At 42.9% G+C, this 69,194-nt stretch overlaps 2 protein-coding genes across 2 annotated transcripts; one reads left to right on the forward strand and one right to left on the reverse strand.

Annotated features, from left to right (window-relative positions):
* The first annotated feature begins 7,881 nt into the window (after nucleotides 1-7,881).
* Nucleotides 7,882-39,812, forward strand: LOC137095252 (zona pellucida sperm-binding protein 2-like). The gene is made up of 18 exons (XM_067461710.1): nucleotides 7,882-8,006; nucleotides 8,115-8,179; nucleotides 12,655-12,741; nucleotides 13,001-13,095; nucleotides 15,448-15,612; nucleotides 16,562-16,606; nucleotides 17,972-18,136; nucleotides 20,363-20,459; nucleotides 21,884-22,065; nucleotides 22,841-22,973; nucleotides 28,107-28,288; nucleotides 29,609-29,700; nucleotides 31,957-32,081; nucleotides 33,778-33,967; nucleotides 34,236-34,371; nucleotides 35,420-35,516; nucleotides 37,665-37,748; nucleotides 39,549-39,812. Exons 1-18 carry the CDS (start codon nucleotides 7,882-7,884, stop codon nucleotides 39,683-39,685), a joined length of 2,202 nt encoding a protein of 733 aa, XP_067317811.1. The 3' UTR covers nucleotides 39,686-39,812.
* A 16,084-nt stretch (nucleotides 39,813-55,896) lies between these two features.
* Nucleotides 55,897-62,166, reverse strand: LOC132780693 (melanin-concentrating hormone receptor 1-like). Its single transcript, XM_060784426.2, has 2 exons — nucleotides 61,846-62,166; nucleotides 55,897-57,394 (listed from the first exon to the last, which is right to left on the reverse strand). The coding sequence occupies exons 1-2, from the start codon at nucleotides 61,928-61,930 to the stop codon at nucleotides 56,394-56,396; spliced, it is 1,086 nt and encodes a 361-aa protein (XP_060640409.2). The 5' UTR covers nucleotides 61,931-62,166; the 3' UTR covers nucleotides 55,897-56,393.
* Nucleotides 62,167-69,194: the final 7,028 nt, after the last annotated feature.

Consider the following 69,194-nt stretch of genomic DNA (forward strand, 5'->3'; position numbering starts at 1 on the left):
CAAAGGTCACTCCCAGCTATGGCTTACGCTCTGCAGGAAAGCAATATATTGTCTCAGCTTTAATGTATGCTACTATGTCATCGACTCATATCAGCCAGCACGTCAATGACTTAAATCTAGAAATTGTTTTCTAAGATCTACAGAGACACTCGCTGGAACACCTCAGCAAGCAAGAGTCCAAAAGTGGCAGGCTCAAACCCAGAACCTCAACCAATGGCTGATACCAAATGAGAGACTCCCCCCTGGGCACACAGAAGACTGGGCGACTTGCAAGGCGCTGAACAGACTGCGCTCTGGCACCACGAGATGCAGAGCCAACCTTCAGAAATGGGGCCACAAAGTGGAATCCATGACATGCGAGTGTGGAGAAGAGCAAACCACTGACCACCTACTGCAATGAACCCTGAGCCCTGCCACATGCACAATGGAGGACCTTCTTGCGGCAACACCAGAGGCACTCCAAGTGGCCAGATACTGGTCAAAGGACATTTAATCAACTACCAAGCTTGCAAACTTTGTGTTTTGTTTTGTTTGTTTGTTTGCGCTTTGCTACTCTGCTGCAGAATACGCATACCAAGTGTGTAATACATATCACCATGTTAAAAGAAGTGGATGTGGCTCTTAATGAGACATGCCACATTATCACAGGATGTCTAAGCCCTACACCACTGGAAAAATTATACTGTTTAGCCAGTATTGCACCACCTGATATCTGTCAGGAAGTATCAGTCTGTAATGAAAAGACCAAGGCATTGACATCTCTGGCCCATTCTTTGTTTGGATATCAGCCAGCAAGCCAACACCTTAAATCAAGAAATTATTTTCTAAGATCTCCAGAGATGCTCGCAAGCACACCTCAGCAAGCAAGAGTCCAAAAGTGGCAGGCTAAAAACCCAGAACCGCAATCTGTGGCTGATACTAAATGCGAGACTCCCTCCTGAGCACACAGAAGACTGGGCAACATGGAAGGTGCTGAACAGACTGTGCTCGCGGGCCATGAGATGTAGAGCCAACCTTCAGAAATGGGGTTACAAAGTGGAGTCCATGACATGCGAGTGTGGAGAAGAGCAAACCACAGATCACATACTACAATGCAACCTGTGTCCTGCCACATGCACAATAAGGACTTTCTTACAGCACAGCACAGCCACTTGACATGGCCAGCTTCTGGTTTTTTATTCATTATAACTGTATTCTCAATTCGCTTCTGACATGATGAATAAATCATCATGATGATCTATGGCACTGATTCTCAACCTTTGGGTCTCCAGGTATTTTGGCTTACAACTCCCAGAAATCCCATCTGGGGACCCACAGGTTGTGAACCACTGGTCTATGTCATATTTGACAAAGTATGCATCATCAGTTCAACGCCTCTCGTTCCCTTTTTGGCAAATCTGGAAAACCCATTTTCCCAGTCTGCATGAATCATAGAATCATAGAGTTGGAAGAGACCTCATTGGCCATCCAATCCAACCCCATTCGGCCAAGAAGCAGGAAAACTGCATTCAAAGCACCCCCGACAGATGGCCACACAGCCTCTGTTCAAAAGCTTCCAAAGAAGGAGTCTCCACCACATTCCGGGGCAGAGAGTTCCACTGCTGAACATTGGTCTTGCTAGCTGGGGGTTTCTGGGAGCTGTAATTAAGAAGCAAGCATCCTGGCTCTGCTCTTCAAACCAAGTCATTTAATCTGTTTACTTGTTTCACAGCTAAATATAAAATTATTCAGAGACTAATTGGATTGTTTAATTAGACACGAAAACCTCAAATGCCCTGACTTAAATGACTGTCTGAGACATTTTACATAATGTTTGAGAAGGCACAAGATCTTCCGAAATTAAAGCCTGAGGCTCAAATCACACTAAACTAAGGATATCATTTTGAGCCATGAAAATAAAAAAAGGATTTTTTTTGGTCTGTATCCTGTGTCACCATTCAATTGACAGAGTCACTAACAGAAGGAACAAATTCAAAAAAGCAAATACAAGGAGGAAGGGAAAAGCTTAATTAGTTTAATGGTTGTTTCTGTCAATTGGTTGAGAAAAGCTCACCCCAGATCCCCTTTCAGTATTTTATTAGCCCTTCTGATCAAGCAGAGGGAGAGGAATGCGGCTTGAATGGGAGCCTTTTTGTCCCTTCTTTCGAAAGCGTTGAACCAGAAGCAGGGCGGCTTGCCTAGAATGCATCCTTCCTTTCTCTCTTGTCTTCCCTGAAAAGATGTTCCAAGGTGCGAATCACTCCAGTCTCAAAAGGGAAGGCGAAAAAGGCGATTCATTAGGATAAATGGGCGGAGGTTTGAAATGGCACTTGATCTTTCCGAATTTTGTTGGCTCCAGGCCTGACAACTCAATACATAAATTGGTTTCTGCAGAAGCAAGTCACACTGTGTTTCCGTGATTTGCCCCTCTAGATTCGTAGCCAAACCTTTTTTTTAATGGAGAGATTTGAGGATGTTTGGCTAATGAGTGCTTTGGATCATCCAAATGATGACTCACTGGCTGGCAGGTCCGGATTGCGGTTGCCTAGACAATTACGTTTTCTGATAATATCGCTGTCCAAACTGAGTTGTTGTAGGTTTTTTCGGGCTATATGGCCATGGTCTAGAGGTATTCTCTCCTGACGTTTCGCCCGCATCTAGGTGGTCAGTTGAAACATTCACACCTAGCTCCAGGAGACAGGAGTCCTTTGTCTCACCCTGGTCATTCCACAGATATATAAACCCTTTTTCCTAGTTCCAACAGACCTCTCTACCTCTGAGGATGCTTGCCATAGATGCAGGTGAAATGTCAGGAGAGAATGCCTCTAGACCATGGCCATATAGCCCAAAAAACCCTACAACAACCCAGTGATTCCGGCCATGAAAGCCTTCAAAGAAGAGAGTTCTCTGCACCCAAATGTGCCTGTTTATTGCCTAGCCCCAGGCATGTAGCCGCGGGGGGGGGGGGGGGGGGGGGGGGGGGGGCTTGGGGAGCTTCAGCCCCCCCCCCGAAATTCTGATTGTGGTCCGCGAGAAGGCCTTACTGGTACATTATTTAAACTGTTATGTTTATTCATATTTATTTATTTATTTATTTATTATTTAAACTTATATGCCGCCACTCCCCTGGGGCTCGGAGCGGCTTACAAGAATAGCTAAAATCTAACAAAGTTTATCACAATTTGATCACCATGCTCAATATATCCCATATGCATGGGGGTATTTGGGGTAACGATACAAAAGGTTTGCTAGGGTAGACCCTCTTTCACTCAGACTCAGCCCCCCCCCCGAACCAAACTCAGCCCCCCCCCCCAAAAAAACAAAATCCTGGCTACAGGCCTGCCTAGCCCATATGTAGACTTTTGTCCTGCTGTCTTAACTTTTGCTTTACGGGAACAGTGAATTTTACTGTATGTATGCCTTTGAAGTCCCATCTACACTGCCATATAATCTAGTTTCTGATTCCAGATTATGTGTTTTGAACTGGATAATATGGCAGTGTAAATTCCCCTGACATTAAGTCCAGTCGTGTCCAACTCTGCGGGTTAGTGCTCATCTCCATTTCTAAGCCGAAGAGCTGGCGTTGTCCATAGACAGCTCCATATGGCTGGCATGACTTCATGGAGCGCCTTTACCTATCTGCCAGAGCGGTACCTGTTGATCTACTCATATCTGCATGTTTTTGAATTGCTAGGTGCCAGAAGCTGATGCTAACAGTGGGAGCTCACCCCACTCCCCAGATTCGACCCTGTGACATTTTGGTCAGCAAGTTCAGCAGCCCAGCAGTTTAACACACTGCACTACCGGGAGCTCCTTGCCTTTACTTTCCTCCTATAATCTTTAAGGAAATGTCAATTGGGAAGTGTGTCCTCACAAGATGCGAACGGTGGTGGGTTCTGCTGAATATTCATTTAATATCTTTCAAATATTTGCTGCCAAAATGTTCAATATTAATATTTTTCCCAAGTATTCAGAAGTCTCTGGCCTTTCGGTCAGCAAGTTCAGCAGCTCAGCAGTTTAACCTACTGCGACACCGGGGGCTCTATATGGCAATTTATACTCATATAATCCATTTCAAAGTAGATAATCTGGAATCAGATACTGGATTGTGTGGCAGTGCAGATCCAACCAGAATCACATGGCAACAAGTGGCAACCTCAGTCATTTTGTTACCAAAATCAGCTATGTGCCACCAGGGGGTAGTGTAGGTTTGTTGCCCAGCACACCATGCTACTTCGAAAGCTGGGGAAAACATGACCAGGTTTGAAGGCAATAACGGAGGTTTAGTCACCTGGAGGTTTAGTCACCTAGCCAGATGGATAACAGGATAGCGTAATCGCCAAGATACAGAATGGGGGATGATGGCTGGCTCAACAGCAGTACATGTGAAAAACATCTTGGAGTCCTCGTGGGGAATAAGTTAAACATGAGCCAACAATGTGATGCGGTAGCTAAAAAAGCCAATGGGATGTTGCCCTGCATCAATAGGAGTCTTGTGTCTAGATCCAGGGAAGTCATTCTCCTCCTCTATTCTGCCTTGCTCAGAACACACCTGGAATCACACTGTGTCCAGTTCTGGGCACCACAAATTAAGGGAGATGTTGATAAGCTGGAATGTGTCCAGAGGAGGGTGACTAAAATGATCAAGGGTCTGGAGAACAAGCCCTATGAGGAGCAGCTTAAAGCGCTAGGCATGTTTAGCTTGCAGAAGAGGAGGCTGAGAAGAGACATGATGAGGGCTATGGATAAAGATGTGAAGGGAAGTCATAAGGAGCAGGGAACAAGCTTAAGCAGCTGAGGAGGAAAAGGAAGGCGCCTCAGAGGCTATTAGGAATTGTGGGACTTGAAGTCCAAAACAACAGGAAGGGCCAAGGTTGCCCATGCCTGCTTTATAGTATAAAAGGCACAATAGAGAAGGAACTGGTGGGCTGGGCTTTCAAGTTGCCTGTTGACCTTATAGCAATGCCGTGCATTTCACAGCATTTTCTTAATTCTACACTGCAGAATTAATGCGGTTTAGACCCCACTTGAACTGCTATGCAGAGGCGGCCCTAGGTAATTTTCAACGGTAAGCAAACAGTATTTTGGCGCCCCCCCCCTCCCCAACCAAACATTGATATATATTTTCTGTTCATCATGGGAGTTCTGTGTGCCATATTTGGTTCAATTCCATCATTGTTGGAGTTCAGAATGCTCTTTGATTGTAGGTGAACTATACATCCCAGTAACTACAACTCGCATATGTCAAGGTCTATTCCCCCCAAGAGCGACTCAAGAGTGCCCCTGGGCAAAATCAACTATACTGCAAATGCTTACTTTGCGTAATGGGCTGAGCCACCCCTGCTGCGATGGTTCAATGCTATGGAATCCTGGGAGATGTAGTTTCAAAGATCTTTAGTCTTCTCTGCCAAGGAAGGATAGTGCCTCACCAAACTACAAACCCCATAATTCCATATCCCTGAGCCATGCAGTTAAAGTGATGTCAAATGGCATTCATTCTACAGCGCGGCGACTCTGAATATCATTAAATCGGCATCTATCCAGATTGTTTTACATTTTTGTTTGTTGTTATTCAGGCTTCTTCACTTCTGTAAACACTGGTCTTAGGAACCAAAAAGGCATGTTTGAATTCATTGCTATTTCAAAACCGTCTCTCTCCTTTGTTGACGTAAAAAATCAGTTGAATCCTGAGGCTGTGTTTCAGGATGCTGAAAGGGAGGGTTTGTTTTTGTTTACGGTCTCAGAACTGGAGCTGTTTACTGCAACCTTTGGAAATGCAAATTGGAAAAAGAAAAACAAACAAACAAAATGAAACTAAAAAAAAAAAAACCAAAGATGACTTTACCTGGTAAAAAAAGTTGACTTACATAACAGCAGATAGGAAAATATATTCGTTTGAAGTCAACAGGTAGCAACTTGATTGCCTATGCTATGAACAGGTCCTCAATAGGCATTGGACTAACACTAGGGAGAAAGGCCTATGCAAAAGAGGGTGGGCTCTTACACCTTTAACTATGGCGTAAAGGAGGGGATTTGAAATAGTTCAGCCCACCTAACAAGGTTGGCGTCAGAATACAGTACAACTCCTGTATCTGTAGAACACGCACATATATATCGTTTCACTTATTCACGCTCTTCTGTACAAGTTAACCCTTTCCTTGGTACTTCTGTTGTCTATTCTATTGATAATAATAGAGTTATTATTTAGCTGCAATTTCACAGATCCATGTGAAAAGTCTGGGAATGTATATGCCATGGAAATGGGGCTCCGATTCGATCTCTCAATGATGCCATATGTATTCCAAGGAATCTCCTTATGCATATGCCAATATTCCAAGGGATCCCCGTATGCATACGCTAATATTCCAAAGAATCTCCTTATGAAAGGGTTAATAGAACTTAGAAGTGTTTAAGTGCTGAAATGCAAACCTAAAGAGAGGCTTGTCCCTCTCCTCTGGCCTGCAGAAGACCAAAAGCTAAGAGGAGATAATGTATCTAGAAGACACAAGATGCTCTATTGTCAAGTACGCCCAGGTGGGTTAGTACGTCCAGGGAGTACCCAGGGTGGGTTAACACCCAAAATGCTTATCTGTAACAATAATGTGTGTGTTTACGTAGTTTGTAGAAGGTTAGCAGACACTGAAATGGCAAAATATGAGAAAAACATGTTTTTGAATGGTTGATCCGATAAGAGGGGTGTGTGCCCATGACACAGTGAAAAGATATGTATATAAGGAAACTGAAAGATCCAAATGGGAGAGACAGCCTTCTTTGAAGACACTGGTCTGTCTTGGCTGTTTCTCCCTGTTTGGCCACACTTGAAATAAAGAGACTGCTTGCTTTCTGTCACCAGCCTTGGGGTGCCTAACTAAAGGGGTTCCCTTCACTTATGCATATGCCAATATTTCAAGGGATCTCCTTATGAATATGCTAATATTCCAAGGGATCTCTTTATGCATATGATAATATTCTAAAGGCATCTCCGTATGCATATGATAATATTCCAAGGGATCCCCTTATGCATATGTTTATATTCGAAAGGCATCTCCTGATGCATAGGCCAATATTCCAAGGGATCTCCTTATAAATATGCTAATATTCCAGGGGATCCCTTTATGCATATAACATTCCAAAGGCATTTCCTTATGATTATGTTAATATTCCAAGGGATCCCCTTATGCATATGTTAATATTCCAAAGGCATCTCCTTATGCATATGCCAATAATCCAAGAGATCCCTTTATGCATATGCTACTATTCTAAGGTATCTTCTTATGCATATGGCAATATTACAAGGGATTGCCTGATGCATATGGCAATATTCCAAATCTCCTTATACATATATTAATATTACAAAGGGATCTCCTTATGCATATGCTAATATTCCGAGGGATCTCCTTATGTATATGCCAATATTCCAAAAGTATCTCTTTATGCATATGCTAATATTACAAAGGTAATATGCTAATATTTGCAATATTTCTGCTTCTTGGCAGGGGGTTGGACTGGATGGCCCATGAGATCTCTTCCAACTCTTTGATTCTATGATTCTATGAAAGGTATCTCCTTATGCATATGCTAATATTCCAAGGAATCGGCTTATGCATATGCCAATATTCAAAAGATATCTTCTTATGCATATGCCAATATTCCATGAGATCCCTTGGTCCTTCACCAGACTACAAATCCCAGGACTCCACAGCACAGAGCCATGGCAGGGAAAGTGGCGCTGAACTGCGTTAATTCCACAGTGTGGAAGCAGCCTTGCAGCCCAATCCACCCCAAGGGAGGTTTCCGCCCCGCCCCACCTGCTGGGTCTAACGCGCGACAGGTGATCAAAGCGGCATCCTTCTCCATCAGCATCCTAGTCTCCCTCCAGCTGTGCCTGGGTGGCAGCTGCGCATGCGCGGTGGGCCAAGGGGCGCTATAAACACTCCCTGGGTCCCCCTTCCAGCCTCAATTGAAACTTGGCATCAGTTGCTCAGCAGCATGTGGCTGCACAGCTGTTGGGGTTTTTGCAATAGCCGGTAAATGGGACTTTCTAAAACTTTTGGAGGGAGGGCATAAGAGGAGGCAGGGAACTGCAACATTGGTAAAAAAAAAATCGAATTATCTCTCTTTCTTTTCCTTCTTAGGGTGGTCTTCTTGCTTGGCTGCCTGGTTGAGTGCTTGCTCCATTGCGTGGCATTAGATTTTGCAGGTAATGGGAGGCTGTTTCATGCCGGTGAAGGGTTAAATAGTCACAATTATTAATTAATTAATTAATTAAATTATTAATTAATTAAAAGGATAAATAAAAAAAACACATGCCCCCTCCATCTTCATCATATCTTAGAAAAGAAGTAGACCAAGGTTGGGTTTTTTAAAATCCCTGTATTGGCATATACATTCATAATGAGATATCCTAGAGGTGGGACCCAAGTCTAAACATGAAATTAAATAATATTGCGTATATACCTTATAATATGTCTTCTATTAATACCAATGTTTTATTATTATTCCACTTCTCTCCCAAAAGAGATGCAAAGCTGCTACATATTCTCAATATGTAGTCTGTACTTTTTAAATTATTGTTATCTCACTTCTCTCAAAGGAAACTCAAAGTGGCTGCATGTTCTCCCCAGACGTAGTCTGTACTTTCATACAATATTTTAATTATTACTATATGTATTATATTGCTATTAATATTCTGCTTCTTCTCTCTCAAAGAAGACTGAAAGCAGCTACACACTTTCCATCCATAGTCTGTACTTTCATACAATATTTTAATATTTATTATTTTTATTACTATTAGTATATTATTATACTATTATTTATTTAAAATCCTGCTTTTATTTCAAGGGAGACTGAAAATGGCTGCATACTTTCTATCCATAGTCTGTACATTCATACAATATTTTAATATTTGTTAGTATTTTTATTACTATTATGATTATATATTATTATTTAATATCCTGCTTCTCTCTCAAAGACTATGGATGGAAAGCGGCTACATACTTTCCATCCATAGTCTGTACTTTCATACAGTATTTTAATATTTATTATTATTTTTGTTACTATTATAATATTATTATAATACTATTATTATTATTTAATATCCTGCTCCTCTCTCAAAGGAGACTGAAAGTGACTACATACTTTCCATCCATAGTCTGTACGTTCAAACAGCATTTTAATTTTTATATAATAATATTATATTCTTATATTTTATTATATTTATTATTATTATTATTATTAAATATCCTGCTTCTCTCTCAAAGGAGACACAAAGCAACTGCATAATTTCCCTACATAGTCTGTACTTTCATACAGTATTTTAATTATTATTATTATATATTATAATATTAAAATATTACTATAATAATAATAATAATAATAATAATAATAATGGTGCAGTGGGTTAAACCTCTGAGCTGCTAAACTTGCTGACCAAAAGGTCAGCTGTTTGAATCCATGGAGTGGGGTAAGCTCCAGTTGTTAGCCGCAGCTTCTGCCAACCTAGCAGTTCAGGAACATTCAAAGGTGAGTAGATGAATAGGTACTGCTTCGGTGGGAAGTTAATGGCGCTCCATGCAGTCATGCCTGCTACATGACCTTGGAGGAGTCTAGGGACAATGCTGTCTCTTCGGCTTAGAAATTGAGATGAGCACCACCCCCCAGAGTCGGACATGACTACATAGTCTGTACTTTCATACAATATTATTATTATTATTTATTTAATATCCTGCTTCTTCTCTCTCAAAGGAGACTGAAAACTGCTACATACTTTCCATCCATAGTCTGTACTTTCCTACAATATTTTAATATTTGTTAGTATTTTTATTACTATTGCAATACTTTATTATTATTTAATATCCTGCTTCTCTCTCAAAGGAGACTGAAAGTGGCTACATACTTTCCATCCATAGTCTGTACGTTCAAGCAGTATTTTAATTTTTATATAATAATAATAACAACAGTAGTATTATTCTTATATTTTTATTATATTGTTATATTATAATAATATAATATAATAATACTATTATTAAATATCCTGCTTCTCTCTCAAAGGAGACACAAAGCAGCTGCATAATTTACCTACATAGTCTGTACTTTCATTCAATATTTTAATTATCATTATTATTATTATTATTATTTTATATCCTGCTTCTTCTCTTTCAAAGGAGACTCAAAGCTGCTACATACTTTCCACCCATAGTCTGTACTTTCATATAATATTTTAATGATTACTATATAATTTTATAATATATATCATATTTTTTATATCCTTCTTCTTCTGTCTCAGAGATGACTCATAGTGGCTAAATACTCTCCATACATAGTCTGTACTTTCATGCAATATGGGATGCCTGCCTGTGGTGGAGGAAACACCTCAAATCTAGGATGAAGTTGTCCCAGAATGAAAGCATTTCTTGGGTGGTGGGCCATAGTATTTCGGGAGAAATTGACAGTGTTTGAGTTACATGTATATGTTTTTTTTTGTCGTGTCAGGAGCGACTTGAGAAACTGCAAGTTGCTTCTGGTGTGAGAAAATTGGCCTTGCTATAACTTGCAATGTCAGTTGAGGGAATGCCTTTGGAGGCTTCTCAGCACTTAGAACTATAGCCTGTTTGTGGAGACCAGAGGCTGTCTGTGTAAGTGGGCACCTCCGCCACATACACACATACACATTGTTCACTTTTATTATGCATATAGATAGATATATAATAGAATACAGATAGAGGTGTGTTTATCTATTTAATTTATTATATTTTTTATGTTCATTTGTTTTTGAATTTGTTGTACCCCTCCGTGAACCATCAGGAGAGGTAGATAATAAATAAACATTATTAAGTGCAACTTGATCCTAACAACTTCAAATTCAGTCTGGTTTTAATATCATCTGGATTTGTACAGTGTAAAGGTGGAAGGAAGGTTTCTTGAATGTGATGGCTAAACCCGCTTGTTTATAGCTATATTCTGGATATGACTCACCGCTTGAGTTTGCACTGAGTTTTTCCTTGCTTTCAATTAGAACTTAAGTGATGCATCTGTAAGAAAGGGTTGAAGTGTTCGAGTGTTTCTGGGGACACCTGAAACTGCCACTTCAATGCCAGAAGGCTATTCTTGTCTTCTAGAAGAGGAAAAGCTGATCTCTTAGGCAGCTGACCAAGACCTGGCTTCTAAAATTCAGTCCTTTTGGTCTCCTGGGAGAGTTGAAATCGGTTACATTTGGAGGCCATCGGCTTTGGACAGGGAACCTTCGACTTTTTGGATGTTGTGAACTACAACTCCCAGAATTTCCTTCTTAATATGCATGCTTGGGTAGGTCTGATAGGAGCTGTAGGGCAAGACATCTGGAGGTTTAAGCCTCAGTCATGCTGTTTTAATTGTATTTTCCTGCCTGGTAGAAGGGGATTGAACTGGATGCCCTTTGGTGTCCCTTCCAACTCTAGTAGTCTTTGGTTCTGTATCCCTATTTGTCCATGAACCTGCTAATGTTTATGAGGCTGGATGGATGGTCATCTGTCAGGGGTGCTTTGATGGTGCTTTCCTGCCTGGATGAAGGGGGTTAAAAGGGGTGGGCGGGGGGGGGGGAAAGCATTTTCATGTACACAGCCATATAACCCAGAATATGAAAAATCCCATCATATCTGCTTTGAACTGGGTTATCTGAGTCCGCACTGCCATACATTCCAGTTTAAAGCAGAAAATGTGGGATTTTATTCAGCTGTGTGAATTCAGGTGAAACACTTTGGAAAGTTCTTCCAAGATTAACCTGCTATTCTAACGAACTTCAATGTAAATGCGCTTACGTTACCTTCCAATAATAATAAAGGGAGTAAAATAATACATCTAATAATAATAATAATGTAAAATAATGGAAATGTAATTACAGTAACAACAGAGTAAAATAACCAATGTAACAATAACAACAATAATAGAGTAAAATAATAAATGTAATAATAGAGAAAAATCATAAACGTAATAAAAACAATACAGTAAAATAATAAATGTAATATAATAATAATAATAATAATAACAGAGTAAAATAATAAATAACTTTGACTCGAGTATAAGCCAAGTCAAGCTTTTTCAGCCTAAAAAAGGGGCTGAAAAACTAGGCTTATACTTGAGTATATACAGTACATCAAGCCCAGAATAAAGTCCAAAGAAAATAGCACACAAATCTGAAACAATTATAACTTGTAAGCTGCTCTGAGTCCCCTTTGGTGTGAGAAGGGTGGCATATAAATGTAGTAAATAAATAAATAGGTTGGCAGAAGCTGGGGCTAATGACGGGAGCTCTCCCCGCCTGCGAATTCGAACCACCTACCTTATGGTTCGCAAGTTCTGCAGCTTAGTGGCTTAACCCGCTGTGCTATCACAGCCCCTTCTTGTCATTCTTCTAAACTCCTGCTGACTCCTCTTCCCAATTAATAGGGAGAACTATTCCAGTATGATATAGAGTCAGCCTGGACCAGTTTTTAATGCAAAGAGCAACACATGTTACAATTACAAATCTGACACTATTGTGCTAGAACAGGATTCTATTTTGTAAGTGTTTCCTGCAATGAGTTCCTTGTTATAAATGTATACTATGTTATGGATGAAGTTCAAATACTGGGCACAACTTTGAGTACTTTCTATTTCTTGAGTCAAATGCTGTGTTCTTCCTGTTTTTTCTTCTTTCAGGTTCTGTATCTTGCCATGACGATCAATTCCAAATCAGGCTTCCTCAGGAATCTGAAAATGCAACTTCTTGGCAAATAGAAATACTCGGTATGTAGTATAGTACTGTATTGTCAAAGGCTTCCATGGCTGGAATCACTGGGTTGTTGTAGGATCTCACAACCGCTGAGGATGCCTGCCATAGATGCAGGCGAAACGTCAGGAGAGAATGCTTCTAGAACATGGCCATATAGCCTGAAAAACCTAAATGAACCTAGTATAGTACTCTTTGTGGTCAATGCACATCCTGTCTTGCATTAGCTTGTGTTGTTGCGCCAAAGTGTGCCATGTTCTGTCTGTTTGTCCTTAGGTGCCAACGGGGAAGAAATTCAGGATTGTCAGTATGTTGTGGACCATGAAAAGCGAACAGTGACTGCTGAGTATGAGAACTGCACAAACCTGGAGGTAGCTATGCTCTTTAATTATACTTTTGGTAGCCAATGTACTTTCACTAACATATGAATGACTTCACAATACATTCAACAAATAACGATGGGACCCAGTGATTAGGAATAATGAAATCCCAAGACTAAGTCTTTATTTTTTTATTAAGCACTAGCCATCCTCTGCCATGCGTTGCTGTGGCCCACATGGGGGTTCTGTGTGGGAGGTTTGGCCCTATTCTATCGTTGGTGGGGTTCAGAATGCTCTCTGATTGTATGTGAACTATAAATCCCAGCAACTACAACTCTCAAATGTCAAGATTCTATTTTTCCCAAACTCCACCAGTGTTTACATTTGGCATATTGAGTATTCATGTAGAGTTTGGTCCAGATCCATCATTGTTTGAGTCCACAGTGCTCTCTGGATGTAGGTGAACTACAACTCCAAAACCAAAGGACACTGCCCACCAAACCCTTCCAGTATTTTGTGTTGGTCATGGGAGAATTGTGTGCCCAGTTTGGTTCAATTCCATCGTTGGTGGAGTTCAGAATGCTCTTTGATTGTAGGTGAACTATAAATCCCAGCAACTACAACTCCCAAATGATAAAATAAATTTTTTTGAGTGAAGGACTTACATTGGGTTGTTAGGTGTCTTCTGTCCAAATTTGGTGTCCATTCGTCCAGTGGTTTTTGAGTTCTGTTAATCCCACAAACAAACATTACATTTTTATTTATATATACTAGCTGTCCCCTGCCATGCATTGCTGTGGCCCAGTCTGTGTATATGTGTGTATATATATTTGTGTATATGTGTGTGTTTGTGTATATATGTGGTTTTGCGCATGCGTTGTAATGTATTTTTTGTTTTTTGGCTTCTCTTCTGAGTTTTTCAGTGTTTTAATGAGTGATGGTCACTCGTTGGCTTGATAGGTGTCTTGTGTCCAAATTTGGTGTCAATTCGTCCAGTGGTTTTTGAGTTGTGTTAATCCCACAAGCGAACATTACATATTTATTTATATAGATTCTTCCCTGCCCTAAAATGTTACTGCTGTGTTTTAGAAAGTTGAACTTCCACTTTCATTTCTGGCCTCATTCACACAATGAAACAATATCACTTCGCTCTTCCTTTAATGCCTATGGTTGCATTATATGGAAGCCTGGGATTTGTAGTTCTGTTAGCATTCACTCCAGTTTCATAGGATGGACCCATGGCAGTTATAACGTGGTATTGATGAGGAGATATTGGAAAAATAGATATTTATTGATTGATCTATGCATAAAAATCATATGTACTTTAAATGTATAGGAAAATCTAGTTCCCTCTGTGTAGCAAGAATGCTAACGGGCAAGCAAACTGCTTGTCTTCAGAAGGGACTGAAGAGGGAGGGGGTAACATTCCAAGAGAGAGATAAGAAGCCACAGGCTGGTACGAGAAGGCCCACTGTCTTCCCTCTAACTAAGAAGCCTCTTGACATCTCAAGGTGGGCCCCTTTGATTGATGAATGTAAGCACAGCCAAGAGGGAGGGGGAACATTTCCATGCTTGCTCTTCAGCAAGACACAGAGACATGCTTTATGCATGATTGGAAGGGGACACTTGATATTCTTATGATGCTCAGATGACGTAGGGATGATTATATGTTGTAGCATGTTCTTTGTTTGACTCCGATTGGAGACTATAAAAGGGCAGTCCGCACCTTGATCGGGTGCTCTGGTGCTTTTGGACATAGTCCACTCCAGGCCCCAGCTGGAATAAATCGGTGATTTTCAAATCTCCAGACCTCTCTTTGTGTTTCCTTTCATCAAACCTTTCCCTGCCACTTCAGTATTAAAATGACATTCCTGTATTATTCCTTAACCTGTTTTTGGTTGCTGTTCCTTTCTTGTGGTTCCCAACCTTTGGTTCTCTGGATGTTTTGGACCAAAGGTTGGGAGCCACAGCTTTTGGCTTCACTTTCATTAGGCTAAGCATTGTCTTGCATTTTGGAGAAGATGAAAGCAAAACAATTGCACCTTCCATCACATGTTAGCATTTCACTCCCCCCCCCCCCTTTGCAGGGTTTATTTATTTATTTATTTATTTATTTAAACGTTTTATATCCCGATCTTCTCTACCTCCGTAGAGGGACTCGGACTGGGTTCCTGTCATTTCCTTTTTTCTTCCTCTTGCACTGAACTCTCTCTGCTTATTATTTTCAACTTCCCTTGAGATAATGGGGTTGGACCAGTTGCCCATGAGGTCTCTTCCAACTCTATGATTCTACTATTGGCTGCAATGATGAAACCTGGTGGAAGTGTGGGAGGGATCTGGAGGCATGGCTTATTATCCTGACGAAATCTAGTTGCTGTACCTTGATGCGCTCTCTCCTTGCAGCATAGCAAGCGCCACCTGAGATTCAGGCTGCAGTTCAACGACACGGTGACGCAGGAACTGAAGAACGAAACATACCATGTTGACTGTATGGATGACCAAGCGGACGAGGCATCCGTCCTCCAAAGCTTCAACCGTGCTACAAACTGCACCAAAGACTTCATGGCTGTAAGTGCAGGTTTGAGGGGGAGAAGGAATCATGATGGCTGGTGACTGGCCAGAAGTGAAAAGATTATTATTACTGTATTTATATTCCGCCCCTCTCGCCCTGCAGGGGACTCAGGGCGGATTACAATGTACACATATATGGCAAACATTCAATGCCAAAGACACGCAACAGATATAGACAAACAGTTAGAGGCTATTTAACTTTTCTGGCCGCCAGGGGAGCTGTCGCTTTCATCGTCCATCTGCGACACTGATGAAGTACTTCTGCATTCCCTGCATGCTTTTGCTGGAGTCTTTTTTATGGCCTCGTGAATTAGTTAAATTAGCCTCCCCACACATAGGTGGTACCTAATTTTCCTACTTGACAGATGCAACTGTCTTTTGGGTTGCAAAGGTCGACAACAATTGGTCGGAAGCTCACTCTGGCCCGGACTGGCTTTGAACTCATGACCTTATGGTCAGAAGTGATCTTAATGCAGCTGACACTCAGATAGCTGTGCCACAGTCTCCATTTCTAAGCTGAAGAACCGGCATTGTCCATAGACATGACAGCATGACTGCCTTTGCCTTCTCAACAAGGTGGTACCAATTTATCTACTTACACTTGCATGTTTTCTAACTGTTAGCTTAGCAGAAGCTGGGGCTAACAACAGGAGCTCACCCCACTCCCTGGATTCGAACCGCCAACCTTTCGATCAGAATTTCAGAAGCTCAGCGGTTTAATCCACTGCACCATCAGGGTGCCCCTTCAGTCCATCAAACACCTATAATATTTGTGTCTGCTTTTGAATAAATGCATTATATTTTTTAGCTCCTTATAGAAGAAATGATGCAATTTGCATATATTTCTATGTACATATTTACTGTTGTTCTGTGTGCTTCTCCTATAAGGTCTCTCTCCTTGTTACAAAGCCGGCTAATACTAAAACATTCCCTCTGATCTTTTCAGGTTACATTCCCAAGGCTCATTCCCAACTTCCATGATGAATATACGGTATGCAATTTTTATGAATAGAGAGCAATATTTCCTTCCATTTTGTGCAAACCTAGAAACATGAGACAATTCATTTTTAAACATACTGTATCAGGACACTCTGTTTTTGCCAAGCGTGAATTATGTGAGCCAATATATGCTGGCCTTGTCATCACAAAACATAATTTAATTCTCTGAAAGTGAGTTCGTATTTGCCTGTCAGTCAAAACCACCTGGAAATTGGTTAATGCACTGTGGTTAGTTTCTATGTTTCAGAGCAATCTTCCCTGCTTTTAGGAGAAATCACATTTTCTGAATCCGAAAGGGACTTAATAATGCACCAGGTCTTAGACAGGAGTGTATATTAATCATCAAGGGAAGGGGCCAAGTTTGCAATGGGGCACATTCTGGTTCTGGATGTTCTCACTGCTTTAAATCTCAGTCTTATTTTAGGGATAAAAGCCTAAAACACTTACTTACCGTAGGCAATCCCTCGTTGTCCGAGTAGGATAGTCTTCCAAGATCAGTGTACTGGCGGTGGGTATGTAGGTGACTGTGGAGCCCTATTTTTGATCTGCATCTTCTCCCGCAGTGAGAGCATTGGTTTCCAGGTGGAAGGTGGTCCTGGTCGGGGTTGCCTTCCTCTTGGCATGTTTCTCTCCTTTGCCCTCCATTTCTGCCTCTTCAAAATCTACAGCACTGCTGGTCACAGCTGACCTCCAGCTGGAGCGCTCAAGGGTCAGGGCTTCCCAGTTCTCAGTGTCTATGTCAGAGTTTTTAAGGCTGGCTTTGAGCCCATTTTTAAATCTCTTTTCCTGTCCACAAACATTCCATTTTCCATTTTTGAGTTCGGAGTAGAGCAACTGCTTTGGGAGACTGTGGTCAGACATCCAGACAATGTGACCGGTCCAGCAGAGTTGATGGCGGAGGACCATCGCTTCAATGCTGGTGGTCTTTGCTTCTTCCAGCACGCTGACATTTGTCCGCTTGTCTTGCCAAGAGATTTGCAGGATTTTCCGGAGGCAGCGCTGATGGAATCGTTCCAGGAGTTGCATGTGACATCTGTAGACAGTCCACGTCTCGCAGGCATATAGCAGGGTTGGGAGGACAATAGCTTTATAAACAAGCCCCTTGGTCTCCCTATGGATGTCCCGGTCCTCAAACGCTCTCTGCTTCATTCGGAAAAAAGCTGCACTCACAGAGCTCAGGCGGTGTTGTATTTCAGTGTCAATGTTGACTTTTGTGGAGAGGTGGCTGCCAAGGTAGCAGAAATGATCAACATTTTCTAATGTTACACCATTAAGCTGTAAGCCTAAAACAATAGTAGTAGGAAGACCTCTGGACTCAGGATAATGGTTGCCATTATAATTGTGTCCTGTATTGCAGGTTGCAGGGTCTCGGATGGAGTGGATTGTCTCGATTGAAGACGGAACAAAAGAACACAGCCTAAGCCTTCGGCAAGCTATACAACAAGGCTACACTTTTCTTATGGATGGCAACCAGATTATTCTCAGAGTCCCCTTCAATGCCAGAGGAGTTGCTACATACAAGGTATGGGAAATGTTGTCGTCTTGTGACTTCAGGTTGTTGCCAGCAACCCTCTCATGTGGTTCTTCCTAGCAAGATTTGTTCAGACTGAGTTTAAGATTGAGAGGTTGTGAATTGCCCAAGTGGGTTTGCACGGGGCAAATAAGGATTCAAATCCTGGTCCAGACTTCAAATGACTACACCACGCAGGCCATTTGTGGGTCCAGGTATAATGCAGCAACCAAACATTGTAATGAGGAAGCAATAAGAAAAGGGATGCAACAGAGCATGAAATAATATAAGCCAACTGTAAACTTAGACCCTACGATATAGGACTGGATAATAATAATAATAATAATAATAATAATAATAATGAGCCCCCAGTGGCACAGTGGGTTAAACCGCTGAGCTGCTGAGCTTGTTGACCGAAAGGTTGCAGGTACGAATCTAAGGAGCGGCGTGAGCTTCCGCTGTCAGCCTCAGCTTCTGCCAACCTAGCAGTTCAAAAACATGCAAATGTGAGTAGATCAATAGGTACCGCTCTGACGGGAAGGTAACAGCACTCCATGCAGTCATGCCGGCCACATGACCTTGGAGGTGTCTACGGACAACGCTGGCTCTTCGGCTTAGAAATGGAGATGAGCACCAACCCCCAGAGTTGGACTTAATGTCAGGGGACAACATTTACCTTTTACTACTACTACTAATACTTTATTTATATTTTTATCCTCTCCCTGAGGGGACATGGCGGATTACAGTATATACACAGACATAAGCAAACATTCAATGTCTTGTTACAAATGACATACAATGAGACACAAATACACAAACTAAGACAAAGATTTCTCCTTTCATTTCCAGCTTGGAGGCGGTGCTCATTTCTGGCTCTGGGGGAGGAGTTCTTTCTCCATATCCAAGCCGAGGAGCCTGCATTGTCCATAGATACCTCCTGGTCATGTGGCCGGCATGACTGCTTGGCGCATCTTTTTGCCTTTTCCTATTGATCTACTCACATTTGCATGTTTTTGAACTGCTAGGTTGGCAGGAGCTAGGGCTAATAGGAGCTCACCCCGTCCTGTGGATTCAAACTGCCGACCTTCAGGTCAGCAGTTCAGCAGCACAAGGGTTTCACCCATTGCTCCATTTTGGATATAAATATATATTATAAAAAGTGACGTATCTCGTCCAACAGTTAGGTCACACTCCTTCCTGTTATAGTATTATAAGGCTGCAGTTATATACAGGTAGTCCCTGAGTTATTTCCTTTCTTTTATCTGATTGGGAATAAAATGACACTTATAACCAATTAAGTGAACTATCTAAGAGGAGGTGTTCCTGAGAGATTATAACTCTCCACCTGCTTTCAAGAAGGTTAATGACTTCTCTGCATGTTTAATACAAGGGTGGGTCAAAGAGTTTTCCCTCCTGTGTCATAAAAACATTATGAATGAACATAATGTTCAGAACAGCAGAAGTTGCTACATATCATAGACTGAAATATCCTCTACACAAACCTACCATTCAGCATAATCACCATCAATTTGTACACGTTTGCGCCATCGTTTAACCCAGGCATCAAAACCATTTTGGAAATATTCAGAGTTTTGCTTTGTGACCTATGATTCTAAAACTGTGTTATTGATAAGAAATATATGTGTATGCTGAATACATGAAGTTTGTGAGTAAACCAGCTGTGTTACTTTTAAAGAAGTCTACTTATTTTTGTCTCTTGAGAGCATGATTTGAACCAAGATGTTTTAAGGGAGAGTATATGTTCTTTGGGCTTCTAAAACTCTGCTATATATATGTTTTTTGTGCATTGGCATATCTTTGTTCCAAACAGTTCAAAGAAATATCTAGGTATATCAGTTTAACAACTGAGAAACCTAATTGCCTTTCATGAATGCTAGTGGATATTTATTTACCACTAAGGAGAAGGTTGACTCAAGCGAGTTTTTAACGCTTCACGGGGAGATTCCTGATTTTCCCAAAAGGTTATGAATACCATTTCCCAAAAGGTTATGGAGATTTCCATTTCCCAAAAAGCAACACTGGCCAAATAAACATGAGTGCATTGTTTGTACTTGTGACTTTATCTTGACGTGAAATAGTCTTGCTTGGTTTGCCTTTCATGTGGCCTGACCAGATAAACTGGAAGAGAGTGCTAGGAAATCAGGCCGGCTTTTGTCATACGACAGCTCTTGTTATGTGACTTCCATCAATGTCAGAGCTATATTTGATGTGTTACAGCAAGATGGCCATGTCCTGTACACAGTGGCGCTCAAGCTTACTTACGGACCTCCTGAACAACGGCTCACAGTGGAGTCAAGAATGATCTGTGCTCCAGGTAGCTAACAACGCAATAGATTGTAGCTCATCTTTCTCTGTTGCTTCTAAAATTATGTTAGGAGTGAATAAAGTTGGGCTAATCAGTCTTTGGAGGTGGTGACTTTTGCAATGAGTGCATCCCTAAATTTGGTTCTTCACACTTCCACATCAGTCTGTGGGTTTCTTTAAATATATGGAGTACTTACATTTAATTTCTAAACACCTCTGAACCAAAAACTGTTGTAACATGAAAGTGCATGAATCCAGTAGAGCAGTGTTTCTCAACCTTCCTTATGCAACAGACCCCTTAATAGAGTTCTTCATGTTGTGTTGACCCCCAACCATAAAATTATTTTCATTGCTACTTCATCACTGTACTATTGCTACTCTTATGAATTGTAATGTAAATATCTGATAGGCAGGATGTATTTTCATTCACTGGACCAAATTTGGAACAAATACCTGATTCGCCCAAATTTGAATAGTGGTGGGGTTTGGGGGAGGATTGATTTGGTCATTTGGGAGTTGTAGTTGCTGGGATGTATAGTTCACCAACAAAGAGCATTCTGAACTCTACCAATGATGGAATTGAATCTAATTTGGCACACAGAACTCCCATGACCAAGATAAATACTGGAAGGGTTTGGTGGGCATTTACCTTGGGTTTTGGAGTTGTGGTTCACCTACATCCAGAGAGCACTGTGGAGTCAAACAAGGATGGATCTGGACCAAACTTGGTATGGATATTCAATATGCCCAAAAGAACGCTGGTGGAGTTTGGGGAAAATAGACCTTAACGTTTGAGAGTTGTAGTTGCTGGGATTTATAGTTTACCAACAATCAAAGATCATTCTGAAATCCAGCAATGATGGAATTGAATCCAATTTGGCACACAGAACTCCCATGACCAACAGCAAATATTGGAAGGGTTTGGTGGGCATTGACCTTGAGTTTTGGAGTTGTAGTTCACTTACATGCAGAGCACTGTGGACTCAAACAATGATGGATCTGTACCAAACTTGGTATGGATATTCAATATGCCCAAAAGAACGCTGGTGGAGTTTGGGGAAAATAGACCTTGACGTTTGAGAGTTATAGTTGCTGGGATTTATAGTTTACCAAAAATCAAAGATCATTCTGAATCTCACCAATTGGGCTAAACGTCCCACACAGAACCCCACGATTAACAGAAAATACTGTGTTTTCTGATGGTCTTTGGTGATCCCTCTTACTCCCCCTCATGATCCCCCCAGAGGTCCCCCAGATTAAGAAACGCTGCAGTAGAGTAACCTTAACATTTTGGACCACATAATAGTAAAGGAAATATAGTCCGCTCCAAATGAAAACTCATTCCACTCAAGTACCTGCTTTGAAGTACTACCCATAGGACTTTGTTATGAAATGGCTCACTAGAAAGATTCCTCTCTTTGTTCATCCCTTTAGGGCCAGCAACATGCAATTCGACTCATATGATAATTACCATCCCAGCTTTCCCAGGAATACTGACAGCTGTCAGTCTGGATGAGAAGAACATTCCTCTGAACCAGTTTCAAGCCAGCGGAATTGGCATCGACACAAGGAGAGGGCTGCAGTTGTCCATCAGCAAGAGAGACCTGAAATCTCAGGTAAACCTTTCTATTAGAGTGGAGATGGATAGTCACGTGTTCCTGCATGGCAGGGGGTTTGGCTGGTCTCCTCCAACTCTATGAAGAAAATGGATCTACTAGTCTTAGTAGATCATAAGTTAAAAGTGTCAGCAGTATGATATGACTGCCAAATCCCCCCAATGCAAATCTAGGCTGTATCAATGGGACAGTGCTGTGCTTATTAGGGAGATGGTGATACTATTCCATTGGTGAGCCTCTAGTGGCGCAGTGGGTTAAACCCTTGTGCCAGCAGGACTGTCGGTCGACAGGTCGCAAGTTCGAATCCAGGGAGAGCGCGGATGAGCTCCCTCTGTCAGCTCCGGCTCCCCATGTGGGGACATGAGAGAAGCCTCCTACAAAGGATGGTAAAACATCAAAACATCTTGGCGTCCCCTAGGTAAAGTCCTTGCAGATGGACAATTTTCTCAAACCTGAAGCAACTTGCAGTTTCTCAAAAACAAAAAAAACATCCCCTGGAATCTGTGTCCAGCTCTGGGTACCACAATTCAAGAAGGATAAGTTGGAATATATGCAGGTCTATATGTGACTTATCAGAGATCAGGAGTTCAGATGCATCCCTTTGAAGATGTATCCTGAAGCTGGAAGCAATTGATGTAACTGATGAAGTGGCTGGAAGGCGTGTATGGTGAATTGTGCTTTGGCCATCTCAGGACACTCAACTTTCAACATGGCAGCTCCTCTTCCTCTAACCGGATAACGGTAATGCTAAATCTTCTCCTTGTCCTTATTTCAGCTCTACAGAGATGACGACTGCGCAGGCTTCCGGACATACACCTCAGCCTTGAAACTCAAATTTGATTACCATGGAGAGATGGCAACAATGGTTACTTTCCCAGAGTGTCCTTGTGAACAAGATGCACCAATAGGTGAGGGCTTCACACCACAAACTCCGTAGTAGACAGCACCTCAAAGATGGGTCCTGAAGATGTAAAGCAGTGGTTCTCAACCTGTGGGTCCTCAGTTGTTTTGGCCTTCAACCCCTAAAAGTCCTAACAGCTGGTAAACTGGCTGGGATTCCTGGGAGTTGTAAGCCACAACACCTAGGGACATACAGGTTGAGAACCACAGATGTAAATGTAAAGGATGAGCCAAGAATGCCTATGATCTTACCTGTGTTGGGGGCTTCCACCCACAGCTGGCATTGCCTATGTAGACGTTGTACCTGGAAAGTTGTTGCAGTTGGCTTTTAAAACTATTTGTTGATCACAAGGGAATATCTAAACCAATTTCCCTAAAATCAGGTATTCCAGATTCTTTGGAATCCAACTAGAAGGCATGACATTAAGTGTAATACAATATAATACTACTACTAATAATACAATATTATAATTTTATATTTTATATTACATGTAATATTACTAATAATATTACAGTATAATGGTGTAGTACAATATAGTAATATATAATACTGATATTGTACTATGCTAATAATTTAATATATTGTATGTGTATATATCTTGTGAGCTGCTCTGAGTCCCATTGAGGTGAGAAGGGCAGCTTATAAATGTCATAAATAATAAATAAATAAAGGAGCTTAAACTAAAGCAGTGGTTCTCCATTGGCAATATATGTGCCTCTAGTAGAATCAAAGTCTAGGGAAGTGTAAATGACCTGAAGTGGCACAACCTGAAGTACCAAATCCTGACTGATCTTGAAAGCTAAGCAAGGTGAGGGCTAGATGGTTCTTGGATGGGGAAGTCAAGGAAAAACAGGCCCTATAGACTCCATTCCAGAGGAAGGGACTGGCAAAACCACCTCTGAATATTTCTTGCCTTGGTCAGAAGGATTCTTGCCCTGGTGCAATATCTGTTCAATGTTCTTTAATAGAAGTTTGGTACCAGACATAGAAATCATATGGCAAGGATAGGGATTTCTACATTGCAAAAAAAGGAAGAGTAGTTCAATATATTTTGGTAGACTTTTTAAACAGAGAATTAATCACATGTGAAAAGAAATAGCCAGGTCAGGTAGGCATTGCGACAATAGACAACAACATTGTGAATCTTTTGAAGACCGCTGGAAAACGTATTCCAAAATTTATTTACTTATCGTGTCAGAAGAAAATTGAGAATACAGATATACTTTAATGCATAGAAAAGGCACAAACAACGTTAAAAACTTGGCATTGTACTAAATTTCCTTTGACCAGAAGCTGGCCACTTGGAGTGCCTCTGGTGTCCCTGTAATAAGGTCCTCCATTGTGCATGTGGCAGGGCTCAGGATGCATTGTAGTCAGTGGTCTGTGGTTTGCTTTTCTCTGAACTCGCATGTTGTGGACTCCACTTTGTAGCCCCATTTCTTAAGGTTGGCTCTGCATCTCGTGGTGCCAGAGCACAGCCAGTCTGATCAGTGCCTTTCGAATTCCACAATCTTCTGAGTGCCCAGGGTGGAGTTTCTCATCCAATATCAGCCACCGATTGAGGTTCTGGGTTTTAATCTGCCACTTTTGGACTCTCACTCTTTCCTATGAGTATCTCTGTAGATTTTAAAAAGCTATTTCTTGATTTAAGACATTGGCTTGATGGCTGATATCTATACAGTGGACGGCCCGGATATGTCATTGCCTTGGTCCTTTCATCATTGGTTGCTACTTCCTGATGGATGTCAGGTGGTGCAATACAGGCTTAACAGTATAATTTCTCCAGTGGTGTTGGGCATAGGCATCCTGTGAAAATGTGGCACGTCTCATTAAGAGCCACGTCTGCTGCTTTAACATGGTGAGATGTATTCCACACTGGGTATGCATATTCAGCAGCAGAGTAGCAAAGCGCAAGGGCAGATGTCTTCACTGTGTCTAGTTGCAGTCCCCAGGTTGTGCCAGTCAACTTTCGTATGATAGTATTTTTAGCAACCACTTTTTGCTTGATATTCAGGCAGTGCTTCTTGTAGGTCAGAGCACGGTCAAGAGTAACTCCCAGGTATTTGGGTGTGCTGCAATGCTCCAGTGGGATTCATTCCCAGGTAATCCTCAGACCTCGAGATGCTTGTCTGTACTTAAGATGAAAAGCACATGTCTGCATTTTAGATGGATTAGGAATCCCTGGTTTTCTTTACAGTAAGAGCACCTAAAGCTTCAGAGAGCTTCTGTTCAACCATTTCAAAGCTTCCTTCTTGAGCAGTGATGGCATGATCGCCAGATTCTTCCAAAATGCAGTCACGTCTACTTTGTGCATAAGGAAAGAGAAATGGACAGTTTTGCTGGCAGTTGTGGGTGAAAAACTGGGAATCCCTCACTCTTTACTGGCTGTAGTAAATGCAGAGGAAATGTACTGATGCACTCAAGTACATAGTTCTAAAATGCTTAAATGTATGCATTTGGACATGATTTTATCTTGGTGATTTCAATTATTTGTAATTTTAATCGATATGTATTTTAACTCGTTATTATATGATGTTTTTAGATTGTACTATTAGCATTGAATCCTTGCTGTAAGCTAGTCTGAGTCCCTCTACAGAGGTTGAGAAGATCGGTATATAAAAGTTTTAAGTACCAGGGCGGCAGCCATGGTACTAACAGGAGCAGGGCGCAGGGAGCATACAACTCCTCTGCTGTACCAGCTCCACTGGCTGCCGATTAGCTACCGGGCCCAATTCAAAGTGCTGGCATTGGCCTTTAAAGCCCTAAACGGTTCTGGCCCAACATATCTATCCGAACGTATCTCGGCCTATCAGCCCACCAGGACCCTAAGATCTTCGGGAGAGGCCCTTCTCTCCATCCCGCCTGCTTCACAGGTGCGGCTGGCAGGAACGAGAGACAGGGCCTTTTCTGTGGTGGCCCCGCGGCTTTGGAATGCCCTCCCTATAGAGATAAGATCAGCCTCCTCGCTGATAGTATTTCGGAAAAAACTCAAGACATGGATGTTTGAGCAAGCATTCGGCTAATCCGATGCGATGAAATCTCTGGCAATCACAGACAACGAAATTGGATTATGATTTTAATTTAAGAGATGCATTGGTCTGTATTGGTGGCCCAATACTGTGTATTGTATATGTATGTGTTTTATATTTTTAATTGGAATATTGTTGTTTTTAAATGTTGTAAACCGCAATGAGTCGCCGTTTTAGGCTGAGATATTAGCGGTATACAAGTGTACTAAATAAATAAATAAATAAATAAATAATTTGTCTTTTAACTTGAGCGCCAGACATGAAAACAATAAAATAAGGTGCACTTCTCATCTGACTAAGGCACCATTGTAAAGAAGTTCTACCAGACAATAGTGGCAGAAAAACAATGTTCAGCTCTGTCAGCTGCTATAATGTGCAAGTAGTCTACTGTTGGCAGCAGCAAGATGTATGCTAAAGAAAGCTGAAATTCCTGGCAAGAGAATGGAAAGTGTTGCTGCCGCGTTTTCTCTCCCCTGGAGGCCAGCCTTCAGGCTGTGTGTTCAGCTTATCTGGCAAATGAGCCCAAAGTGCTCCGAAGCAGGCTTTGCCAGACAGAGAGGAAGACAACAGAAGATCTTTTAAAGTCCTCTTCCTTAAAAAGGCTTTATACAAGACTTGGCTTTATACAAGACGACTCAAAAAAATGTTCCTCCAAGTCAAGCTAGAACATAGTTTGAAGACTTAAATATTCCTTCTCAAAGGAGAGGCTGCTCTTCTGTCAGAATATGGTTCACAAACCATAGAATCCTAGAGTTGGAAGAGACCTCGTGGGCCATTCAGTCCAACCCCATTCTGACAAGAAGCAGGAAAATCGCATTCAAAGCATCCCTGACAGATGGCCATCCAGCCTCTGTTTAAAAGACTCCAAAGAAAGAGCCTCCGCCACACTCCGGGGCAGAGAGTTCCCCTGCTGAACAGCTCTCACAGTCAGGAAGTTCTTCCTCATGTTCAGGTGGAATCTCCTTTCCTGTAGTTTGAAGCCATTGCTCCATTGCGTCCTAGTCTCCAGGGCAGCAGAAAACAAGGTTGCTTCCTCCTCCCTATGACTTCCCCTCACATCTTGTTACACTGCTCTCATCATGTTGCCTCTCAGCCTTCTCTTCTGCAGGTTAAATGTGCCCAGCTCTAAGCTGCTCCTCATAGGACTTGTTCTCCAGAGCCTTGATCATTTGAGTCTCCCTCCTCTGGACACATTCCAGCTTAGAGTCAACATCTCCCTTCAATTGTAGTGCCCAGAATTGGACACAGCGTGATTCCAGGTGTGGTCTGACCAAGGCAAAATAGATGGACAATATGACAGGGTTGCCCAGGATTGGCCTTTGGGATGTTTAAGGTGCTGGAGAAGGAAGGCTAGGATTCTGGGATCAGTCGAACGGGAATCAGTGGAAGCAGCTGGCTTCTGTTGTCTTCCTTACTGTAGTGGAAATATATGAAAACTGGTGAACTTTTGAAGCCATGGGAGGAAAAACCAGAAAATTTTGGAAACATTGAAAAATGCAGTCTCCTTCAGAACCTGAAAGTTGCTTTGTTGGGTTGCTGTGAGTTTTCTGGGCTGTCTGGCGATGTTCCAGAAGCATTATCTCCTGATATATCACCCACATCTATCGCAGGCATCCTTAGAGGTTGTGAGGTCTGTTGGAAACTAGGCAAGTGGGGTTTATATAACTGGAATGTCCAAGGTTTCCAACAGATCTCACAACCTCTGGAAGTTGGAGGCTCAAACAGCTGGAGAGCTGGAGTTTGAGGATGCCTGTTCAAAGTATGCATGTATAGCAGGCATGGCCAAACTTGGGCCCTTCCTTCAGGTGTTTTGGATTTCAACTCCCACAATTCCTAAAAGCCTCAAATCCCTTCCTTTCTCCACTCAGCCACTTAAACTAGTGGGGAATGGTGTTGAAACCAAAAGTAAGTGCATCTATTTTCTCCCAGACTCAACAAATTATTGAGGTAGGTGGGTGAGTGAGGGGGTGGGGTAGTTGCTGTTTTTCCTCATGGTTTGTGTAATTGCTTGCAGAGAAGGGTGATGGAATTGGGGTGAAGGTTGCTGGCTGGCTGTCCTTTCTAGGAAGAGCCTGGCTCCTGCATTGACTTGTCTTGTCACTCTGCTACAGCTGCTATATGCACCCAGGATGGCCACATGGAGTTTGACGTACACAGCGACAGCACGAGGCCGGCGCTAAACCTGGATACGCTGAAGCTGAAAGACCCTGCCTGTGGTCCAGTCTTCCGATCTCCTTCCAACAATATGGTTCATTTTCGTATACCACTGAATGGATGTGGGACCCTGCAGAAGGTGCGTTCCTTTAAATCTCCTGATCTTGACTCTTTTTGACTCTTTGAGGGGCAAGGAACTGGGAACCAAACTTGGCTGTCCTGGGATTCCAGTTTGGCTCTTCTTCTGTCAGTGTGTTGGGTGGGGCTTCCCAATTTTTGTATGGACTTTCTACACCCCCCAAAATTGAAATGGCTCGTCTAAGGCTTAATGGATAGCAACAAATGCTTGAAGCTAAGATGCTATTGTGTTGCTATGAGTTTTCCAGGCTGTCTGGCCATGTTCCAGAAGCATTCTCTCCTGACATTTCACCCACATATATGACAGGCATCCTCAGAGGTTGTGAAGTATGTTGGAAACTAGGCAAGTGGGGTTTATAGATCTGTGGATTGTCCAGGATGGGAGAGAGAACTCTTGTCTGTTTGAGGCAAGTGTAAATGTTGCAAGTGGCCAGCTTGATTAGCATTGAATGGCCTTGCAGCTTCAAAGCCTGGCTGCTTCCTGCCTGAGGCAATCCTTTGTTGGGAGGTGTTTGCTGCCCCTGATTGATTCTTGTCTGGAATTCCCCTATTTTTTTAGTGTTGCTCTTTACTGTCCTGATTTTACAGTTTTCAAATATTGGTAGCTAGATTTTGTTCATTTTCATTTTCAAAGGATGACAGTTGAGGCTTGAGACAGTTTGAGTACAGAATTCAGAAAACTGTTAAGGGTTGAGTCCTTGGAAGTAGACTGTTATGAAAGAGATTTGCACAGAGCAATGTAGTTTTGAAGATACTGTTAAAGACTATAAGTTAAAGATACAAACTGAAAAGTTTTAAAGTTTAACCTGACAAGAAATGTGCATGTATACATGAAGTTGTGAGTAAAACAAACTTGTTTTTTTAAAGAAGTCTACTTGAATCATTGTCTGCTGAGAGCATCAAATAGAAACAAGGTATTTGCATGCCCAATGATAATCCATTAGCCAATAAACTAAAGGAACACTTCTGAAACTCTGCTACCCAATAGGTTACAGTCCTAACAGGTCATAATCTATATCCCAATACCCAACAGACCTCACAACCCCTGAGGATGCCTGCCATAGATGTGGGTGAAACGTCAGGAGAGAATGCTTCTGGAATATGACCATAAAGCCTGGGAAATGCACAGCAACCCAGTGATTCCGGCCATGAAAGCCTTTGACAACACATTAAGATGCTTTTGTTTTTGGTCCCACACTTTTGACTTTGGCCCTAGATGCCCCTAGACTGGATTCCACTACAGCTTTTCTGAAATTGGACTTTGCCTTTCTGGCTAATAGTGATTTCTCACTGTTTGAATGCTCTTTTCTTGTATTTGCAGTTTGAAGGTGAGAAGGTTATATATGAGAACGAAGTGAGTGCCCTTTGGGTGGATCTCCCACTGCGCTGGATCTCCAGAGACAGTGAGTTCAGGCAAGTGCCCAGTCCTCCCCAATGATTCCCTTCAAGCTGGTTTGTCTTTGAGGATAACTTGATGGCCAGAGCTGTTTGCCACCTGCCTTCAGTGCTCATATTCACTTTTCTTTTTATTCATGGGGGTACTTTGTGTTGGAGAAAGCAAGAGCTTTGAAACAAGTGCAATAGTGCAGTCATACTCCAGAAAAAAACATATATAAGGGCTGAAAGAAGTGCCTGCAGGAGTACTAAGGATCTCAGAGCCATTATGAATCATCTTTGAGACATCTTTAAGGACATGAGAAATCCCAGTTGACTGGAGGAGATAAATGTTCCCACTTTGAACAACTACCAAGTAAAATAATAATAATAATAATAATAATAATAATAATAATAATAATAGCAACAGCAACAATTCAGAAAACTGGCAAAAGAAGGTTCTCCATGGACAGTTTCTGGGAAAAATTGCCAAATTGACAAAGAAAAAACATGGCTGTGGCTCACAAATGGAACTCTGAAAAAGGTGACGGAGGGCCTGATTCTGGCAGCAGAAGAACAAGCCATTAGAACAAATGCCATCAAAGCCAGAATTGAAAAGTTGACAACAGATCCCAAATGTAGACTCTGCAAGGAAGCAGATGAAACAATAGATCACATCCTCAGCTGCTGCAAGAAGACTGCGCAGACAGACTACAATCAGAGGCACACCACCGTTGCTCAGATGATTCATTGGAACTTGTGCCACAAATACCATCTGCCTGCAACAAAGAACTGGTGGGATCACAAGCCGGAAAAAGTTAGAGAGTGAGCACGCCAAACTCCTCTGGGACTTCCGGATTCAAACGGACAGAGTTTTGGAGCATAGCACTCCTGACCTTGATGTCACAATCCCAGGTGACAGCAGGATTGCAGAGAAACAACTGGAAAAGCTGACACAATATGAGGATTTAAAGATCGAACTGCAAAGACTCTGGCACAAACCAGTAAAGGTGGTCCCAGTGGTGATCGGCTCACTGGGTGCAGTGCCTAAAGACCTTGGCCTGCACTTAAACACAATCGGCGCTGACAAAATTACCATCTGCTAGCTGCAGAACGCCACCTTACTGGGATCTGCACGCATTGTTCGCCGATACATCACACATTCCTAGACACTTGGGAAATGTCCGACGTGTGATGCAGTTCAATAGCCAGTGGAGTGTCTGCTGTGGACTCATCTTGTTGTGTTTCAAATAATAACAACAACAACAATTCAGACTGACAGAGTTTTGGAGCACAATACTCCTGACCTCATGATCGTGTTAAAAAACAAAGTATGGATTGCTGATGTTGCCATCCCAGGCGACAGCAGGATTGAAGAGAAACAACTGGAAAAGCTGACATGATATGTGGATTTAAAGATCGAACTGCAAAGACTGTAGCACAAGCCAGTCAAGGTGGTCCCAGTGGTAATCGGCACTCTGGGTGCAGTGCTTAAAGACCTTGGCCTGCACTAAAACACAATTAGCACTGATGAGATTACCATCTGCCAGCTGCAGAAGGCCACCTTACTGGGATCTGCATGCATTATTTGCCGATACATCACACAGTCCTAGACACTTGGAAAGTGTCCGACGTGTGATCCAATATAACAGCCAGCAGAGTGGACTCCTCTGGTTGTGTTTCAAATAATAATAATAAAAATAATACCATTTATTTATATTTCACTTTATCTCCCTGGAGGGACTCAGAGCAGATTACAGTACCCATTTAAGGCAAACATTTAATGCCTTTTACACAATGAACGACATACAATATACAAATAAGGTAAAGGCCTTTCCCTTTTCCACCTCAGGTGTCTGGAGGCCATAGGGAGGTGCTCTTGTTCCATTTTCCATGCCAAGGAGCCTTTGTTTACCAGCTGTTAGGATTTCTGAGAGTTGAAGGACAAAATATTTGGGGACCCACAGGTTGGGAGCCACTGGTTTACAGGATAGGGTTCAGCACCTTGCAGAAAGTCCAGCAAAAACTGGAAGTGATGTCATTATTCTCCTTCCTATGGGAGCCAGCATTTTCCACTTTGAACTTACGGCATCAATAAAGATGCCCATTGTAAGAACATCTTGAAAATGTGCATGAATTTCCACACAGCTTTCACTACCTTGCATCCGAAGGGAGAACCAGGAAGAAAGAGCAGGAAAGAAATCTAACAGAATAGCAGCAGAGAGATCTTCTCATCCCTTGCAGAGCCCTCGCTCCATGTAACTGTCTCTGTTCTTCTGGTCTGGTTTCATGCAGGCTGACAGTGATGTGTGCCTATGGAAGTGATGATGCGTCGCTGAATATCAAGATGAGCAGCCTTCCCCCTCCTGAGTCTGTCATAAACCAGGGTCCCCTCTCTCTGATCCTCCTCATCTACCCAGGTGAGGCTTTTGGAAAGCTTATTTTATTTATTGTATCAGGAGCAAACCAATGTATTTGAGAAAACACAAAGTTTAAAAACTTGGCATTATACTAAATGCCCTTTGACCGGTAGCTGGCCACTTGGAGTGCCTCTAGTGTTACTATAAGAAGGTCCTCCATTGTGCATGTGGCAGGGCTCAGGCTGCATTGTAATAGGTGGGCTGCGGTTTGCTCTTCTGCACACTTGCATGTCATGGACTCCACTTTGTGGCTCGATTGCTTAAGGTTCGCTCTGCATCTTGTGGTGCCAGAGCGCAGTCTGTTCAGCACCTTCCAAGTTGCGTAGTCTTCTGTGTGCCCAGGAGGGAGTCTCTCATTTGTTATCAGCCATGGATTGAGGTCCTGGGATTTAGCCTGCCACTTTTGGACTCTTTCTTGCTGAGGTGTTCCTGCAAGTATTTCTGTAGATCTTAGAAAACTATTTCTTCAATTAAGGCATTGTCGTGCTGGCTGATATCCGAACAGAGGATGGGCCAGAGGTGTCACTGCCTTGGTCCTTTCATTATTGGCTGCTACTTCCTGGCACATGTCAGGTGGTGCAATACTGGCTAAGCAGTATAATTTCTCCAGCAGTGTAGGGTGCAGACAACCTGGTTTTTTTAAAGGTTTTTTTTTGTCGTGTCAGGAGCGACTTGAGAAACTGCAAGTCGCTTCTGGTGTGAGAGAATTGGCTATTGCAAGGACATTGCCCAGGGGACGCCCGGATGTTTTGATGTTTTATCATCCTTGTGGGAGGCTTCTCTCATGTGCCCGCATGAGGAGCTGGAGCTGATAGAGGGAGCTCATGCACGCTCTCCTCAGATTCGAACCTGCAACCTGTCAGTCTTCAGTCCTGCTGGCACAGGGGTTTAACCCAGTGTGCCACCGGGGGCTCCTGTGATAATGTGGCATGTCTCATTAGGAGCCACATCCACTGTTTTAGAGTGAGATGTATTCCACACTGGGCATGCGTACTCAGTGGCAAAGCGTAAGGGCAGATGTCTTCACTGTATGTGATTGTGATCCCCAGGTTGTGCCAGTCAGCTTTCATATGATATTGTTTCTAGTGCCCACTTTTTGCTTGGTATTCAGGATTGGGCTTTAGTACATATCTGTCCACTTTTGAAGGTATAGCTTTTGTGTTGGACTTGGGATCAACCACTTGCAAGTCTGTGGCTGAGGGAGAAAGGGAAAGGGCCTGAGGCTGTTAGGAATTGTGGGAGTTGAAGTCCAAAACATCTGGAGGGCCAAAGTTTGCCCAGGCCTGCACTAAAGCAATTCCTTTAGAAATGCAGTTTGATCACTTAATTGTGCTTCATGGTCTTGCTTAAATTCCACATACGCACTTAAAGACCCTTTACATCAGATGTGGAAAACTATGGCAAATCCCTGAACCAATTCCTATGCCTTGGAATCCCCTGATAATTGCACAGAAAGCCTAAAACGCCACCTTCCATCAAAACTGGAAGTTGTCAGGTGTCTTCTCTTGTAAGAGGCAACCTACCTGAGGTCTTTCACTCATTGTCTGTTGTGCTATGAATTCTCTGTATGTCCCAAGGCTGCATCTAACGAAATCCTGTATTTTTCCAGTTTGGCGAGGCACTGGAGTCATCTGGTTTGGAATTCGATACACTCCTTCCTACACTGTCTCAACAGTCTCCTTGCTTTGTCTTACAGATGGCTCTTACGTATACCCTTACAGTGATGACCAGTATCCCATTGTGAAATATTTGCGGCAGCCCATTTTCCTGGAAGTTCAGGTGCTCAACCGTAACGACCCAAATATCCACCTGATGCTGGATGACTGCTGGGCTTCGCTATCGGCAGATCCGTCTTCCTTGCCACGTTGGAACATTGTGGTCGATGGGTAAGAAAGTCTGACATGATCGATATTTGCACTGTCCATCCCACCTTAATGCCTGGGAAATGCCTATTTTGGCAAAGAGAGATCCATTCTTCGATCCTGTGAGATAGATGAGGTTGAAAGAACAATTAGCCCAAAGCCATCCAGTGAGTCTCAAGGCTTTGTGAGGACTTGGATGGGAATCCCAGCCCAATGCTCAAACGATGTTTGCCAGCTAAGACCTGAAATTCAGAATTCAACTTCTCTGTGTTGTGTCACTTGGCTTCCGTAGGTGTGACTATGAACTCGACAACTACAAAACAGTGATCCATCCTGTGGGTCCTGCCGTCAGCTATTCCAACTTCCGCCAGAGATTTGAAGTGAAGGCGTTTGCATTTATTTCCAATGGCAAAGCACTGCCCAGCCTGGTTAGTCACATACCTGGGAATCTCTTTCGATCTGCAGTTCCAGCAAGGAGTGGACCCTGGATAGAGATAGGCCAGGGATGTTTGGTATCTATATCAAGCAGAGTGTAGTATAGCCAGTGAGATATGAACTTGTAATTAAAAAAGGAGTGAAATATGCAGGACTTAGATTTATTGTTTCAAGAAACCCATCTGGAGTAGAAAAAATGATATAGAAGATGATTGTCTTTACCAGGCATGGGAAAACTTTGGCCCTCCAGGTGCTTTGGACTGCAACTCCCACAATTCCTAATAGTTTCAGGCCCCTTTTCCCTTTCCTTTCTGCTTAAGCAGCTGAGGGGCGAAAGGAAAGGGCCTGAGGCTGTTAGGAATTGTGGGAGTTGTAATCCAGAACACCTGGAGGGCCCAAGTTTGACCATGCCTGGCCTATACAGTCATATCCATATATTATGCAAGAAGATCCTTCGTGTAATACAACCCTGGAACTTACGAGGGTTGAATGAAAAGTAATGCTTCCACCTTCGTAACTCCTCAACAGATGGCAGTACTGGTATGTGGCAAGTACTGGCTTGTTCAGTAGACTCTCCTTTACAGATCCATTTTGGCGGGAAGCCTTAGCATTGAACGGTTGTGTTGTTAAAGTGCCAAGTATGGATCCCTGCACAGATAGTCAATGCGACTTAAGTATGTTTTTAAAAGGGTCACCACAGAGTTGTAAGTTCTCTTTCATTGTGTTTTCCCAAGTTGGTTGGTTCATTTCACATGTGTATATCATTAGCTTTGAACAAAAATGTTTCTGAAACACATTGAAGAGCTCTTCCTTTCTGTGTTGTAGGAACCTATCACTGTTCTTTCTTTTTCATGTTTGGCCTTGGGCACCAAAACCTCTGTTAAAGAAGCCATGCCTATGAAACACCTCTGCTTTGTTAACAGAAGTTGACTCATATTTGAGCCTTATTCTGTTCTAACTCTGTCTAATCCCACTTTCCCTTTTGCTTCCTATTATAATAGTGCATGGTGAAATGACTCAAGCATTTGCTTCTCCCATTAGATATACTTTCACTGCAGTGTTCTCATCTGTGACCGGCTTAAGCCAGACTCCCCGCTGTGTTCAACCAGGTGCCCTCGTCCTTCCCGAGGCAGAAGAGGTAACTCACTTAATGAAGGTCTCTTCAAGCATAAATGCAGGATGCTGATCTTGGAAGATCTGACCTCTGCCTCCTCATGGCTGCTTTAAGTGTTTCCAGAATTTAAGTGCTTTATGCACATAGTTCTCATTGCCAAAGCAGTCTTGTTTGCTGGTTTGAAGTGGCATCCTTCAAAACACTATTTGAGGTGCAAAACAAGACCCTGGAGTCCATTATTAGCCAGAAAAGCATTTTGTTTGGTGAGAAATTTCACCCATATTTGTTTTCCATTGTAATGGAGAGCCTTGGGCCCTTCCAGATACGAGGGTTGAATGAAAAGTAATGCCCCCACCTTTGTTACTTGGCTTTGAAAGGGAATAATTTAATAAATCAAATGCAGAAATAATCATTAGAATGTGCTCTTTAACGACCACTATTCACTTTTCCACATAATCACCAGACAATTGGATACATTTCTGCCAATAATGAACAAGTTTTCTGAAGCCGCCATGGAAGAAATTGGCACTCTGTTTCCGCAACCAATGTCTCATAGTTCTCCCATCCTGGGTACCCATCATGCGCAGATCTTCCAATAGCCAAGCAAAGCAATAATGTGATCCACACGTTTTTGCGAAATGCCGATTATGCTTGAAATTTCTCTCTGAATGATACGACAATCGTTCTGAATCAATCTGTCAACCTTTTGTTTGTGAAACTCGGTAGTTGCTGTCACAGGACGTCCAACTCTTTGTCACGCAAGTCAGATGTTTCCACCCCAACATCTTTAAACTTACTCACCCAACAACGCACAGTACTTACATCAACACAATCACCATAAACAGCTTGCATTCTCTGATGAATCTCCTTTGGGGTGACACCTGCTGTCAAGAATTCAATGACTTCACATTGCTTAAGTCGCATTGACCGACCATCTCTGCAGGGTTCCATACTTCGCACTTGAACAACACAACTGTTCAATGCTAAGGCTTCCCGCTAAAATGGAACTGTATAGGAGAGTCTACTGAACAAGCCAGTACCTGCCGCATACCAGTACTGCCATGGGTTGAGGAGTTACGAAGGTGGAGGCATTACTTTTCATTCAACCCTCGTATTTACCAGGCCACACGTTCTGAAAATATTTGTGAGCCCTTAGTTGGTAATTAAATCATCACTGATCCCTAACTGGAACATACCTGTCATGAAGGGTAATGGCAAAGCAGCTTTGAGCCCTTTACACGAATTCCAGACTGTATTTTGCTGATTTTAATGGTTATGCATCTCCAGTTTGTGATTGTATTTGCATTGTTAAAGGAGTGGTTTTCCTTTTGCACTTGATTTAAATCACGTAGAGATAATTCAAAAATCACTTGACATACAATAGTTTTGGAGCACGTGTGGCTTCCCAGATAATTCTTTTCTGCAAGCCATCAGCCCTAGTGAACATCACCCATGGTGGTGGATAATGGAGTTTGAATCCAGCAACACCTCATGTGGCACATGCTTGTGTTACAGCTTGCTTTTTACTCTGCCCATTGAGTGAGCAATTGAATACTTCATGCAGTCTTCATCTACCCTGGTGTTCTCCTAATGCACTGGGTTGTGACTCTTGAAACTTGGCCTGGAACCCAATTTCAATGAGGGATGGCTCCTAGGGACTACATTCCATGAATGAATAGAATTAAGGGCACGGTACATGCAGAATACATAGGTCTAGATATATGCATGGGTGCAAATCGTACCGTCATAGAATGATAGAGGTGGAAGAGACCTTGTGGGCCATCCTATCCAACCCCATTCTGCCAAGAAGCAGGAAAATCATTCAAAGCACCCCCAACAGATGGTCATTCAGCCTCTGCTTAAGGGTCTCCAAAGAAGAAGCCTCCATCACCATTCTCCAGGTGTTGTTGCACTGCAAAACCTCACATCCATAACTAGCAAACGATATCGTGAAGTACGCTGGTGTAATATTGGAGTAATTCTATGATTAAGCATTAACTAGCCTCTTATTTTAGCCAAATAATGGTGTGCTCTGGATGGGTATATCTCTTGAGCTGCGCCAAAGCCATGGACTGAAGATTCTCCACTTCTGTGTTCAATGGAGGATTGGAGAAGCTGGACCACCCTATTGGCCAAGCAAGCAAAATACAAACCTGTGGTTTTTTGTTGCAGATGTGGTACCGTCAGAGAATGCTGCTATCGTGACCCTTCCTCATGCGATCATTCTGGTCCCAGAGGAGCAACATGATACCAAAGGTATGGTTCCATATAGGTTGGTCCATGAGCACCTCTGGCTACAGGTCTTATTGGGAATTAGGATACATCACTTGGGATACAGAGGTTCTCAAACTATGGGTCCTCAGATGTTTTGGCCTTCAACTCCCAGAAATCCTAATAGCTGGTTGGTTTTTATTAGTGTCAGAAGTGGCTTCAAGTCACTTCTGGTGTGAGAGAATTGTCCATCTCCAAGGACATTGCCCAGGGGACACGTGGATGATTAATGTTTTACCAATCAGGGGAACCCCCAGTGGCACAATGGGTTAAACCCTTATGCTGGCAGGACTGAAAACCGACAGGTTGGAGCTTCCTCTGTCAGCTCCAGCTCCCTATTGCGGGGACATGAGAGAAGCTTCCCACAAGGATGGTAAAACATCAAAAACATTTGGGCGTCTCCTGGACAAAGTCCTTTCAGATGGTCAATTCTCTCTGCCTGAAGTGACTTGCAGTCTCTCAAGTTGCTCCTGACACACACACACAAAATAATAATAATACTGAGAAGCTAGAGCTCGACAGATGGGAGCTTACCTCACTCCCCGGATTCGAACTGCCATCCTTTTGGTCAACCAGTCCTGCTGGCACAAGGGTTTAACCCATTGTTCCACCGCGGGCTGGTAAACTGGCTGGGATTTTTGGGAGTTGTAGGCCAAAACACTTGGGGACCCACAGGTTGAGAACCTCTGTTCTAGTTGTTTTCAAGCAGCTCTCCTTCATCGTGGGCACTAGAAAATATTCCAAGGGCCCAAAGAGTGCAAAGTTTATTTCTTGTTTACATTTATATATGTTCTTTTCCCCTGAGAGCACATGGCAGCATATTTGGCTCTGCTTCTTCCCCCAGATTCTCCTATAGAAACTCTGTAAGATGGCTCTTATAAATGACTTGATATTTGTTTACAAATCTGTTCTGTGTGCTCACAGTCTGGTCCAAGGCTCTGTTCAAACAACAACAATATCAACAACTGTCACCACTGTGGCAATTTTTGGTGCTACAAACATGGCATATAAAAGGCATATGAGAAATTTCAAAGTGCAAGTAGTGGGTGAATGAGAATAGTGATCCTTTGTCTGAAAGGTTCTGAGCCTGTGCGAGCTTTGCAAGTAACATCTTGTCTTGGGGACATTGGTGGTGATGGTGGGGAGGAGATCTAGAAGGGCTCATGGCAGCATATTTGGATTTGTTTCTTCCCCCACTTTCTCCTATAGAAACTCTGTAAGATGGGTCAACCGTCTCTTTAATCTTGATTTTTTTTCATGTCGGAAGCAACTTGAGAAACTGCAAGTTGCTTCTGGTGTGAGAGAATTGGCTGTCTGCAAGGACGTTGCCCAGGGGACACCCGGATGATGTTTTTTCTATCCTGTGACAGGCTTCTCTCATGTACCTGCCTGAGAAGCTAGAGCTCAACAGACGGGAGCTTAACCCGCTCCCTGGATGTGAACCGCCAACCTGTCAGTCGACCAGTCCTACCGGCACAAGGGCTTGATCCATTGCGGCACTGGGGGCTCCTTTTAATCTTGATATAACGTCATCTAATCAATTTCATAGTTGAGTGGGAGCAATGAAACTTGGATTTCCCAAGCCCTAGCCAAGCACTCTAACCATAGTATCCCGCTGGCTCTCAAGATCCACCACAATACGTATTCCAAGACATAACTTAGCCCCATTAATAAAAAATTAAGCATATTACTATTAAAGCAGGTGTAAAATTGGGTCTTTCTCCTCCCTGCCCTGTTACAACCTGGATAACAATTCTCTCCTTCCTTGTATTGGTTCTTCCATAGGCTCACAGAAGTGGAGAAATGGGGCGTGGGTGACGGTGGCCCTGGTAACTGGCGTGGCCCTTAGCCTCCTGGCCGCAGGGCTCGCAGGAGTCGCTTGCCTGAAAACTCAGAAGAAGAGAGCCGTCCCGGTAAACTGAATAAAATGAGATGAAGTGACCTGGTTCCTTGCAAGACATTATTTTCACGGTGGCGTCGTATGGTACTGTAAGAGAGAAGCTCACTCTTGGGACCAAGGCATCATGTGAATAAAGTCATTAATTGCTACTGTGTCAAGACATCTCTTGAAGGCAAACACACATTATAATGAATGGAGACTTTGCCCTAACTGGTTAAAGCCCTTGCGTTTTTTATTTATTGTATCTGGAGCGAACCAAGAGTACATTTGTGATGTGTTTGAGAAAACGCAAAGTTTAAAAATGTGGCATTCTATTAAATGTCCTTTGACCAGAAGCTGATCACTTGGAATGCCTCTGGTGTTGCTATAAGAAGGTTCTCCATTGTGCATGTGCAGGGCTCAGGCTGCATTGTAATAGGTGGGCTATGCTTTGCCCTTCTCTTCACTCGCATGTCGTGGATTCCACTTTGTGGCCCCATTTCTTAAGGTTTTAGCCTGCCACTTTTGGACTCTCGCTTGCTGAGGTGTTCCTGCGAGTACCTCTGTAGATCATAGAAAACTATTTCTTGATTCAAGGCATGTAGCTTTCTGCACTGAAGTGTGGTGGATTGCAAAGACAATCGTATACCTCATCTCATCCCTGCCTTTTCTGTCAACTCAAACATTTTGAAGTAATACAGTGAATGGCACTTAACATATATTGGGAGTTGAAGGCTTTCATGGCTGGAATCACTGGGTTGGTGTGAGTTTACCGGGTTGTATGGCCATGTTCCAGAAGCATTCTCTCCTGACATTTCACCCACATCTAATTCCAGACAAGAATAAATTAGGGCCAGCTAACAACTCCCAACAAAGGATTTCCCAATCAGCAACCAGCCAGGCTTCAAGCTGACAAGAGTTCTTTCTCCCACCCTGGCCTTTCCACAGATATATAAACCCCTCTTGTCTAGTTTCCTACAGACCTCACAACCCCTGAGGATATCTGCCATAGATGTGGGCGAAATGTCAGGAGAGAATGCTTATGGAATAAGGCCAGACAGTTCGGAAAACTCATAGCAACCCATAGATTGGAAGCTTTTCCTGCTATTGCACAAAGTGTTTTGGGTTGGCTTGATCTCGAATGGGCAGAGCCATTAATTCTTAAAAGGCCTTGTTTCTGGTAACAAGTCAGTTTTTGCCCTTTTTATGGCATGAAGCAGTTGTTTGTGATTCTGGGCTGTCCTTGGGGGCATGGCAATAGGGACTGTCACAGTGTGTGCCTTCACATTGACAATGCTGCACTGATTCACTTGCATTAACTAGGTCTTGTGTACAGGCCCATCTGTACATGGATAGTCAAGGAATCCATTCACCCCACAAAATTATAACGCTTTTCTCTATGGTTGTATGCTGCAAGACTGTGTGGTTTGTAGTTTGGTGAGACACAAGAAACCTTTAGCTAAGAATCCTAAATGCTGGGTTGCCATGTTCCAGAAGCATTCTCTCCTGACATTTCACCCACATCTATGGCAGGCATTATCAGAAGTTGTGAGGTCTGCTGGAAACTAACCAAGTGGAGTTTATATACCTGTGGAATAATGTCCAGGGTGGGAGAAAGAACTCTTGTCTTCTTGATGCAAGTGTGAATGTTGGCCACCTTGATTAGCATTGAATGGCCTCGCAGCTTCAAAGCCTGGCTGCTTCCACAGCTCTATAAACCCCACTTGCTTAGTTTCCAACAGACCCCACAACCTCTGAGGATGCCTGCCATAGATGTGCTGGACGGGGTTACACTCCCCCTGAATCCACAGGTCCGCAGTCTGGGAGTCCTCTTGGATTCATCGCTCACACTTGAGGCTCAGGCGTCGGCGGTGTCTGGGAGGGCTTTCGCACAATTGATATTACGACCGTACCTCGCGAAGATACGGGGTGGTCCATGCCTTGGTCACCTCCAGATTGGACTACTGCAATGCGCTCTATGTGGGGCTGCCCTTGAAAACAGCTCGGAAGTTCCAACTGGTCCAACGAGCAGCAGCCAGGATGTTAACTGGGGCCCCTTACAGAGAGAGGTCAACCCTCCTGTTCAAGGAGCTCCACTGGCTGCCGTTTATTTTCCGAGCCCAATTTAAGGTGCAGGTGCTTACCTACAAAGCCCTGAACGGTTTGGGACTATCCTACCTGCGTGACCGCATCTCCGTCTATGAACCCACGTGTTCACTTCGGTCATCTGGAAAGGCCCTGCTCGTGATCCCACCTGCGTCGCAAGTGTGTTTGGTGGGGACACAAGACAGGGCCTTTTCTGTGGTGCCCCCCCGACTCTGGAACACCCTCCCCAAATATCTTAGACTGGCCCCTACATTGGCAGTCTTCAGAAAGAACTTGAAGACCTGGCTGTTCCGATGTGCCTTCCCAGATTAGGAAATCTCCAATACCAAGTCCCAGAAGCACTTTACTAGAACTAAGATTGCTGCACACCGCACACTGCACTTGCCCTGTAAGCCTTATATACCACCTGTCACATCAGCACTTTTAATACTGTACCCATTACTCTGGCCCGGCCCAGTTCTATTGTGTCTTAGTGTATTGTTTATTGCTTGTTTATATTGCTTTAATTGTTTTTAATTTGCCTTAGGTTTTGTATTGCTATATTGTGTGTTGAGGCCTTGGCCTTTGTAAGCTGCATCAAGTCCTTTGGGAGATGCTAGAGGGGTACAAATAAAGTTTAATAATAATAATAAAAATAATAATAATGTGGGCAAAACGTCAGGAGATAATGCTTCTGGAACATGGCCAGGCAGCCTGGAAAACTCACAGCAACCCAGTGGTTCCAGCCATGAAAGCCTTTGACAAATTCTAAATGCCCTTCTCTAAATTAATTACATAGGACAAAACTATGGTAGATAAAGTGGGATTTTAAGGCTGTAACTTTATAGTATTTGTAAGATCTGTTGCCCTAGCCCTTGTGCCCGCTAGATAGGATATTCTAAAATTCCCATCATTGCCAGAAAGGGTTGTATAATTCTCAGAATCTGGCACCCCTTAAAGTTTGGACGACTGGCCTTGGAGAATTGCCTTTAATCCTGTATCAACATGTGAAATGGAATTGCATTTTAAATAGCAATTAGAATAAACTTGTTCGCTTAATTGCATCTGGATTTTAACAACATGACACTTTGCATGAAAATCTCTCCTTCGGAATGATGACAGATGTTTTGGCCCATCTGGGTTTCATTTCCTCCAAGCTCTGCTGCCCTTTTCAGACCCAAATCATATGACAGCTAAAATTGGAAGCCGTTTTCTGGGAGGAACAATTTCCCTTGGCTGCAATTGGCTTCTCGACACTGGTTCCCTACATCAAGATGAAAGCTAAACTACCATGCAATACAATTAAGTCTATCCTCAAGGCTTGGAAGCAAGGCATGGAGCTTGATCTGCTTGCCTGTGGCAGGCAGTTAATAGGCAGAGATAACACAAAGCCATTTTCCCCTTTGGCACTAATGCAAGATAGAATTAAGAAGTGGCCACCATCCCTGACTCAACTGAACTTTCTATTTTCCTAAAATGCTTTAGAAAGGTGCTTTCCTAGCTGATGCAACTATGTTCTTCTGTTGCTCATAACGAAAATTACATAATATTAGTATAATAACATTGTTATTATACCAACCAAAAAGAACAAAAACATCCTTGCAAACTTAAGATCAGTGGTCCTCAACCTGTGGGTCTCCAGTTGTTTTGGCCTACAACTCCCAGAAATCCCAGCTGTTAGTACTTCTGGAAGTTGAAAGCCAAAATATCTGGGGACCCACAGGTTGAGAACCACTGCTCAAGATCTTTCTGGATGTCCAAAAGCAGGTTGGCGGAAATGGGAGTGGAGACTTCGTATGATGTTATCCATATGCTGATCTGAGATGTGATGAGTTGGGGCCTGCAGACCTTGAAATATAAGGGTTGGATGAAAAGTAATGCCTCAACCTTCATAACTCCTCAACAGATGGCAGTACTGGTTTGCGGCAGGTACTGGCTTGTTCAGTAGACTCTCCTCTACAGTTCCATTTTGGAGGGAAGCCTTAGCATTGAATGGTTGTGTTGTTAAAGTGTGAAGTATGGAACCCTGTGCAGATGGTCGGTCAATGCGACTTAACAACGTGTAGTCATTGAATTCTTGAGAGCAGAAGGTGTCACCCCAAAGGAGATTCATCAGAGAATGCAAGCTGTTTATGGTGATTGTGTTGATGTGAGTACTGTGTGTCGTTGGGCGAGAAAGTTTAAAGATCTTGAGGTGGGAACATCTGACTTGCATGGGTTTTGTAATGTGTGCATTGAAATTGCTGCTGTTAACTGCTTTGAGTTGCCTAAGGGCTGAGAAAAGCGGTATATAAAAGAAGTAAATAAATAATAAATAAATTACAAAGAGTTGGACGTCCTGTGACAGCAACCACCAAGTTTCACAAGCAAAAGGTTGACAGATTGATTCAGGACGATAGTCGTATCACTCAGAGAAATTTCAAGCATAATCGGCATTTCACAAGAATGTATGGGTCACATTATTGCTTTGTTTGGCCATGGGAAGATCTGTGCACAATGGGTTGCGGAAACAGAGTCAACTTCTTTCATGTCGCCTTCAGAAAACTTGTTAATCGTTGGCAGAAATGTATCCAATTGTCTGGTGACTATGTGGAAAAGTGAATAGGGGTAGTTAAAGAGCACATTCTAAGGATTATTTCTGCATTTGATTTATTAAAATATTCCCATCCAAACCCAAGTAACAAAGGTGGAGGCATTACTTTTCATTCAACACTTGTAGAACTCATCAGAAGATACAAGATAATAGGTCATGTCCATCCTACCCATTATAATACGACACTAAGGAAGCAACATAAGTAGAAAAGGCAAACTGAAGTGGCCTCTCAACCACAAATGGTCCTGTAGAATAGACAGAGCAATGCAGCTTTGGTAAACTGTCAGAACATAAGTACAGTTAGTTGGGAAGCCATTGCATTCTGACATCTGCACAATTGGAAGATGTAACTCAACCTGCTAGCCTGCTTGAAAGATTGTCCTGAAATTTTGCTCAGGCCAATAGTCTTTCTAGAAATAGTTTCCCCCTTACTTTCTGACACTTCGTAAAGTTACACCTGGTGCATCTGCACAATTGCATGTCTTACAGGACATTTCCAATAATAATACTAATAATAACAATGCACTTTATTTATATTCTGCTCTATCTCCCCGAGGGGACTCAGAGCAGATTACAATATACAAAGATATAGGTAAACATTCAATGCCTTTTATACAGTGAACAATGACATACAATACACAAACAAAGGCAAAGGTTTTCCTTTCCATCTCCAGGGTCTGGAGGTGATGCTCAACCCTGGCCATGGGGAGGTGCTCTTGCTCCATTTTCCATGCTGAGGAGCCTTTTGACTGTAGACTCTCCTGGTTGAGGTGATGCTCAACCCTGGCCATGGGGAGGTGCTCTTGCTCCATTTTCCTGCTTCTTGGCAGAATGGGGTTGGACTGGATGGCCCACAAGGTCTTTTCCAACTCTAGGATTCTATGATCTGGCTGATAAAAGTTACCACTGAAAGTCTGATGCTGTAAAACAGAAGGAGGCCATTTCTGATTTCACTTCCTGAGTTGGACGTATCCCTGCCTTTTCAAGCTTTTGGGTAGGATTAGAAGTAGTCGTGTTGTTAATAGATGGGTGAAAAGAAAAGCCTCTTCACAGCAGCTTCAGCTTCTTTTTCTCTAATGATATGGACGGCTAATTCCTTCGCTCTCTCCAGCACAAAGAAGCCCCCAAGGGAAGGCTAATTGGGAATGTAAAGACAAAGCCCAGTGTGTGTAATCCTGGAAATGGAGAAATTGTAATGGACTGTCTGGATTTATTAAACAGCAACAAACTATTTTGTAGTTGACTTTGTTGCCATTGAAAAAGGCATTAAGTACATGAATGCTGAAACACCTGTTTCAGGCTGATTGCATTTAAATAACCCAAGGATGTGCCACAAAGTTACTTCGTGGGTGTTTCTGCCACAAGATACAGCATTGAATGTCAGGGGGATTAGTGGAAGACATAGCCATCGGGGATGACTAGAATGTCTATCCCTTAGAATAATTGGGTTGAAAGACATCACAAAGGTTGTCCATCATGCAGAACCACACAATTTATTTATCTATTTATTTCAAATATTTGTACCCCACTCTTCTCAACACCCGGGGGGGGGGGGGGGGGGGGACACCGGGGATGGACACTCAGGATGGCTTCCAGCCGGCAATGATTCGATGCCTCCATGTGCACATAATAAAATACATAATAAACCAATAATTACATACAGTTAAAAACATTAAGTCAATTCAATTAAAACATCCTTAAATATAATAGCCTTATGGCCTTATCTAGCTGAATTCTGGGTCGGAGACTCCATCAAGCTTGTCCATAGTCCATTACCATAGCAATTGTCATCATTGTCATTGTCCTTGTCAGCATAATTACACATCCATGTTTTCAACTTCCTTTTAAAATAGAGGAGGAATGAAGATGACCTACTTTCCCTGGGGAGTGAATTCCACAGGTGGGGGGCTAAGAAGGCCCTGTCCCTTGTCCTCACCAAACATGTCTGTGACAGAGACAGGGTCGAGAGCAGGGCCTCCCCAGAAGATCTTAAACTTCAAGGTGGGATGTAGAAGGAGATATGTTCGGACAGATACACTCTCTGAACATATCTCCTTCTCCCCCCCCCCCCCCCCCCCTCACAATGCACTTTAATACTGACTTAGGATGGACTGTGCTCCCTCATTTCTCTCCGAAAAGTCCTATCCTAGTTATATTTTACCTTGTCCACATCAGCATCTTTTCAATTTTACTCTATTACATTTGGCACAGCCATTTTAGAAAACATATCTCCTTCTACACAAATAAAATACTCTTGGCAGATGACCACTGAGGGGCTTTCCCACAGCCCTATGACTCAGAATATCAAGGCGGAAAATCCCACATTATCTGAGTTTGGACTCGGATATCCCAGTTCAAAGCAGATATTCTTAGCACTGCATTTAGCAGTAGTATTATACCATCAGTCCAAAGGACAACAGACGCTTATAACTAGCTTAAGCTTCACAGGAAAGAAGATTAAGACAGTTTATAAGCAACAGCTTGTAATCCATCACTTTGCATCAGAGGCAGAAGATTCCAGAGAGATGACTGCATCCAGCAAATCTCTTTTTGTAATGTATTGTTTTAACTTACCTTATGATAGTCCTGGATGGAGTTAACCCTTTATTCATCTTGTTTCAGTAAACTCATTTGGTTATCTTTTCACCTTGCCTAAAGTGCCTCTGTCTGCTAAGGGTCTTAATCTTAACAGAAGCTATACAGAGTGCCCCTGAGAAAAGCCAAACAATATAGTTTTCCCAAAGGCTCAGGCATGGCATCACAACTTTAACTCTCTTCCAAGGACTGTGAGTTAGATCTGGGAAGAGAAAGGGGTCGAAGCCTTTATCAGTTATTGAATTCTTTTTTACTGTTTGTCGAAGCGTCCTGCATCTGTTCCCTGTGCAACCAGTTCACCTTCCAAGCAATTAGATAGTGTGGGGGCAGAACAATGCGCCTTTGAGTTGATTGAATGGGCATCTCCTTGTGTTTCCCCCCCCATGATGCACATATATATATAATCAAACTCTAGAGCTGGAAGAAATTCCCAGTGGAAGGCAGAGAAAACTATCTATCTATCTATCTATCTATCTATCTATCTATCTATCTATCTATCTATAGTTTTCTCAGCTTTCCACTGGGAATTTCTTCCAGCTCTGGAGCTCGATTATACCATGTTGTGCCTGGCATATTTCCTTGGAGATTAAACTAACATAGTTGTCTAAAGATAATGGAATTTTAAATTGCCATTTTAGCATGGCATGCAAACAAGCATTCCCATGGGCTGCACTGCTGTTATGCAGCCTGCGAATCAGGTGAAATACTTTGGATTTTCTGTGGCTTGATCTGTTCCAGTGTGTAGGACAGCTCATTAGTCTGCTCTTCTTTCAAAGAGTTTAATGCACACCTCCAAACTCGTGTTTTCAGAACCACCCCTTGCAATGGATAATATAATGTACAGAAAAAGAAGTGAGAATGAACATAGTAGTATAGTTAAGGCTGGCTTTTCAGCATGAACTTTTGTGGGTTTGTATACTTATTCCGATGTAATGATGGTGTTGATATTACAAGCTGCATGGTTTGGGGCATAATAAGATACAGGAAGAGACAGAATGTGGCCTGAGCATCAATCAGATGCTACAGATCTATCAAGCATATGTGATAAAAGGCTTTCCTTACCGAGAATCAAATGAGGAGGAAAAACACACGATAGCCTTCAAAGCTCACCTGATTATTCACCAGATGAAGATAGTACAAAAATCATGCAGAGGAAGAGTCACGAGTTCAAGTTCATCTTGTTCAAGGGAGTGTTTAAGTAGAAAGATATCAAACTGCATTAATTCTACAATATCGACTCATCTTTTATCCTAGCAGAAATATAAACAGAAACAATGATTTTTTTGGTACTGTAAATATATTCTGTACTATGTCGGTCTTCACAACACCACATACGACAAAACAATTAGCAGTAATATATTGAGTGTGACAAGCGACTGTTATCTCTGTTCATTCTTCTGCTGACATGCACATTGTATTAGGATTATTATGTTTGGGTTGCTGTGAGTTTTCTGGGCGGTATGGCCATGTTCCAGAAGCATTCTCTCCTGACGTTTCACCCACATCTATGGCAGTCATCTGTGGATGTCTGCCACAGATGTGGGTGAAATATCAGGAGGGAATGCTACTGGAACATGGCCATACAGCTCGGAAAACTCACAGCAACCCAACAATATCCCCATTCCAGAAATAATCCACAGCCCCTTTCCAAACGTTCCCAGGAACATGCTTCCAGTCCCTTAATGACTTATTATGTATCCCAGCAGCATCTGGAAGGCAAACTGATGCCACTACATCCCTGTCACACTAAGTGCTTGGGCTTTCATCAATTTTAAGAGCTAACATTACTGTAAATGGGAGGAAGAACTGCCTTCAGATGTCACAATCAATATATAGCTTTTATCCACTCATGTCTGCCTTTTTTCTTAACTGAGCTTTTGTTGCATTTGGGTGTTTTTCCCCTCACAGACTCCATTTATTGATAGCAGAGAGGAAAAAAAATTCTAGTGTATTTTTAAAAATGTATTTTATGGATTGAAAGCAAGATTAGAGCGAGGGCATTCACGCCATCTGTATGCCATCTGCACACATCCATTTCCCAGAAAATAGTTTGGGGAGATGCTATGTGTGGTTTGAAATGGCAACTCTCTTCTTGGCTCTAAATGATAGGAGTGCTCTTTAGTTATCCAGGGGCTGGAAAAACATAAGTCCATCAGCTATGTGTGTCTTACTCATCTGCCGTCTGGCAATTCAGACCTTTTACAAGTTTCTTTGTCTCCTGAGTCAGTTCACTTACCTGCTTTTCAATGTTTGTTGTTTTGCTTCTGAATATCTGCTCAATCGTCTTCTTTAGACCCACAAAGTTATATTTACACTAGTCGCACATTTGCTTGAGGATTCAACTTGCCATGTTTATAAATGCATGCATTCTAAGCCACACTTGCATTTGGTCATTTCACAGGTTTAGAGATACGTAGTAGACATTGGCCAAAACCATTCCTGAAGTCTGAATACAGTTTAAGGAACTGCCAGATTTCAAGATGGGAAGCAGGGCAGTTCCCTTTTACGTAAGGAGTTTTGTGGTTTCTCAAAATGAAGATTTCTTAGAACAGCCTTTCTCAACCTAGGGGTCGGGACCCCTGGGGCGGGGGTCGCAAGGGGGTTTCTGAGGGGCCACCAAAGACCATCAGAAAACATATATTTCTGATGGTTTTAGGAACCCCTTTGGCAGAGAAGGCTGAAGATCCTCTGCTGTGATTGGCCAGCCTCTCAGCCAAGGGGAGGGCTGTTTCTGAGACTCCAAGCAGGGAGGGGAGAGCAGGCATGCTCAGGGAGTGGCACCATGGTGCGCATGTGTGGACAAGGGAGAGCGTGCAAGGCTGGAGGGAGGCTAGTGCCAATGAGTCCTTTCAAGGCAGGGGGTTCTCTGTGGGAAGTTTGGCCCAATTCTATCATTAGTGGGGTTCAGAATGCTCTTTGATTGTAGGTGAATTATAAATCACAGCAATTCCAATTGCCAAATGTCAAGGTCTATTTTCCCCAAACTCCACCAGTGTTCATGTTTGGGCATATTGAGTATTTGTGCCAAGTTTGGTCCAGATCCATCATTGTTTGAGTCCACGATGCTCTCTGGATGTAGGTGAACTACAACTCCAAACCTCAAGATCAATGCCCACCAAATTCTTCCAGTATTTTCTCTTGGTCATTGTAGTTCTGTGTGCCAAGTTTGGTCCAATTCCATCTTTGGTGGAGTTCAGAATGTTCTTTGATTGTAGGTGAACTACAAATCCCAGCAACTACAACTCCCAAATGACAAAATCAATCCCACCCCTCAACCTCACCAGTATTCAAATTTGAGTGTATCGGGTATGTGTGCCAAATGGCTTGTCCCCATTGGTCCGATACAAAGTTTGTGTGGTGATACAGGTTGAGTATCTTGTTTCCAAAATACTTGCAAGCAGAGCTGTTTGGTGTTTGTTTAGAACACTTGCATCATGAGATATCTTAGAGATGGGACTCAAGTCTAAACATGAAATGCACTTATATTTCATAGACTCATAGAGTTGGAAGAGAACTTCTGGACCATCCAGTCCAACCCCATTCTGCCAAGAAGCAGGAAAATCACATTCAAAGCATCACCGACAGATGGCCATCTAGCCTCTGTTTGAAAGCCTCCAAAGGAGGAGCTTCGCCACACTCTGGGGCAGAGTTCCACTGCTGAACAGTTCTCACAGTCAGGAAGTTCTTCCTCACGTTCAGGTGGAATCTCCTTTCCTGTAGTTTGAAGCCATTGCTCCATTGGATCCAGGGCAGCAGAAAACAAGCCTGCTCCCTCCTCTCTATGACTTCCCCTCACATATTTATACATGGCCCTCATCATGTCTCCTCTCAGCCTTCTCTTTGGCAGGCTAAACATGCCCAGCTCTTTCAGCTGCTCCTCATAGGGCTTGTTCTCCAGACCCTTGATCATTTGAGTCACCCTCCTCTGGACACATTCCAGCTTGTCAAGATCTCCCTTCAATTGTGGTGCTCTGAATTGGACACAGTGTGATTCCGGGTATGGTCTGACAAAGGCAGAATAGAGGGGTAGCATGACTTCCCTGGATGTAGACACTAGACTCCTGTTTATGCAGGCCAAAATCCCATTGGCGTTTTTAGCCACTGCATGACCATGTTGGCTTGTGTTTAACTTGTCCACGAAGACGCCAAGATCTTTTTCACACATACTGCTGTCAAGCCAAGCATTGTCCCCCCATTCTGTATCTTTGCATTACGCCTTATGGTCTGAAGGTAATCTTATACATAATATTTTCCATAGTTTTGTGCATGAAGCAAAGTCTGAGATCTATAAAACCCACTTGCTTAGTTTCCAACAGACCTCACAACCTCTGAGGATGCCTGCCATAGATGTGGGCGAAACGTCAGGAGAGAAGGCTTCTGGAACATGGCCATACAGCCCGGAAAACTCACAGCAACCCAAAGTCATTAAATGGTTTGAAAGCAAAGTGTCACTGTTTTAGGCATAAAAATGGATTTTGGAATTCTGGATTAGGCATAGTCAACCTGTAATTCCTTCTGGTTTGGTAGCAACCTATCTCCTACAAGTTGTAATTCAGTTTCTTATATAAACTGACAAAAAGCCACCATATTCACTATGCATACCACTTGTTGCTGTGTATTTATTTATATATTTTCTTTTCCTCAAAATTGGGAAATGTCTATCTGGGGTTTCTAGGGTTTGGAAGGGATGAGAAATGTATTTCTTACATTTTGGCATTGAGAGCAAAGAGAAGATTCAATTTCACCCTTGAGAGTTTCGCTGCGTCAGTCTTTCATGCTGTATTGATTCTCCATTTTCAATGAACAAAGGAAGAAAGTTCTTTATTTAAGGCATTCCAGAACACAGCCCAACATAACACTGACAATACTAACACTTTACTTGAAGTCTAGAGCGGGGAAAGAACAACAACAACAAAGCCCAAGAAAAACAGTTACTACAATTTTCTTGTTGCCATTGCTCAATTGGTCATAAAGTCAATGCATTTATAGATAGACATACAGTTCTGCAAAGATTAAACAAGATCAAAGAGGGATCTCCAAATAAAATATTGACGTACGACATGTTTCAAAACATTGCTATTCATATTAGCTGTGTAGACAGCTGCATCTGCAATGTCACTTCTTTATTTTAGTGCCAACTAAGAGTATTTAAAGCATGCCACATCCTTGTGGGTGTCTTCCTTGTAGCTGAAGCTAAGGAAGCTTTCTGTATTCATAAATTGGGTTGGATTATTAATGCATTTAATAAAACAGAAACAAGGCTTTCACATTTCTCTTACTACAGATCAAGTAAGTGGCCATGTTGTTGGAGGGATTTTGAGAACTGTAAACCTAAAGTCAATTTTCCAAGCTTTTTCCTAGAATATATTTCTTGCAAACTTTTCCCTTGGAGTGAGTGATCATCTCATAAATTTCCTGGGCTCTAGATCAGTGTTTCTCAACTCGGCGACGCAGAGGGTTAAACCCCTGTACCGGCAGGACTGAAGATCAACAGGTAGCAGGTTCGAATCCGGGGACAGCTCGGATGAGCTCCCTCTGTCAGCTCCAGCTCCTCATGCAGGGACATGAGAAAAGCTTCCCACAAGGATGATAAAACATCAAAACATCTGGGCGTCCTCTGGGCAACGTCCTTGCAGACGGCCAATTCACTCACACCAGAAGCGACTTGCAGTTTCTCAAGTCACTCCTGACACGGCAAAACAGACAAACAAACAAAAACAAACTTCCTAATGCTGTGACCCCTTAATACAGTTCCTCATGTTGTAGTGACCCCCAACCATAAAATTATTTCCATTGCTACTTCATAACTGTAATTTTGCTACTGTTATGAATCGTCATGTAAATATCTGATAGTCAGGATGTATTTTGATTCACTGGACCATATACGCAATACTGGTGGAATTAGGAGGGGGGGATTGATTTTGTCATTTGGGATTTATAGTTCACCTACAATCAAAGAGCATTTTGAACCCCAGTCATGATGGAATTGAACCAAACTTGGTACGCAGAACTCCTATGATTAACAGAAAATACTGGAAGGGTTTGGTGGGCATTGACCTTGAGTTTTGGAGCTGTAGTTCACCTACATCCAGAGAGATTTGTGGACTCAAACAATGATGGATCCAAACCAAACTTGGCATGAATACTCAACATGCTATGCTAAATAATATAATATAATATAACATAACACAATATATATTCACATAATATTTATAATATTATAATGTAATACAATATAATATTAATAATAATACAATATTATTATTATATATTTTATTTTATTATTTTATTTATTATATTTATATACCACTTTTCTCACCCCTGGGGGGACTCAAAGTAGTTTACACATAAATAATGGCAAGATTCATTGCCTTACGTTGGGCTCCACTATGATGCCAATACAAACAATTACAATTAAAACCACAATTAAACATAAATCACAAAACAATACATCAACAAGCATTAAAACAATAAAACAGTGTCGTCAGTCGAATCGCCATTCCAGTCAATGTCCCTCTAAAATGCTACATACATCTACTGTCTGAAGACCTGGTGCCAGAACCATGATTTTAATTTTTTTCTAAAAGCCAGGAGGGAGGGATCTTACCTCATTTGGGAGTATTGCAATATAATGGTATAGTACAATATTGTAATATATAATGCTGATATTGTGCTGTGCTGATAATATAATATATATATTGTGTGTGTTTATGTATATGTATTAGGCTTGGGCGGTTTCGTTCGTTAATTTCGTAATTCGTTATTAATTCGTATTTAAATTAGCTTACGATCCAATATTGAACCATGCAGGAATAGTGTGACGAGTAATTAAGATTCGAAACATTTTTTTCAATTTATTTCGTAATTATTTCGTAATTATTTCGAAATTATTTCGTAATTATTTTCGCATGTCTGGTGCAAGTTTTATAGTTGTTGTTTGTTTTATCACACCAACAGTCAACAACAGAGGGAGAGGGAAGCTTCAGAAGTTCCCTCTGTCCCATTTGGAGGTTTTTTTAGCATATTGCACAATCTCGTCCGCCATTAACGAATCGATTCGTAATTTTACGAAATTTCGTAAATTTCCAAATTTTTTAAAGGAAAATTTCGAAATTATTAAAAAAAACGAAACGCAAGGGCCCCCTAAAAACAAAACGAGTTTAGAACCAAATTTTTCCGTGGTTACCCAAGGCTAATATGTATATGTATATGTGTGTGTGTGTGTATAATTTTGTAAGCCGCTCTGAGTCCCCTTTGGGGTGAGAAGGGCGGCATATAAACGCCGTAAATAAATAAATAAATAAATAAATAAATAAATAACCCACATGTGAACACTAGTGGAATTTGGAGAAATAGACCTTGACAGTTGGGAGTTGTAGTTGCTGGGATTTATAGTTCACCTACAAAAAGCATTTTGAGCCCCACCAACGATAGAATTGGGCCGAACTCCCCATACAGAACTCCCATGACTAACAGAAAATGCTATGTTTTCTGATGGTCTTTGGCAACCTCTTTAACACCCCCTCGTGACCCCCCCCAGGGGTCCTGATCCCCAGGTTGAGAAACACTGCTCTAGATGTTTTATGGAGAACGGCAAAGTGTTTGCAACAGTCATGGACGAACTTGGGCCCTCCAGGTGTTTTGGACTTCAACTCCCACCATTCCTAACAGTCTCAGGCCCTTTCCTTGTCCCCCTTAAGAGGCTGAGGGGGAAAGGAAAGGGCCTGAGGCTGTTAGGAATGGTGGGAGTTGAAGTCCAAAACACCTGGAGGGCCCAAGTTCGCCCATGCCTGGTTTACAACCTTATACAATTTCTAACATAGCTTTCTCCAACTCGATTTTTGGGAGAATTTTCTTTTTCGGATCTTCCTGTTCCTAATTCTTCTGCCAGGTTCTTGCCACATGGCAATAAATGAACAAAATTCCCAAGATCACCCAAATAAGAAGAGCTTATTCTGGATCAGGCTTGTGTCCAATATTGCATTCAGTTCCTTCAACGGCCAACTGGGTTCTTCTGGGAATGGCCCAAGCAAGTCTTGACTGCAAGAGTCTGCTCATGTTTTCGTTCTCCATCTGCTGATGCTGAGAAAAAACGGTATGGTGGCGGTAACACATAGGCATCATGACTAGTTGATGGTGAAATCCACAAACCCGTCTCACCCCCCCCCTTTATTATTTATTTATTGATTTCGAACACTTGTACCCCGCCTTTCTCAACCCCCTAAGGGGGACTCAGGGCGGCTTCTGGTCGGCAACAATTCGATGCCTCATAAAAAAATACAAACAACCAATAATTATAAATAGTTAAAAACATTAAAACAATACACTTAAAATCTACTAACAATTACCAATCTGGTGGCCATTATCTAGCTGAATTCTGTGATTGAGTACTCCATTGAACTTATCCATAATCCATTTCCAAGCCATTGTCAACATTGCCATTGTCATTTTCCGCTACCCTGGTCCCACATCCGCGTTTTTACCTTCTTTCTAAAGGTGAGGAAGGATGAAGATGACCTAATTTCCTTGGGGAGTGAATTCCGCAGGCGGGGGGCCACCACCAAGAAGGCCCTGTGCCTTGCCCCCGCTAAGCATGTTTGAAACAGGCGGTGCCAAGAACAAGGCCTCCCCAGAAGATCTTAAACTCCCAGGTGGGACATAGAAGGAGATACGTTTGGACAGGTATGCTGGACTGGAGCCTGTAAATCCATTCATTTTGGTTGACATTGCTGGATATTTTCTGAACAAATTCCACTATGCAAAGAAATACTTTGATCCTCCATGAATGCAAATACAGGTACCCTGTGTGGAGAAGCAGCAAGGGCAAAGAAAGTGTGGCTTTAGTAGAGCGTGGCAGTCCCAGGGAAGTGAATGGAAATGTAGGACCAAGACTTCAAATGTTTTGAGGTCAATCACTAGAAGCAAGCAGTCAGGATTAACAAAACTGAGGAAGGAAAAAGACAAAACATCCAGCTCCCATGAAGGTCTGGAATCTAAACAGGTCAAGAACATACACAAGTTTGTTGAGGAGTAATGTGTAACAGCGCTCCATGCAGTCATGCCGGCCACATGACCTTGGGGGTGTCTATAGACAACGCCGGCTCTCCAGCTTAGAAATGGAGATGATCACCAACCTCTAGAGTCAGACATGACTGGACATAATGCCAGGGGAAATCTACTCTGTCACTGAATAGTTGCGTAATCCAGACACTTGCTTTGTTTCCTATTTCAGCCTTTGTGAAAGGTTCTTTCTCCACTTCTGTTTGTTTTGCCATTGCTCTGCAAATGATGGCGGCATCTCCATGGTGCCCACTTGCTTGGACTGAGCCAGAGCTCATCTCATAGATCTGCCTCGGCTGCATCTGCTCATAGCTGCCTTCATTCAGAGCTAGGAAGTTCAACACAATGATCGGTGGACTGTTCTTTCCTGTGGCAAACTAACCAAAGCATGCACAGCGTATGCACCCCTCTGTCATCTTCATCTGGCTCCAACAGAGACCAAGTGCAACAGGGGCTGCCCAGATTCACTGGCTTCCCCTCGAGGACTTTTGACCCTGTTTTGTGAGGGATCCTCTCTGACATCCACTGGCCTCACAGAGACAACGATCCTCCTGGGGAACCTCTGTCCTAGCAAGATGTAAATGAATGGATTCAAGCAGCTGTTGGCATAGCCCAAGCTGATGGCCACATTGTAGGCATAATAGAAAGCAAAGGTGGGTTGCTGCATGGCCAGCTGGACTAGCTGTAGAGCATGGAAGGGGGCCCAGCAAACAAAGAAAGTCAGGCAGATGGCGATGGCAACCCGCGTGACTCTTTTGGTCCGGAGGCTGTTACATCTCTGACCGGTCAGCGCTTGTGAAGACTTTGCCATCTTCAGCAATATCCTTCTGTAGGCCACTGTGATGAGGGCAAAAGGGATGGCAAAAGCCAAGAAGAACTGGTAAAGTGTATACCAGTAGATGTCTCGCTGAGGGTCCGGCAGGCGAATCCCGCAGCCGAGAAGCCCTCCTGGCAGGGAGATGAGCTCTGTGTACATCCAGACAGGAGTGATGCTGAGGAAGGAGAGGGCCCAGAGTATAAAGATGACCGAGATGGCAATTGGGGGCTTCCTGAAGCGAGCAGAGGCGAAAGGATAGACGGTGGCCAAATAGCGGTCCAGGGACATGGCCGTGAGGATGTAGGTGCTGGTGAACTGGCTGTTGGCATCCAAGGCGGTGATGATGGTGCACATGGTCTCCCCAAACTGCCAGGCGCCATTGCCCAACAGCTGGTGAATGAGGAAGGGCATGCCAAGGAGGAAGAGGAGGTCCACCATGGAAAGATTGACAATGAAGATGTCCGGCACGCTGCTGCTGGGGCTAGGCTTCTTAAAGACAGTGCAGATCACCAGGCTGTTGCCGACGATGCCCAGGAGGCAAATGATGCCAAAGAGGGTGGGCATGATAAAGGCAGAATAGCTCAAGGGGTGGAGAGCATCACCTACCCAAGAAAAGATGGAGAAAATACAAAGTAATATTGAATTATGATCATGCAGTTCAGAACAATATCAATAAATAGTCCTAGGACACTGGAACCAGCCCAAGTCATTTAATTGGTTGAGCCAAAATATATTAACGCTCCCGGGAAGAAAACAGATTCAGTTTTAACTGCACTTGCTTTAGAGCAGTGGTTCCCAACCATTTTTTGACCAGGAACCACTTGACCAGTGACCATTTTGACCAGGGACCACTCTCCAACATTAGTATCAGAAGGGTTATGAATCAGTTTTTCTCAGTTTTTGGTCAACTTTAGATTTGGTTTGGTTATTTGGGGTGCTGATTCAGAAAATTGCATTGGACAGGCCACATCAGCTCTAATTTCTGATAAAGAACATATGCCATCCAGTAGTCGCTATCTGCTTGTCCACAGGAAACCATATTTAATAATCTAGAGCTGATGTGATCTATCCAATGCAATTTTCTGAATCAGCACTCCAAATAACTCCAGGAAGACACCAAGGTGCCCCTGCTTCCAGCCGCCACATGGAATGACTCTGGTGGGTAGTCAGCCTCTCCTCTTCCGACATCCCTATTGCCTCGGCACTACAAGAGCGTTTCGCGGGACCAGTCGCTCTTGTTGCAACGGTGTAGTAACAGTGAGGCTGTGGAGAATATTTTAGTACTTGGAGACAACTGGTGGTCCACTGCCCACAGGTTAAGAATTAGTTAGTTAGGCGATCCCTCGTAGTCCGTGGATGATGGTCCTCCAAGTGTAGTACCCTGGCGGTGGGTCTGCAGGTGACTGTGGAGCTCTATTCTTGATTTGCATCTTCTCCCACAGTGAGGCATCAGTTTCCAGGTGGAAGGCGGTCCCGGTCAGGGTTGGCTTGACACGCCTTCCTCTTGGCACGTTTCTCTCTTTTGCCCTCCATTCATGCCTCTTCAAATTCTGCAGCACTGCTGGTCACAGCTGACCTCCAACTGGACCACTCAAGGGTCAGGGCTTCCCAGTTCTCAGTGTCTATACTAAGTGTAGTACCCTGGCAGTGGGTCTGCAGGTGACTGTGGAGCTCTATTCTTGATCTGCATCTTCTCCCACAGTGAGGCATCAGTTTCCAGGTGGAAGGCGGTCCTGGTCAGGGTTGGCTTGACACACCTTCCTCTTGGCATGTTTCTCTCTTTTGCCCTCCATTCATGCCTCTTCAAATTCCGCAGCACTGCTGGTCACAGCTGACCTCCAACTGGACCGCTCAAGGGCCAGGGCTTCTCAGTTCTCAGTGTCTATGCCAGAGTTTTAAAGGTTTGTTTGAGCCTGTCTTTAAATCTCTTTTCCTGTCCACCAACATTCCGTTTTCCGTTCTTGAGTTCGGAATAGAGCAACTGCTTTGGGAGACGGTGGTCGGGCATCCAGACAACATGGCCAGTCCAGCGGAGTTGATGGCAGAGGACCATCGCTTCAATGCTGGTGGTCTTTGCTTCTTCCAGCACGCTGACATTTGTCCGCCTGTCTTCCCAAGAGATTTGCAGGATTTTTTGGAGGCAACGCTGATGGAATCGTTCCAGGAGTTGCATGTGACGTCTGTAGAATTACTAGTTTAGGGAAACAGGAAAGGTTGTTCTCTTCCATCTCTACTATCCAAATGCATCTGCTGCCTGCGAAGGTTGCTATACTCTGTAAAAAAATTACAGTACTCTCCTGCTTTCCATCTCTTAGTGTTTTAAACACAGATTGCATATCCCTTATTCTGAAATGCTTGGGACCAGAAGTGTTTTGGATTTCAGATTTTTTTGGAGTGGGGGGGGGGGGGGGGGGTTGGATCATGCATATATGTATGATCTATCTTGGAGCTGGGACCCAAGTCTTAACATGAACTGTATTTATTTTCCATATAGACCAGGCATGGGCAAACTATGGCCCTCCAGGTGTTTTGGACTTCAACTCCCACCATTCCTAACAGCCTCAGGCCCCTTCCTTTTCCCCCTCAGCCACTTAAAACGAAACAGGGTGCCCATGCCTATATAGACCAAGACTGAAAATAATGTTATACAATATTTTTACTTCTGGTAGTTTTGTGCAGAAAACTCCACGCATTCTAAACTATTAGAAAGTCTTGCTGTCTCAGCCACTCATTTGGACAATTTCAGATTTTGGAGTCTTTTGGTTTCTGGATTTCCCGATAAGGGATGCTGGACTATGAAAAGGTTGCTTGTCTTTTGAGCATCTCGTGAAGGGGACCATGGCTTAGGAAATAAATAGCTAGAATGTAGGAACAGCTCTGCTGCTGAATTCCTTGGTGATCAACAAGTGTTTGTAACTATCTGTTGTTTTAATGACAGGAATTTCAAAAAGGCTCCCCTTTCCTGTTTCGCAATAGGACTGCCTAAAAATAGACACTTGGAGGAAAATCTAAGAGTGTAATTTTTGGCATGAAATGACTACCTGCTCAACTTGTGATATTTAAAGAAGTATTTCAGCCCGAGCCCGACATTAAGAGGCATCCATTCCCTTAATGCTACTCAGTGAATGTTAACCGCAAGTCACGAAGCCCCAGGTGGTGCAATGGGTTAAACCCTTGTGCTGGCAGGACTGCTGACCGAAAAGTCAGCTGTTCAAATCCAGGGAGCAGGGTGAGCTCCTATCTGTCAGCTCCAGCTTCCCATGTGGGGACTTGAGAGAAGCCTCCCACAGGATCGTAAAACATCTGGACATCCCCTAGGCAATGTCTTTGCAGGCTGCCAATTCTCTCATATCAGAAGAGATTTGCAGTTTCTTGGGTCACTACTGACATGAAAAAAAAAAACACAAGCGCTACTTGCATTGTCTTTTGCTTTGTGGACCGAGAAGTTCATGTAGGAAGCAAAGTGGGTCTTAAACATCCACAGTCTGTCTCCCTCCTGATTTATGCCATAATTGTATGTTTCAGCATGTCATTGCTGGGCTGTGGTGCAGCTAGTTAGTAGCTAGCTGCATTAAATCTCTACTGACTGAGAGGTCATGAGTTCGAAGCCAGCCTGGGTCGGAGTGAGCTCCCGACCATTAATAGTCTAGCTTGCTGTTGACCTAAGCAGCCCGAAAGACAATTGCATCTGTCAAGTAGGAAATTTAGATACCGATTTATGCGGGGAGGCTAATTTAACTAATTTACGATGCCATAAAACTTTCCAGAAGCATGCAGAGGAATGAGGAAGTACTCCATCAAAGGACCTGGTGTCACAAATGAATGGTGAAGCGGCAGCTCCCCCTGCGGCGGGAATCGAACCCTCGTGAAAGTTGGAAAAGCTGGAATGTTAAATGCCTCTGTGTCTGTCTATATATGTTGTATGTCTAAATGGCATTGAATGTTTGCCATGTATGTGTGCATTGTAATCCGCCCTGACTCCTCTGTGGTGTGAGAAGGGTGGAATATAAATACTGTAAATAAATAAATACCCACTCCATAAATAAAGAACCCACTCCACCTGTTTGTTCTCTTGCTGGAGAGAAGCAACAGCGGGACTCAAATTGTCTTTCAGTTTTGTTCTAAGCGGAGAAACAGCTGTATAAGGCAGAGCGCTATCTGAAAAGACTTGGGGACACAAGAGACCAATTAGAGCGATGCTTCTTCAAGAGGTGGTCCATGGTCCAGTGCCAGCCCCTGTCAAGTTTCCAGCGAAGAAAGCAACCACTGTAGCTACACAAACATATTACTTTGTTCTCCCTGATACATTTGGGGAAATAAATCCCAAGCTTCCCACATCGAGAGGCTTCAAAGGCACTGGGTTAGAGCATCCTCCTTGATTTTTCTAAGAAAACAGCACGGTGCTTATGTCTTCTACAGAAAGAAAAAGCATGTCTCAGAAATAGAGCAACAGTGCAAATTCATATATATGTCTTGTTGATAGAGCAGGGTGATTTTAGACACTGGGATGAATAGTCTTAGGAGGTGGGTGGAATTGTTTAAGCAGAAAGGTTTGTTCATCTGCGTTGTAATGTGTCAAACCAGCCCAATTTCTCATTCTTACTGGGCTGCCCCATAATCCTGCCTTGACAGTCCTACCGCTCTATAGAATTGCAGTAATGGGGCATGCACTGTGTATATTCATAAAATCGCATATCAAAACAATCCTGCACATTCCATGATACTATTACATAGCTGTTCAAATGCAACTACCATTTCCCGACATGTATGTTTGCATGATTGGCTTGTATGTCGCAAAATCTAACTTGGTGCTTCTGATCTCTTAAGCTGAAGGCTTCAGAAAAGAACTGGAAGGAAAGGTGAGCAACCAAGCTAAATGACGAAAGATTTATGTCTCTTTATATCAAGGCAGCGCAGTATTTTGTCATCTATAATTGTCATTCAGTCCCACATATTAGATCCCTAGTGCCTGCAGATCTCAGAAAGTTGCAGCTGAAAGAGTCACTATGCATCTCCAAATCTTACAGCATCTTCCCCCACATTTCATACTCACCGTTGTAGGAAAAGTTTCGTCCTGGGTTAGAAATATTTAGCATGGAGTTGTTTGTGCTAAAGCTGCGATTTGCCAGGAAATCCATCCTTCAGGCAGGGGGGAAAAAATCTAGGTTCTCTCAAAGGTTGGAAGAGGCATGAGGAAGAAAAAGAGACAGAAGGGTGTCTGGGTCCCTCAAAGATGCTCTAAAGCTGCCATTCTCCAAGCTGCTTCCTTTTGCAAAAGCAGGTGCAGCTCTCATACCCTTGCTACAGCCTGCGTGTTAAAGGAGCTGTAAAGAAAGAAAATACATACGCAAACACACACCTCTCGATGTGCTCTCTGCACCACCCTCAGGGCAGAGCTGACACCAGAGCCAAAAGCAGACAAAAAGTGAGACCAGCATCCATGCAACATCTTTTAGTGTCTTTGGAAGGCTGGGAGCAGAGTTGAGTTTTGCCTGGGCTCTCAGTCATCTCTCATTATCTCTGCAGAGCTGGGAAAATAAAGAAAGATTTCTACAGCGAGCACAGCCGACTCAAGTGCTGATTTTCCTGGGGAACTGGTACAGCTGTACCAAACTTGGAATGGACACAGTTGGACTGGAGGTTTCAACACCTGTAAAGAGGAGGAGAGGTGCTGGTGGCAATTTGGCATGCATGAAAAGAGAGAGAGAGAGAGAGCCAGGCATGAATCATTTTGTTTTCTCTCACTTGGGAAAAAAAATCCCAAATCCATTCCAGTCCTATTATCTTGGTGGATTTTGGTCCTTTTTCATGTTTCAAAAACTGATGGAAGAAAACACACTCATCATCTTTCCTTTTGTGTGGAATCACTTTCTGCTGACTGATCCCTAAGGCTGAATCCACACAGGTGAAACAAGGCATTTTTATCACTCCCAGTGGGGCTGCGGTGGTGCAGCAGGTTAAACCACTAAGCTGCAAAACTTGCTGATCAGTAGGTCGGTGGTTCAAATCTGTGGGATGGGGTGGGCTCCCATCGTTAGTCTCAGCTTTTGCCAACCTAGCAGTTTGAAAACATGTAAATGTGAGTAGTTCAATAGGTACCGCTTTAGCAGGAAGGTAATGGCGCTCCATGCAGTCACGCTGGCCACATAATCTTGGAGGTGTCTATGGACAATGCCAGCTCTTTGGCTTAGAAATAGAGATGAGCACCACTGCCCAGAGTCAGACTCAACTAGACTTAATGCCGAGGGAAATCCTTTACCTTTTTAGGAATAGCTCTACTGGGTTGTTGTAGGGGTTTTTTTGGGCTATATGGCCATGTTCTAGAGGCATTCTCTCCTGATGTTTCGCCTGCATCTATAGCAAGCATACTCAGAGGTAGTGAGGTCACCTCACCTCACTACCTCTGAGGATGCTTGCCATAGATGCAGGTAAAACGTCAGGAGAGAATGCCTCTAGAACATGGCCATATAGCCCGAAAAAAACCTACAATAACTCAGTGATTCCAGCCATGAAAGCCTTTGACAATACAATAGCTCTACTGCTGAATCCCTGGATGATCTGAAGTAGATCAACAAGTGTTTATGACTCCCTGTTGTTTTAATAACAGTAATTTCAAAAAGGCTCCCATTTTTCTTGTTTCTCAATAGTGCTGCCTAAAAAAATAGATGCTTGGAGGAAAATCTGAGTGTAATTTTTGGTATGAAATGATTGCCAGCTCAACTTGTGATACCTGAAGAAGAATTTCAGCCTGAGCCCCACATTGAGAGGCACCCATTCCCTTAATGCTGCTCCGTGAATGTTCGCCACAAGCCATGGAGCCCCCTTGTGTTGGCTGGACTGCTGACCAAAAAGTCAGCTGTTCAAATCCAGGGAGTAGGGTGAACTGCTATCTGTCAGCTCCAGCTTCCCATGAGGGGACTTGAGAGAAGCCTCCCACAGGATTGTAAAACATCTAGGCATCCCTTGGGCAGTGTCCTTGCAGACAGCCAATTATCTCACATGCAAATGTGAGTAGATCAATAGGTACCTCTTCGGCGGGAAAGTAATGGCGCTCCATGCTGGCCACATGACCTAGTCTTTTCATCTGCCTGTGACAAAGAAATGATGGGATCACAAGCTACAGAAAATGAAAATGTCAAATTACTCTGGCACTTCAGAATTCAGACTGACAGCTTTGGAGCACAATACTCCTGACCTCATGATCATGGGAGAAAACAAAGTATGGAGCGTCGATGTTGCAATCCCAGGTGACAGCAGAATTGATGAGAAACAACTGGAAAAGCTTACATGATACGAGGATTTAAAGTTCGAACTGCAAAGGCTCTGGCACAAGCCAGTCAGGGTGGTCCCAGTGATGATCAACACACTGGGTGCAGTGCCTAAACACCTTGGCCAGCGCTTGAAAACAATTAGGGCTGACAAAATTACCATCTGTCAGGTGCAAAAGGCCACCCTCTTTGGAGCTGCACCTATTATTTACCTATACATCACATAGTCCTAGATACTTGGAAAGTGTCCGACGTGTGATCCAATATAACAGCCAGCATAATGATCTTGTTTGCTGTGTACTCATCTTGTTGTGTATTTAGTAATAGTAATAGTAATAGTAGTAATAACAACAACAACAACAACAACAACAACAACACTTTATTTGTACCCCGCTACCATCTCCCCAAGGGACTCAGTGTGGCTTACATGAGGCCGAGCCCAAACATAACAATACAAGCAATAATCACAAAAATACAAGCAATTAAAATAAAACATAGACGATAAACATATAACATTTATTTATTTATTTATTTATTTATTTACAGTTTTTATATTCCGCCCTTCCCACCCCGCAGGGGACTCAGGGCGGATTACAGTATACACATATATGGCAAACATTCAATGCCAGTTTGACAGACAACGAATACAGACAATACACAGAGGCTATTTAACTTTTTTCTGACCGCCAGGGGAGCTGCTGCTTTCATTGTCCATCAGCGACACCGATGAAGTTCTTCCGCATTCCACATCCCGGAGTTTTCTTTATGGCCACATAAATTAGTTAATTTAGCCTCCCACACAAGGTGGTACCTTATTTTCCTACTTGACAGAGGCAACTGTCTTTCGGGTTGCAAAGGTCAACAACAGGCTACACAATGGCTGGACACCCACTCCAGCCCAGGCTGGCTTCGAACTCATGACCTTTTGGTCAGAGTGATCTTAATGCAGCTGACACTCAACCAGCTGTGCCACAATCCCGGTGTGATTACATTATCAATAAGACAACATAAAATTAAAAACTATGGGAAGGCCTAATGTAAAAATTAAAACTGGAAATGGTGCTGAGGCCTGGACTAAAAGGTGATAGTAGCGTTTGTGGAAGACATACGAGCAGACTTCATAAAAATATAAAGTGCTTTGGAGGGACAAAGTGCTATGGGAACATTATTCTGGGAAGGCACACTGGAACAACCACATCTTCAAGCTCCTCCTAAAGACTGCCAGGGTTGGGGCCTGCCTGATGTCCTTAGGGAGTGAGTTCCATAGTTAAGGGGCCACCACCAAAAAGGCCCTCTCTCTTGTCCCCACCAATCGCATCTGCGATGCTGATGGGATCGAGAGCAGGGCCTCTCCAGATGAACGAAGGGGTCATGTGGATTCATACACAGAGATGCGCTCACGCAGGTAGGCGGGTCCCAAACCATTCAGGGCTTTGAAGGTAAGAACCTGCACCTTGAATTGGGTCCGGTAGATGAATGGCAGCCAGTGGAGCTCCTTTAACAGGATGGATGACCGCTCCCTGTAAGGAGCCCCAGTTAACCTGGCTGCCGCCCATAATAATAATAATAATAATAATAATAATAATAATAATAATAATAGCAAAAATCCCAGAGGTGATGGGGCACCCGCAGAGCCTTGAGCACCTCTCTCGGAGCCTCAAGGAGCACAGCTTGAGAACCACTGCTTTAGCCTATAAGGTCCTGCAGAGAGTTAGTACTTAGGAGAGCTTTTTTTCCCTCCAAATTAGTAAACCCAGCACAATGCTCCTAACAGCTGGTCAACACTTTATTTTCTCCTTCTCTACTGGATGTATTGTTCACAGTAGAGGCAATTTACTTCCCTCTCTTCTACTGGATCCACTCTATAGAAGTACAAGGCAATCAGAAAGAAAGGAAAATAAAGAGTATTCAATTGGGAAATGTGCAAATGTGCGTATGTGTTGTAATTTAAAAAATAACACTCACAGACGCACAATAACAACTCCTACCTACACTGATTTTGCTATGTATTAGGGTTCCTGTGTAGCCTCCTACACTAATTTTGGTTTTGGTACATCTCACTTGAAACATCACCCTTGGACATCATTCTCTTAGATTTGGACATTGATTTTTCAGGGCCTGGACTCGGTCTGGCCTGGCAAGCCCAGTTACAGCTGGTGTTGGGCATTTCAGATCCTGGATAACCAAAAGATTATTACTGTATACATCAAATTACGTTATGATTTTAACAATTAGGCACCAAAACATCATGTTTTACAAGAAATCGACAGAAAAAGCAGTTCAATACACGGTAACGTTATGTAGTAATTACTGTATTTATGAATTTAGCACCAAAACACCACAATGTTATGTAGTAATTACTGTATTTACAAATTTAGCACCAAAACAGCTGTGGATCTGGGCAAAAGGCAGACTGCATTCAATAATACAGAACGTTGGATGAGTGAAGGTTGGATAAGCGAAACTCTGCTGTATATAAAAAACTCCAGAGAACGACAACAACAAACACCACAACATGCCAACAACATTTGGCTTCAGTGTACGAGCCCTTAAAAAAAATGAACAAAAGCTATCCTACTTTCATGTTTCCAACAGTCCAAGCTTAAATGTCACTTGAGCCTGGGTTAATTTATTTCTTTGACACAGGCAAGAAGCAATTATTGCTTATCAATAATTCTCATTACACTGTTTACCTCTGTCCAGAATTCTTTGACCTGGCGTGCACTGCATTTAATGGTTTTAGCGACTGAAAGCCAGGCTTTTCCTCAAAAGCAAAGAACGGTTTTTCTTTTGTGCCTCATTTTTTGGATATTGCTGTAATCTCTGGATGGACAAGAATGGGCAATAAAAATACTTTAACTTCTGAAAGCCACTTTCTATAAGTTTAGAGTGGAGGGTATTATTTAGCCTGGATAGTAAAAGATTGAATGTTGATATATCTGCCATCTTTCACCATCTGAAAGGCTGCCATATGGAAGATGTGCCAATGTGTTACTATTACTCTAGAGCAGGCATGGGCAAACTTCGGATCTCCAGGTGTTTTGGACTTCAACTCCCACCATTCCTAACAGCCTCAGGTCCTTTTCTTTTCCCCCTCAGCCGCTTAAGCGGCTGAGGGGGAAAAGGAAGGGGCCTGAGGCTGTTAGGAATGGTGGGAGTTGAAGTCCAAAACCCAGACACAGCCAGTAGCCACTCTCAAAGTGTTCTCATATAAGAGTGTTTTCAGCCTCAAAGTCCTATTATGACAGACAACAGAGAGTAAACAATCAGGCACATCTAATCACCTCTCAACAAAAGATTCCCCCAGACACTGCCAGGTCATCAAATGCTAATTGAGGTGGTCAGTTGAAACATTCACACCTAGCTCCAGCAGACAAGAGTCCTTTGCCCCACTCTAGTCATTCCACAGATATATAAACCCATTTTCCTACTTCAACAGACCTCACTACCTCTGAGGATGCTTGCCACAGATGCAGGCGAAACATCAGGAGAAAATGCCTCTAGAACATGGCCATATACCCCGAAAAACCTACAACAACCCTATTATGACCACTCTACAGTGAGAAGAAGTATCTCCTTTGTGACCTTCCCCCTTAAAAGATGGCCATCCCTTTTCAGAAGTTTTCGCTCTGCAAGATGCAAATTAATTGAACGAAGCTATGAAGCTTAAATGGCAGGAGAAGCTGACACCACCGATGCTTCTTTGTCTTAATCATAGTCCCAAAACTGATCAAAAGTCCAGTCTGAGATGAAGCCAAAACAACGGTCAAAGCCAAAACAACAAATCCAAACATAATCCAAATACTGAAGTAAGTCAAAACAGAAGTTACAGGCAGATAAAAAACATGAAAAGCTCCAAATGCTTCTTGATGCAGCAGCACCAGAAAAAGAACTGAGGCTTTATGGGAAGTGAACCCAAACATTTATGTAATAGCTCTAGAACAGTGGTTCCCAACCTGTGGTCTGTGGACAACCACTGGTCTGCAAGAACTAAAATATGGTTTGCGGCCTCACCATTACTATACCGTAGTAATGAAGCCCTCTTATAGTGCCGAGGCTTATTAAATATGGTTTTCTGTCGGCAAGCAGATGGCAACTACTGGATGGTATATGTTCTGTATCAGAAACTAGAGTTGATGTGGTCCATCCAATGCAATTTTCTGAATCAGTACCCCAAATAACCAAACCGAATCTAAAGTTGACCAAAAACCGATTCGTAACCCTTTTGGTACTAATGTTGGAGGATGGTCCCTGGTCAAAGTGGTCCTTTGTCAAGTAGTTCCTGGTCAAGTGGTCCTTGATAAAAAAAAAGTTGGGAACCACTGCTCTAGAAGGATCTAGGGCAGGGGTCAGGAACCTTCGGCCCTCCAGGTGTGGTGGACTTCAACTCCCACAATTCCTTGAGGCTCGGCATTCGCCCCAAAGGCTTACCTTGGCCTCAAGGAATTGTGGGAGTTGAAGTCCACCACACCTGGAGGGCCGAAGGTTCCCCATGCCTGATCTAGGGGATGAACTGCACAGGTAACCCACTGTGTAACCATTGGTGCGGGTCACAGAGATTACAAAGAAGAACCCAACTCTGCAATCTTCCCTAATAGTCTTCCTTGGAGGGTGGTGGACCCTTCCTTGTTGGTTTTAAAACAAAACAGGATTTTTAAAAGCAATGGATTTCCTCTGCTGTACTGAAGTTGCTGTTTTTTCCCATGAACTCTGCTACACAAGAGTAAAATTTAGGTTTTATATTCCTTCTACTGGTATTGCTCTTTTTGGAATACAGAAAGGAGTATCTTCTGCTCATCTGCACAAATCGTCAAGCCATAACAAACATCCGTTCTAGTGGTTTGTGTGATCTGAGTGAAGAGTTGTGGCTCTTTAGAAATATCTGGACTGCAATCCCTACAATTCTTCACCATTTGCTGGATCTGTTTGGGCTGCTGGGATATGTAGGCCAAAAACATCTGGAAGGCCACATTCCTCAGCCCTTTAGGTGGGTATATTGCCTTTTGTGGAAGCAGGTGATCTCTTGCATAGATAGGTGGAGCTGAGATTACCAACACAAGACACTCTCTCATATCAAGTGTGGTGCTACAAACCAAACTTTAAAAATAACCATCAGATTGCTGTGAGTTTTCCA

Source organism: Anolis sagrei, chromosome Y (genome assembly GCF_037176765.1).
Source record: "Anolis sagrei isolate rAnoSag1 chromosome Y, rAnoSag1.mat, whole genome shotgun sequence".
NCBI classification, from domain to species: Eukaryota; Metazoa; Chordata; class Lepidosauria; order Squamata; family Dactyloidae; genus Anolis; species Anolis sagrei.

Coding starts and splice junctions, on each gene's coding strand:
- LOC132780693 (XM_060784426.2), bottom strand. CDS start 61,930: ATGGATTTCCTGGCAAATCGCAGCTTTAGCACAAACAACTCCATGCTA. Junction 57,395..61,845: donor ACGAAACTTTTCCTACAACG/GTGAGTATGAAA, acceptor TTTCTTGGGTAG/GTGATGCTCTCCACCCCTTG.
- LOC137095252 (XM_067461710.1), top strand. CDS start 7,882: ATGCGCGGTGGGCCAAGGGGCGCTATAAACACTCCCTGGGTCCCCCTT. Junction 13,096..15,447: donor AGAACTGCACAAACCTGGAG/GTAGCTATGCTC, acceptor CTCTCCTTGCAG/CATAGCAAGCGCCACCTGAG. Junction 20,460..21,883: donor AAGAATGATCTGTGCTCCAG/GTAGCTAACAAC, acceptor TCATCCCTTTAG/GGCCAGCAACATGCAATTCG.